Source organism: Castanea sativa, chromosome 10, assembly GCF_040712315.1.
Source record: "Castanea sativa cultivar Marrone di Chiusa Pesio chromosome 10, ASM4071231v1".
In the NCBI taxonomy this organism is placed as follows: Eukaryota; Viridiplantae; Streptophyta; class Magnoliopsida; order Fagales; family Fagaceae; genus Castanea; species Castanea sativa.
The window spans coordinates 25,739,870-25,810,484 of record NC_134022.1 but is presented as its reverse complement, the minus strand read 5'-3'; the positions used below and the strand labels follow the sequence as shown (position 1 = coordinate 25,810,484).

Here is a 70,615-nt window from a genome sequence, read left to right as displayed (position 1 = left end):
ACTATAACTTGCTTTCTCTTATAACTTTTAAGGCATGTCTCCATCTAAGGTACCATTTTTGACTTACGGTTATATAACGTATTACTGAAAATTAAAAATATTGTAGCAAAATAATTTTTAAATGTGTGAATAATGTCATCGGACTCAGTTTTTAAGTTGTTTTTTTTAAAGAAAAAAAATAGTTTGCGGGTCCCGTGAACACTGCATGGGACCCACACAAAACGCACGTGACGCAAACATGGAGGAAAAAATGTGTATCCTAATGTACACTTAATATTACTCTCATATTACACTACGTTGGTCTAGTCATTTTTAAGGTCTAATGAATCTATCAAATCTTGACCAAAGAGACTACACACACTCGAAAGGATAGTTAGAAAACAATTGATTATTCAAAAGCCTTGTAACTTGATTGGCGCCTCATAACGTTTCCAATAGAAATGTTCCTGGTTTAAATCTCCTCTTATTCGTTGTTGTAATTATTGAATTATCAAAAACTAAAAAAATAGTTCTAGTAAAATGTCATTTGAAAAGAAAATAATAATAATAATGATCAATCAAGTAGTCAACATAAGCCAATGGTCAATCTGTGGAGTGAGAAGATAAGTTATCACTGTGAAATTTTTTATTTTTATTATTATTATTTTTGTATGAATTTTATTTGTACTTGTCTGTTGAGAATGTATTGTTTAGAGGATGTTTTTGTTCTATTGGGCATTTTTTTCATTGACCACAAAAACATGTTTTCTGTTAATTTGTATTTTTTTTTTGCCATACTAAACATTAAAAAATGGACAAAGTTTTCTTCTAAACTCACTATGTGGCGATTTATAAGACTCACTATTCATGCATATTATGTAAAAAAATCACATAACTCATTGAAAAAAAAATGTATATATGGATTGTCTTATTAACTTTCACCATGGGTTGGAGTAATTTTTCTCCAAATTGGTTTGGAGGTAAACTTTTTCCTTAAAAAAATATTAATTTGCATTTTTCATGATAATGGACTCTAAAAATATGGAAAATATTTTGTAAAAACTTTTTTTTATATATAAAAAAAAATATTTTTCACGGGGAAAAAAAAAAGCTAAGGAGTTATTGGTTGTTCAACAATCGGAAATTATGCTTGTGCTGTGTTGGCTTGCCTTTATTGAGCTCTCAAAGAGGTTGTAGAGCCCATGTATGTATGATTATTTCATTTAAGAAGGATTCTCTTTCTCTTTTCACGTGGAAAGCGTGCAACCGGCAACAACAACCGACACCTCCTTCATGAACAAAACTTATCAAAGGCAGGAAAGATATTTACCATTCAAATGGGGATTATAGGGTCCTTCTAGAGATCAAAATCAAATATAGAAAATTTGGTGAAAACAATCTCTTCTTAGCCAAAGCCAATGGCTTCTTGGCCAACTCTTGACCTAAGTTCACTACGCCTGCAAGGTGGCTAGGTTCCAGAGGCAGTAAAGATATGATGAATGCAATGAATAATGCTAAAGGAAGATCTTTTCACGACTGTTTTATAATAATACATGTGACAAGTCATGATTTAAATTACATTATTTACATATTATTAACACCTTTTATTAGCACATATTATAACAACAATTAAAAAAAATTGTGTATCTACTCTCTAGACATATTAGTATATAGTACCAACGATTTGATCATTTGAAGACACCTAGTCTACTAATTATGTAAGGTATAGATGCTCATTTTTTAGAAGTCCAGGAAGGGGAGGAAGCCCAACAACGTGGCTAGAAGAAAGTGGAAGCACCATTAAGCCTAAGTGGTAGGAATAGTGAATCGCGGGTCCATAAAGCAAACAAATGGATCCTAAAGAAGTAAATGGGCATACAGGGCCCGGAAAGAGAGAAATAGCAAACTCATGGGCAGTATGGATGTAGAAAAGTGAGAACAGACCACAGCTGCTACAGCAGGCCCAAAGTAATGTAAGTAAAGAGAGTAAGGGGCAATGGAAAACTCATAAACTCCAAAGATGAAGTATAAAGTATTTAGGCCAAGGAAGCCCAAGGAGACAATAAAAGCCCATGGGAAAGCACAGAATTGGAAGAGGGCCAAGGATGCCCCAAGAGAGTAAACGGGTCAAGGATGCCCAAAAGGAAGTAAGCGGGACGCGGGAGCCCGCAAGTAACGTAGTAAAAGGCCCAATAAGTCTATTAGGCCATCAAAGAAGGAATGAGCAGTAAGCCCAAAGAGGCCCAGTGGTCCTAGGTTAAGCAAACATCATGGTAGGCATAACAGAATGATGCGGCAGGAAACAAATAGCAAGGCTGAGAATAAAGCACAGAATAGCCCACAATCAAGGAAGGCCCAGCCCCTGCCCCTAACGAAGTAAGCCATAAATAAGAAATCAAGAAAAGTAGTCCACGCCATAAGAAGTCAAAGACGAACAGCAGAATGGGTAGATGAACCTTCAGATCGCGGCAAACACATGAGCAACGGGCAAATTTTGGACGAGCATGGAAGTAAGGCACGCGCAAGGCCCAGACACTACCAGCCTGTACCCAGCCAATACAGGAAGTGGTGGGTCATGGGTCAAAGGTAAGAGGGCATGGTTTGGCGGTGGAAAGGGGGAAAATCTATTTTCGTGTTTCCTGCTCAGGCTCTTTTGGAGGCAATGTCCTGCTGGGATGACATATCACCCAAAAGAGGCAAAGCTGAGCTAGAACCATTAGGTGTATGCTATGAGGGACGGAGAGAAAGAGAGTATTTACACCGTGATAGGTAAAAGTGCCACGGCAAGCAAGCAAACAAAATAATATTCTTTGTCTGGTGAGGTGGGGTGGCGCGGCCTGCGCAGGTGAGTGACACTGGTTGGGCGACTGAACAATCAGTAATGGTCAATAAGGACACTCACACCAGACAAAAAAAATGGTTAAGGGTTAAAATGATAAAAGCCAGTCACGGCAGGCATTATATGAGGAGCCCTTGCTATGCACGGCAAGGGCCAAGAACCACCTCTAGGGAGAGAATCGCGAGAACTAAGAGAAAACATCAAAAGATAAAAGGAAGGAAAGAAAGAATTAGAGGGAATAGAAAGAAAAGATAAAACGGAGAGAACAGAGTGGCAGACATGCACCAAATAAGTTAATTCCCCTCTCCCTCTCCAACCCGCGTTCTCTAATCATGGCAAAGGACCTCTCTAAACATAAGTCATTCAGGCCCACCCCTTCAGAGCAGTTAATTTCTTCTCCAGAGAGATTAGCCGCGTTGAAGAGATGGTTCCCCTTTCTTGACTTAAACCTAGTAACGTAACTTGATACGGCAGACTAACCCTTGTTTTCTTTTAATAAGCTTATCGCTATTTGTTTTGCACTTACTCTTTATGGCTATTTCATAAAACGAGTATTCATTATCAAAGCCCATTACTTACCTTTGTTTGAATAGCAAAAGAATTTACATTATTGTCTTTATTGTATCTGCCTACTGTAAGCCCGTAACTATTATAACAGTTCTGCCTGTCATGAGCATGTGATAAAAGACTCGCAAGCATGACATCGTTTGCGCACAAGCCAAACCAAGGAGGGTTCCTATTGGACCGGTCTCAACTCCCTGATCCAGAAAACTTTGGGCCTAGTGCAGCAGGAGGCGGCCCAGCCCAACATTTGCAAAAAATACCCACACATAAGGTTAAGATCCAAGTACATTGCATCCACACACACACACACACAAAAACCCATAACTCTCTCTCAAGATGCCTAAATATCATATTTCTTCTTTGTTTTGATAGGTAGATAATAGAGGAGAAGAAAATGGAATTTGAATCATAAACATGCGACATTACAAAAGATGTTATTAAGCTGTCACTTCAGTCCCAATAATATATCTTATTTATTAGTATACTAATTATGTCCTGTATATAAAACCCATCATATATGTAATATGAAGTACAATTACAAAAGAAATTATTTATGGACTCTTTCGAAAAAACTTGAATTGTGGACCAATTCTCCTCATTTAAGCATTGGAGGAGAAATTGTTAATGACTAGATTCACCATCTTTAAATTTGTTAAATTTAGACGATTTTTTTTTTGTGAGACTCAATAATCTCGTTTGAATTCATATATAAATGATATAATTTTGTGTACTTCACAATTTTTTTTTGAGTATCTTTTAAAAGTATATATATTAAAATAATCTAAAATAATTCTAATTTTATAATGGGCCCATGAGGTGATAACGCCTTAAAATATATACTTGTTATATATTTATGTGGGCGTTATCTCCTTATTACTATGCTTAGTTTGTATAATTAAGACATGATTTGCATTAGTCCCTATTATTTATCTTTACATAATTTCTTGAATAAGATGTCATTCATTGTGTGTAATTTTCTACTTTCAGGAAATCATGTAAGAAAGATGAGTTTACAAGAATTTGTGAGAGAATGGAGGCCAAACTAGAATTAAGTGGAGCTAAAGGACCATGCTTAAATGTTTAATGAGATGCAGCTGGAGTGCTTGGATCGTCTACCATGATTGGAAGTTTTAAATAAGGAAATAAATCAAAGAGGCAGAATCTGAAAAGGAAAAATCTAATTTGAACATTGATCAGTATTTTGGGCGTATCTCTCTCATCAAAAATCCAATTAATACAAGGCCAGATGGGTTGGAACCGTGACTTAATTATCTACAACTTTTCAGTTTTGAGTTTTTTGAAATTCTCAATTTTTTAAGGCCGAAATTAACTCACAAGTTACCGTTGTAAACTTGGACGGAAATTAAAATAGTAAAAGTTTTATTTTCTTTGGACACTTAGACATTAGGGTTTTGAAGAGAGGCTGTGAGAATGAATTTTGGAGCAGAGAAAACTTGTATTTTCCTTTCTCTAATGGCAGCCTAAAATTTTTGCCAGGGTTAGGGATTATGTTTTTTCTATACGATATGAATATTCAATGTGATTTTTTCTAGGATTTTATCAACAACATATTTGATTGTTTAATTAAATTTCTTTTGATGTATTAGTTCTTCCATGCTTTCAATAAGTTCAATTATGTTTTTCTTATTGTTTAGATGAATTTCTAATAATTTCAAATAGAAATCAAATTTTAAAGTGAATGAGTTTTTCTGTAAAACTTTTCTAACCGCATTATTAATCGAGGTTATTATGCGTTCTTGAATTGTCTTAGTTCAACCAAATCATAAGTTTTTAATTGTATAAGAACAATCAATTATGAAATAGATATTTTCTTAGATCATAAAGAATTTCATATCGATATAGGGAAATACCCCGATGCCCTAGTATTTACATTATTGAATTAAATCAGTTTTTATTATTATTCTTGTTAACAATCACCTAGCAAAAGTACTTTTCTTCTTCACCTAAATTGTTGTTTAATTATATTGTCTTTGAATTTACCCTGCTCCTTGTGGTTCAACTTCGGTACTCCGAGAATTATATTACTACAATCTCCTGCACTTGAGAGTGAGCAAGCACGCAACCACGCTCAACTCATCCCAACACAAAAAATCAAATACACAATACCCAATTAATGCATAATTAAAAAATTAGATAAAAGTAAGATTTTAGCATATTGGGAGATATTTTACATTTTGGTTCCCTCTTCCCTGGATTATGCTCAAGAGCAATAAGTCCCTCGTTTGTAGTTGAGTTTGGGTACATCCAAACATGGCTTAGTATATCTTATATGATACTAATAACATTAAATTATTCCATGTAAACTATAAAGATATAACTCATATTATAGCTAAAGTTGTTTCTCTCCATTCCCTTTTTTCAAGTGTAATAATTACTGCCTCCCTTATAGACTCGAAGAGACATGTTACTTACAGATTCTATTTTTTTTGTTGGTTAATGAAACAGAATGTGGTTAAATAAAAATAAAAAGTGTAAACTGTAAAAATAATAAAAGACCCATAATGGATTCTGGCCAGGATATTGTGATTTTGGAAAGTCCCCTTGTGGACCTATGTGTACTGCTGCTTCTTTTTTTAATGACAACTTGGGATTGTATTATGAGGACCCATGTTTTACTTATTGTTTCTGTGTGGTTAATAAAAGTCGGTTTTAACCACACAAAAAAAAAAAAAAAAAACCATAAATCATAAATGTCACAAACTAATACAGCTATAAAGTTATAAACTACTATAATATTGCGATAGAAGACTCAAATAGATAGGTTGTTCAGATAAGTTGGGATGGCTCAAGCAGCATCTCCATCTAGTCCGCAAATCTAGAAAGTGCTGTCTCAAGAAATACGGTTTAGGCTCTTTCAAAGGCCACGTCATTAGTTTTGGACCTTTTCAATCTCCTTAAACACGTCAAAACCCACTTAAAGAGCATCTTTGATCCATGACCATGATTATCTCTCTCAAATTTGCAACCCTTGCTATTTTCTTATTTGGGGAACTCTCTTATGAAGCAAACCAGTATTTCTCTTGTACAAAGTATAAATAATCATCTACCTCCTCTACAACTGTCTTTCTTGAAGTGACATTATATATAGATCCATCGCTTGTGAAGGGAAGCAAGAAAATTTTGATTTTGATTGTGTAATAGTCTGTGTGTTGTTTTGCTGGCTCTAGCATGAAGATGGAGGTTGAATATCAAGAGGTAAGTCTTTCATATATTTCTTCAGCCAAAAAAAAGGGTAGTCTACCATATGAGAGTATGGTAAATTTGTGAGTTCTTTTTCTTCTAGTCAGTTTGCTTTACTGAGTTTTTTGTCTTTGTGTAATGATGTTGAGATTGTGATACTATATTATATCAGGAATACGTAAGGAATTCAAGAGGAGTGCAGCTCTTTACTTGTAGATGGTTGCCTTCTTCTTCTTCTCCACTGGCTCTTGTTTTCCTCTGCCATGGTAGCTCCTTCTCTCTCTCTCTCTCTCACACACACACAGAGACACACACACACATGTGAATGGGAGTTATTAATTAATATTGGTTTCTGGGATTTGCAGGGTATGGCATGGAGTGCAGTGGTTTCATGAGAGGTAATAAATAATCTTAAATGGCTTGATTTGTTTTACTCTCTTTCCTCTTTGTTTATTTCTAATTTTCTACGCTTATTTACTATTAACATTCCAGTCATCTGTGTGACTTTGTGTGCATTACTTAAATGGTTGCAACAATATTTCTACCATTCAAAAGTTAGCCACACCACCGTGTACTTTTGGTGCGATAGTCACTCTGAGTGTACAATTCAAAAATTGGTCATATTACCGCACAATTTTAGTGCGGTGTTCACTTTACAAGTATAAAAACTTGTGGGATGTGAGGGAAAAAATTGGAGTTCAAGTCTTTCGGAGGCTTGAATAGAATTCTATTTTGCATATTAAAAAAAAAAAATTCACCATGTTTTAATTTCTTTATTCTATGACCAATTTTTTCGAAGCACGGTAAATAATATATCTTTTTTTCATATTTATATTCATAATGAAATTCGCTCATTAAATTTATGTTGAAATTCCATAAATGTAAGGAAAAAAATAAAGTATCATTTAACTTCCATATGCTTGTATTTAATTCAAAAATTGTGGATACCAACTTCTCAATTTATCATTTTCTCTGGCTTGCATCTTTTTCAAAGACAAAATAATCGACCAAATTAAAGCTACAACACCAAACCCCTTGTAGACATTATTGCCAAAGCATCCAAATTCCAACCGCCTAAACCCAATTATGTAAGTTTCCAAGTTTTAGCCAGAAAATTGTTCACCCAAATTCGTAGAACCAAATTAAGTTGCCTTAGCTAGCTAGGTCATCAGCTACTTCGTTCGCTTACCTATAATTATAAACGGGGCTTTTATTATAATGTTATTGTTAGAGTTTTCCACACAACTTTAATAATCCTTGAATTCTTAATTTAAATGTGATGTCTAGCTAGACTCGCATTCTATTTGTACAGTGTTCACGTACGAATTATCTGTTTGATATTGAATTATTGATAGACATGGGTAGACGGTTCTTAAAGCCTTTTCTTACTTTTAAAACAAAAATTATAGTTTTTTTTTAATAATTAAACAATAAACACTACCCACTTTTTCATAGCCTTTTGCTTCTGTATAGTAAATGTTTGTTGCACCTTTAGGTGAAATTATTCAGTGTATTGTACTGCACCTTTTTCTCAATAAAGATAGACCACTCGTATAGAATCTATAGATCTCTTACATAAAACTTATATTTATGTGAGAAAAAGAGAAAGGTGTACTAAACTGAATTATCTTATCACATTTAAATCACTCATCACTTCTTCCTTTTTTTTTTGTTGGTTTTTGATATTGATTTTTTTCTTCTTCTTCTTCTTCTTCTTCTTCTTCACACTCTTAACAGTTTTAGAAAGAGGGTTCAGATTGTGTATGGTTGGGTGGTTGCCTCTCTCTGAACCTAATGATTTCTATCAACTTAGCCCTTCAAAACAACCACTCATGACCCTTCTCTTCTAAACCCTATACCCAAAGATCAATATCAAAAACATTCATCACATTTAAAGCTACTATTAGATGGTGGAAATAATGCTCCAAACCTTCATTCTCTATTGATTCATATTGGAATTATAATTATCTGTAGCCTTTATTCATATCATATGTGAACATATGACTTTTCTGTTCAAGATTTAGCTAGGACTTTTTTTTTTTTTTTTGGGATAAGAAAAATCAGAATACAGCCAACAAAGGAAACGTTAGGCACCCAAGATGATTGTAGAAAATCAGAAGAGACAAATATGGTTGACGATAAAATTTAACCATTTCTGCAGTCTTCCCATATCTTTTTTTGCACTTTTAATTTTTTTTTATTTATATAATCATATCTTTTGTTCCACATGTCGTAAGTGCTTAGCACATCATAATATATATATATATATATATATATATATATATATATATATATATATATATAGAGAGAGAGAGAGAGAGAGAGAGAGAGAGAGAGAGAGAGAGAGAGAGAGAGAGAGAGAGAGAGAGAGAGAGAGAGAGAGAATTGTTGTAACTATGTATTAAAAATACATCATTGAACAATTTTTTTTATTATATTAATATACGCAACATCTCATCATTGAATATTATTAAAATCTTAATGAGACCTTATTTGCTAAGGGCCTTATAATTAAATTGGTATATTTTCATACATAAAGTGCTTCAGGGTCTAGGGGGAAAGATTGTAATTATTTTTCAAAAAAGAAGAAGAAGAAGAAGATGTTATTTAATTACTATTTACTATTCAGTCAATATTATGTTTTGTGCATACTTTTAAAAAATTAAATTTAAACAATTTGTAGATTAAATAGTTATAAAGTTATATGTGCTATAATTGTTCTTTTATGTACTAATTTGGCTAATTTTATTCTATTAAAATTACATCGAATATTTATTCAAAAAGTCATAGAAACAATTGCTCTCTTTGACTGTACTTAGATTATGGATCTACGACAGACCTCTCTTTGACTATACGTAGATTATTATAGATCTGCGACAGAAGGTTGTGCACTTGAAAAGCTTCTTTTTTTTTTGAAATAGAAAAGCAATTTTTTTTTTTTTTTTGGAGAAAGGAAAAGCAATATTGATTAGTCATTAAATTCCGTAAATCCGATCTATTAATCTTAATCATGGGCACATGAAAATCCATGTTGGTGATGAAAATCTATGGTACAAAATATAAATTTTGTACCGTTAAGGTGGGTCAACCTCCGACTCCGAGTCGAAAAGTCATTGGTGAATTTGTTAGGTTGTTTAGCAGCAACTTGCAATGGATAATATTAATTGGGCATTTCAGCTTCTACCAGAAACATATATACCAGAAAGAAAAATATAGATATCTAAACGAACAGAAGGCGCTAATTAATCGTTTGCTTGCGCGCTTTTCTTAGGTGTGAGGAGGTTGAGGTGGTTGGAACTTGGTTTAAAACCTATAAATTAAAATTATTTGTATAATATAAAAAGTACCCCATATTAGGTTGGAACTTGGTTTAAAACCCATAAATTAAAGCTATTTGTACAATAGAAAAAGTACCCATTTTAACTATTCAAATCCAAAATTCACTCGCATCATTTACCCTAATATTATTCATTTTGCATTTAGTTTTTTATTATTTCTTTACGAATTGTGAGTGTAATGGAAGAGAGTGAATAATAGGTGTTATATACGAAGAAAGATAAACAAGTTTAAAAAATCAAGAAAAATTAATATTTTAATGAAATGTAGAGTAAAATAGATAATTTAATGTAGGGTGTTTTGAAAACGTATGCTAAAATGTATAGAAAGTTTTGCATGATGTGAATGCTCTTAAGTTACATTTATAAGTTATCAATTAAAAAAATCGTTGGGTTATTTATTTTTGTCACACTGCTACACGTTCCTAAGAAAACATTTTTATAGGTTATGAAAAAAGAAAACATTTTTATATTATTAATTTAATTTATGTTTGCTAAGGGTATTATCAAGTATTTAAGATTATGTTAATCCCGTAGTAGTGTATAAAGAGGGTTTTTATTTTTATTTTTTATTCTAGCACTTTGTAAAGATAGTTGAAAATGTGTGCTAAAAGGCTTATTAGCATTGACATGATCATCTCGGTTCTTTTAGAATGCGGGGTAAGGCTTGCTCGTGCAGGATATGCTGTATTTGGGATCGATTATGAAGGACATGGACGGTCTAAAGGTTCTCGTTGTTACATCAAGAAGTTCGAAAACATTGTTAATGACTGCTATAATTTTTTCAAGTCAGTTAGCGGTATGCATCCAATCTATTAACTTAGCTACCAAAAATGCTGACACACAGTCTCTAAAATTTATTCACAATGATTTTTCAGTGCAGGAAGAGTACAGGAATAAGTGCAGGTTCTTGTATGGAGAGTCCATGGGAGGTGCAGTGGCCCTACTATTGCACAAAAAGGACCCTACATTTTGGAATGGTGCTATTCTTGTTGCACCCATGTGTAAGGTACGGAAAATTATTATATGAAGCAGCTGTATGTGCTACCTCACAACATGACCTATTGGTCCCAAAGGTTGTGAGGAAGAAGTTGCATACTATTCATAAAGTATGTAACACGGTTTTCTAATTAAATTCATTCATATGATTGCATTGACCGACAAGCCACTTAGTAATTGTTCTTGGGAGATATTTATAGTTTCTATGTTGCATTGGTGAATACGGCCACATGGTTATATTTAATTGAATAACCTAAATTATTGCATCTAAGCAATGGTACCTTCTCCCTAATTTCCACGTGATTAATATGAACTCAACTTGATTTTGAATGTTTTAGTCCTTACCCAAAAAGAAGTTGCGGTCCTCCCTTTCTTTTCTGTGTGTAATATTCCATGGTGTTACATGTTGTTAGATATCAGAGAAGGTGAAGCCACACCCAGTGATTGTGAATATCTTGACCCGAGTAGAAGACGTTATACCAAAATGGAAGATAGTTCCCACAAAAGATGTCATTGATGCAGCGTTCAAAGACCCCGTTAAGCGAGAACAGGTAAGGTTAATTATTTTCAATTTTGAATAAGGTAGGTTTTAGAGAAAATGAGCTATTATCTGAAGAGTTAAATCACGGTGTATTTCCTTTCCTTCATGATGGACGCAGATAAGGAGCAACAATTTGATATACCAAGACAAGCCTAGGCTTAAAACAGCACTAGAAATGCTGAGAACTAGCATGAGCCTTGAAAACAGTTTAAGTGAGGTTGTTGCTGTTTCAAACTTAAAAATTTGTTGACTTTTACTCTATTTGTGACAAGGAAACGGGTTTTTGTCTTATTTTGCAATAAAGTAAAATACTTTTGGGTGGTTTTTTGTGCAGGTGACACTACCATTCTTTGTGTTACATGGGGAAGCTGATATAGTGACTGACCCAGAAGTAAGTAGGGCACTGTATGAGCGAGCTGGCAGCACAGACAAGACCATAAGACTGTATCCAGAAATGTGGCATGGTTTAACCTCTGGAGAGCCCGATGAAAACGTTGATACTGTCTTTAGGGACATCATAGGTTGGCTTGAAAAGCACACAACCGTCGGCAATGCTGTGACAGTTCAGCCAATGCACCCATTTAGAAATGGCGTTGAGATGTGCACTACCTCAGCATCATCTGCAACAACAAACAATCCACAGCCACAGCGAACAGTTTCAGCAGGCAGCTATTGTTGTGGATTGAAGGGACGCCGTACACTCCATCACTCATCACTGTAACACACTTTTGGGCTGCTTGTCTGCATCTAGTCTTCCTTTGTGTTGTGTAATTATTCTTTAGTGGTCTTCATTTTGTTCCAATTGTGAAGTGAATTTCAAAAATGAAATGAAATAAGGAATGTTCTTATTGATAGACCTAAACCGTTCGAATTCCATTTAGAGCAAGTTTATCTAATCATAATGGTAAGTTGCATTTAAACAGTTGTAGAATATATGAAGTAAATCAACGTTGGGCTGGAGGATCGTGTGTGGAACTAAAACAAGATAGTCCAATTTAGGTGTATTGACATATTTTCTAGAGGATTTGGCTAATGTAATTCTACATTATCACTCGGTATGTCTCTTCACAAATTATAGATAATTTTATGGCTGACATACCTCCTTATTACTAAAGAGTCGACCCTTTCCTTCTCTGTTAGCCGTGAGAGCCTTGTTCATGTCTCCCATTCTTCTAAAGCCCATCCTCCTAATACTTTTAGGTTTTCCCACAGAGTCCCAAGGTTTAAGATAGAGAGGCTAAATATCTTCTTGCTTTCCTCATGAAAAACCTTTTGAGGATGGAATCAATCTTGGAGTACACAATTTTTGGAAGGCTCATAGAGTTCATCATGCAGATGAGGGCAGCAACAACTACAAATCTAATGAGAACGACCTCACTGCCTGAGATGAGTTTTTGCTTCCATCACTGAACTTTCTATTGAATCTTCTCTACTACCATCTCAAGAATGTTTCTTGTGGATCGCTCCCGACTTAGAGTCATCCAAGATACTTAGAATGAAATGGGGGTGGTTTTAGGCTTCCGAAAGCTGCAAACGGATTGCCTTTTCCTATCCCGTACATTCTTATTGAACATCACAAAGGACTTCTTGAAATTAATCATCTGACCTGACCCATCTTGATTGATTGGAGTTGTGGTTGATCTGTACAAGAATAATAATGGCTTAAGCCTTAAGACTTAAGTGATCAAAAGGGGATTAGCCCCAAGGGAGGGAAGAAGAAACAAAGCAAACTGAAATTTTTAGTAAGAAGATGTCACGACCAGACATATCTCACATTAAATATGCTTCTACTAGCTTTTCTCTTGCCAGTGATGATTAGGCTGAGGTGAAGGGCTAAAACATGCCCCGCCAGTAACATGATCGTTTTATCTTGGAATTACAAAGGGCTGGCTCGTTCCCTAGCAACTTTTGCAAGAAACTAAAATTGATACAATTGGAATTGAGCATTGTAGAAAGATTAGGCTTCACTAATTCTATTTTTGGTGCCTCTTGTCTTATGGGCCTTGATGGAGGTCTGCGTTTTCATTGGAAGAATGGAGCTGAACATGGTCTCGAATTAGTCCATTTTTTAACCTTTTGGTCTTCTTAGAGCCTATTCATCAACCATGGATGCTAACAGTAGTATATGGGTCCTCCTGAAATCCTTGAGAGCCAACTTTTAGGATGCTCTGAATTGTATGACAAACTCTGTTTCGGGGCCGTGGTTTTGTATTGAGGTTTTTAGTTATGTAATTGTAAATGCCCAAAAAGAGAAAAAGGGTGGAGGAGCCTTTGTGGAATCCTCAACTGTTGGATTAAGGATTTCACAAATGACTCCAACCTCCTAGATATGTGATTCTATGAAAACAAGTTTATTTGGTCCAACAAGGCAACAAATGAGTCGTATGATTAGTTTTAATTGTTGAAATCTTACACAACCACAAAAGTGGTTGTTTATATAACATAACTGAGCCCAAAACAAGTGCTCATTAGTATTATCTCCCCAGCAGGACTTTTTTCTCTAAGGCTTAATCAAACATCACCCTGCTATTATTGAGCATCCATCACAAGGATAATTTGGGCCAACTTCCTTTGGCATTTTCATTTCAATAATATGAACATCTCCCAATAAGAGAATGGGTTATGATCATCTTGAACGCCACTAGTTTCCTTAATGTTCCTTAATATGATGCTAAGAAAGTAACATTTTATGCAGCTGTTTGTTGCATAATGAATTGGATGCTCATAAACATGTTGCTAGGTAAAAAAAATCCAAGTGAACCCTATACAACTAGCTTGGTGGATAAATGAAGTACATACTTGAGCACTTGCAATTGTGACAAAACTTTTTTTTTATAAGCTTGTGAGATGCTTACTTCAAAGGAAAAAAAAAAAAAAAAAACTTATGCGGATGCACACAATGTGTAATAAACATTATCCTATTTAAAAAAGGCCTTTTGAGGTTTTCAATTATTCCATTGGTAGCATTCTAAAAGGCAATGGACAAAAGAACCATGTTAACAACATTCAAGAAATTTAAGGAATTTTAACAAAATAAAAGGACAAAAGTGACAATTAATTAAAGTTAGAGGTTGAATATTGGATTTTACTTTTTAGCCAAAGCTTTTTACAAACTATTTCAAATCGTTGGATTAGCATAGACGTCTTCTATTCTACATTATAATTGGCCCAAATTATTTTTTTAAAATGGCGACAATATTTTGACTTAATATTAGTCTATAGTTATTTTATGATCAACATTAGTCTATAGTAGTCAAGAGCACCGTGCATATTTAATATTTTCAATAAAGATTTCTTTTGTTTAAATTTCCACCCTTACTATTGAATTATTAGGAAAAGTGTTATATCTGATGATGCAAAAATCGTCAGCAATGTAGGTTCATCCAGACAGAGTCGAATCCTCGTCACTAAACCTGCAAACGTGATGTAAAGCTCTCCTCAGATGGTCACCAGTGTGGTGCCTGCCACAGAGCCTCCGATGATAAAGTCAGTAATAGAAGTTTTTTAGGAAGTAAGGGTGCGTTTGTTTTGACAGTAAACCAATTCCGGAAAATATTTTCAGGAAATGAGAATATTTTCGGGAAAGGAAAATATTTTTAGATGTTTGGTGGCATTTTAAAAAAAAACTTTGGAAAATATTTTCAAGTGTTTGGTAACATTATGAAAATGAAAATTTTTTACTGATTTTTCACATTTTCTCAACCATTTTCTCACATTCCAAACAAATTTTATAATAAAACATTAAAATCCATGAACTTCTAAACAAACAAAAATCAAATCACCGGCCAAATCAAATTGAGAGAGGGAGGTGAGACAGGGAGGAGGAAGAGTGAGATCGGTGGGGAGGGTTTCTCGCCGGCGCGATCACGCGCGTCGATCTCACGCCGTCGAGCTCGCGTAGGGCGAGATCGACGCGCGATCTGGGCGAGATCGAGGCGCGATCTCGCGCCGTCGATCTCGCGCATCGCGCCTCGATCTCGCCCGGCGCGAGCTCGACGGCGCGAGATCGCGCCTCATCTCGCCCGCCGCGAGCTCGACGGCGCGAGATTGCGCCTCGATCTCGCCCGCCGCGAGCTCGACGGCTCGAGATCGCACGTCGATCTCACCCTGCGCGAGCTCGCTGGCGAGCCTTTGGGTTGAGGACGGCGTGATCTTGGCTTCCCGGCGATCTCCCTCTAGCTCTCTCTCTCTTTTCTGGTGTGGTTGTTGCTCTCTCCCTCTCCTTCTCTTTCTCTGTATTTTCCAACGGAAAACTCAATTTGAAGGTAAAATACACATGGAAATTATTTTCCGGGTGGGGAGGGTCTGTTTTACGGTCAACGCTTCCTCTTTTCCGTTTGACCAAAATTTCCGGTGTTGCCAAACACCCGCAAATGCTGAAAACATTTTCCGGAATTGGTTTACTGTCAAAACAAACGCACCCTAAGAGAGCTCAGAATATCAAAATTACGTGTGCTAGAGTGTATTTCAGTTGTATGTATGTACTTGGTCTAGTCCCCTTGTATATATAGCTTCACAGTTTCTAGTCGTTAGGGCTTTAATTGTGGCTTTAGTGCTCTTTTGTAACGCTTTAGGGCTTATCAATGTGGGTGTTGATGAGCTTCCAACGGTATAACAACTAATTGGTAACTAACTAAGGCATTAAAACTTCTTGTTATTGATTCGCTTGCCTTCGTTAATGTCGTGGCAGGGTGGACGAATGTTCTTATTGAGGTTGTCTAGGCAGGAGAGTTCGTCGATCCCATCAATATCTATAACATTTTCACAACAAATTTTAGTAGTAAGTTGTTACTAGTTCTAATTTGGAAATTAATAAAATTACTTCTTTTTTTCCAATCAGAAACAGTCCTTGTCATTTAAGATTTATTGTAAAAATATTGTAAACATAACATTTATCAATTTTTAAATTAAAAAACGCTTCAAAAAGAAATTTTAAATTAAAAAAAAGGGCAAAGTATAACTTATTCACATGTGGTTTGACGAAAATTTAAGTTACCTATATGTGATTTGAAATTTGACACTTTACCCACCTGAGATTAGCTTAGTTAGAGCACTCACAGCAGTGGTGGTATATTGGTATATTGGTATTTTTTAGCTCTTCAAATACCAAAAAGCATGCTCCAGCAGTGGAGCTAAATCTTTTTTTTTTTTTAACTCTAATGAACAGTGCACATCTATAGATAGATGTGCACTGTTCATGAGAGCTAAACAAAAAAAATATTATTTTATTGTAGTTAGTGTTGTGAATGTTTTTTGAGTTGTGAGATATATTATTTTATTGTGATGTTTATATTATTTTATTGTATTGAAAGCTAAAATAGATCCACTGCTGCAGCATGTGTGTAGATATGTATAGGTAAAATAGATAAAGTAACTTTTGGTGAAGCTAAAAAGCTAATTTTTTAGCTCCACTGCTGCGGATGCTCTAAGCATTCTCATCAAAGGTGTTAAAAATGCTAAATGCTATTTTTTAGCATTTTTAACACTTCAAATCATAAAAACCCATCTTTATCAAAGGTGTCAAATCTTAAAAAATTTAGCAACTTGCTACAGTAAGGTTTTATTACTAACACCTCACTGTAGCAAGCTGCTACTATTTTTTTTATTATTTTCTTTCTTTCCTTTTCACACACTCTCTCTCTTGTGCTCTCTAACCCCTCTCTTTTCACTCTCTTCGCCTCTCCGTTTCCCTTTCTCTTTGCATCTCGAGGTGAAACCAGAGGTTGCAGGAGGGGTCGACCATGATATCTAAAGATTTGATGCCTTTCATGGGGTTGGGATTCGGGCTTGCTTTGACGTCAAGGAGAGAGAGGATACGGGGGTTGATAGTGCAGTCAGATCGACGGAAAGCGTCGGTGACAACGGAGAGGGTGGAGACGAAGATCTAGGTCTTCCGTGGGAGGACCAAGGAATTAGAATATGAAGGTTTATTTTTTGTGTGTGTGGGTGTGTGCTACAAAGTTGAAGAGGGGATGAACTTTTTTTTATTTTTTTATTTTGATGGTTGGGGGTCGAGGTTGAGGTTGTAGTTGGTGATGGTGGCTGTGGTTGTGGCTATGGGCGGTGGTGGTAGTGGGTGTTGGTAGTGAAAGAGATGAGAACAATAATAAAAAATTAATATTTTAATGAAGTGGTAAAAGATATAAAAAAAATTTATGTTGGGTGTATTGTAAAGTGAGGTGTTAAAATTGATAAAGTAGGTTTTTGAGATGTTAAATGCTAAATTTTTTGAAATCTTTGATAAGGATGCTTTTAAGAGTTTTGTAACATACATCTGTTAAAAACATGACTAAATATGTAATTTTACTTCACTTTTATGTCTCTCTTCTCCAAAAACACAATAAATAGATAAAAAAGATCTAATACTCTGTTTGTTTCAATATTGATGTTTTCTAGAAAATAAATCATTTTTCAAGAAGCATTTTCTATAAAACTATCTTATTTTCCAATGTTTTGTAGCAACTTTAAATGAGTTGAAAAACAAACTCCTAAATTCCTTTATTTAGTTTGCTGTGAATAGAGTTGTTTTCCAAAAAAAATTATTGAAAAACAATCTCTAAAAATAAGCCATACTTTTTATGTTGACCAAAGATAGTTTTCCTTTAACTCATATTTTTTTATACTACCAAACACTAGAAAATAAAGAAAACTATCTTTACACAAGGTTTTTCATTGTAACAAACGGAGCGTAAGAGAACACTTTTCTCATAAGATTTCAAACAATAGATAGACAATTTAAATTTTATTCAAACTTCATGTAAGTAAAGTGTCAAATTTTAAATCACATACATGCAACTTAAATTTCGGTCAAATCACGTGTGAATAAGTTATAATTTGCGCGCTAAAAAAAAACTTTTTTTTTTTATATAAAAATTTTAAAAAAAAATCATTAGTCTATAGTAATCTCTTTACGACTCATGATGCCTGTTTGTCGGCGCGACGTCGTATGATATAAAGTAACTTGGCACTCGACTTATATGCAGTTGTCACCACTGTCTTTCTCTCTATACCCCTATCGACAAAGACAATTGGAGAAGTTCCCTAAAACCCTAACCCTAACCCTAACCCTAATCGCTGTAAGTTCTCTATCGCCTTCCCCTAATTTGCTTCAATTTCAAAGTTCTCTCTCTCTCTCTCTCTCTCTCATTCAATTTTAAGCACATTCTTATCTTTCTTTAGATCCGCTTTACCCTAAAAACCGCTTATTTTGTTTCTGTTTTCAGGGTTTTTTCCTGGTAGAGAATCACATTATCATCAACATGAGGTAACTTCAAGATTTCTATTCCTTTTTGTTTTTTTCTCCAAAATTTTCTTCGTTTCGTTTAATTTGATTGAGAATTAGGGTTTGCTATTTCGGTTACTAAATTTACTAATCAGTTTTTTTTTTTTTTTTCCTTTTTTGTGTCTATTGCAGTAAGCCAATGGATGAGGATACCACTGTAAGTAATTTATCTTTTACACACACGTACACAAATGTTGTTGTGAATGTTTTCAGTGGGTAGTTATTCCTAAGATCATACCCTTTTATGTGTTTGTCATTTGGTCATTCAATTGTCTCTTGTCAAAACTAAAATGGGAATTGCTTGAAGAATTTAAGATGTGATTAGGTTGTCAATTTGTCATAAGTATCAGGCATTTAGATTCTTACTCCTGTTGTAATTTCACAAGATATTCTTGCTCAAGCATATATATGTGAGTGTTTATTAGCTATAAAAAGGTGAAAACTCGGAATTTTGTTATGGGTTATGAAAAACTAGTATTAACCTGTTAAGAGTTCTGAAAAATTGTTTTCACTGGTGTTGAGTTTCAACAATCTTGAAGAATTTAGCCTTTTGTGATCTTATTAAATAAATTTCCGTGTTGTACTGCAACCTGTGCCTGTTTTGTGCTTGTGTATGTTTGGGGATGAAAGTGGATGAGGTTGCAAATTCTGTTTTATGATGTCAACATTATTAACTTTTACTGCTGAATATCTGAGGCTTCTCTTAACTTTTGGCATCATAGCCATCCTTCATGTGAGTCTTATTCATCCACACTGTAGCTTCACTTACCTTAGAGCACTCGCAATGGCTTAGGCAAAACAATAAGAATAATAACCCAATTTGCAATATTTAAATTTATGAGAAAAAAAGGAAAAAGGTTGAGCTCAAAGAAGGCAACCCTGAAAAAGTTTTGAACCAAAATTACGTTGGGGTTGGACTAAGCAATAGGTACTTAATTACATATTTTTTTACTTCAACCAAATCAAATGAAGAAGACAGGATAGAAATAAAAATGGCCAAGAAAATTGGTTTTTCAGAGCATAATGTAAATGCCTGTGTTTTGATGCTGACAAGTAAAGAAAGGAAGTGGCAAATTGATTGTGGTTTGGAAGTGAAATAATAAATTTTAGAATAGAAAATCAGATGTGGGTTTTTTTGAGAAGTGGTTATAGCTATAATACAAAAAGTAGGTTCTTATTCAATAATATGATTGAAATTTTGCTTAAGCCATTGTAAGTTTGCTTTCATAAAACACCATGTCATCAGTCAAAAAGTATATTCTATCGAGTTTTCTGTATCCTTTTTCGTATTTGATTTACTTCGTTACCTATTAAATATATATATATTGAAATTTTGCTTAAGCCATTGTGGGTACTTTTACATCGCCATTCTTTATTACATTTACATAAACATGCTCTCTTCTATATAACACCTCCTATATACCGTATATTATCTTTAGGTATTATGGTATCATCCTTTGCGGGGCTCATTTTTAGCTACGTTGCTATGTTCTCTTTTTCCCCAGACTGATACAGGATGGAATTTACCCTTCTACTGATATTAGCTATTGTTCCACGATTTTTCAATATAAGCTTCTACTCACCCAAACTCTGTGACAGGGAGGCAAGAATGAGGAAGAGGAATTCAACACTGGGCCACTCTCTGTTCTGATGATGAGTGTTAAGAATAACACACAGGTAAATAATAAATATATTATCTTCAAAGCACTGTATATTAAATACCAAAGTGTATTGTCAGAGCAAGTCTTAAACAATAAATTGAGTGTGGTTGTAAATGGAACATTGTGTTAATGGGTAAAAAATATATGTTGTTGATATACAACCATTTGTAAACCCCAAAATCTAGTCAGCTGGGAGTGATCTGATTGGATAGGGAATGCATGTTGTTTGCTAAGTCAAGGTGAGTTGATTGCCACTATAGCTTAGTTTGAACATTTAGGTGTCAGGGGAAATATTTAAACTGTTGTTCTGTTGGTTTTCACCAGAACTGGATAGCATTATGCAAGTGACCAGGCCTGGTCCAGTTTTTAGAATTCTCAAACAGTCCCTTGGAGTTATTGCTTGTGATATCAGTGAGTGTACAGTTCTTGAGATATAGTTTGCTTACCTGTTATCAGATAGATTTATTGTTGATTGCTTCTTTGTCTCTTGCCTACTAAGGTGCTCATTAACTGCCGAAACAACAAGAAGCTTCTAGGTCGTGTGAGGGCATTTGATCGTCACTGTAACATGGTTCTTGAAAATGTCAGGGAGATGTGGACTGAGGTTGGTTTCCATGGAAATATATTGTCCCTCTAATTCCTGAATCTGACGCTATCATGTCTATCAAACTCTTGCTGATTTAAAACATTGTACTCTTGGTTTAGGTACCAAAGACTGGTAAAGGCAAGAAGAAAGCTCAACCTGTCAACAAAGATAGGTTTATCAGTAAGATGTTTCTTCGGGGAGACTCTGTTATCATCGTTCTTAGGAATCCGAAGTGAGAGATGTCACGGTTCTCATGATCATCTGAAGTTGAACAACTTATTTTGATGATGTTGCAGTTTTTTGGAGGTGTACTTAGCAATGACAATATGGTCTTAGTAGAGGAGAATTGTTCCTTGCTTAAGTTCTTCCTAATACTATTAATTATCTATCTGTTTTGCTCGTAACTTGTTGATCACATTGGAATTGCCGTTATTATGATGAATGTGTGACCTTGCTGAGGATTTATGTTAATTATTGCCCAAAAGTGCATGTACTGCCTTATATTCTACTTTCCCTTCCGTTTCTTTTGGGTTTGGTGATAGGATTCTGGTGGTCACATTGTGGGGCTTATTTGGGTTAAGTTTTACCTCTTTCGTTGAGAAAGCTCTATTTTTGTTATCATGTTTCTTTCCGTGGACCTTTGTCTAGACTCAAGGACACAGAACTTGATATATTACTATCTAATACCCATGTTGGTATTGGTTGGACCCAACCCTGAGATGATCTGTAGCGTGTATTGACAGTATCGATATTTTCTTACACGGGACTTGAATTTTAGAATATTCTATTTCTGAGCTATCACGGCCCACAAAAGCAAGAAGGGCAAAATTGTTTCAATCGCATTAGTTATTTGGTTTTCTAATAGTCTGTTTGAAATGAAGGGAAAGAAGAGAGAGTAAAGTAAATTTAACTCAAAATTAACCTATTTTCAGTTAATTATATTTTACTCTTCTTCACTCCCATTCCTTCCCCTCTCAATCGAAACAGGCCCTAAGACTGCGATAACTGTATAATTTGAGTAGCTTTGGCTTTGTTTATTTGATTGTTATTTCTTGGAATTTTGGAAGCTAGTTCAGAAACTTTAGTTGAAGAGTTTTGGCACTTAATGAGTTCAGCGTGCCCTGTGTTAGAGCATTCACAGCAGTGGAGCTAAAAATTTAGCAATTTAGCTCCACCAAAAGTTACTTTATCTATTTTACCTACACACATGCTGCAGCAATGGATCTATTTTAGCTTTCAACACAATAAAATAATATAAACATCATAATAAAATAATATATCTACCACAATAAAATAATACATCTCACTACAATAAAAACATCACAATAAAAAGGTAATGTGAACACAAAATAAAAAATTAATTTTTTTTTTAGCTCTCATGAACAGTGCACATCTATCTATAGATGTGCACTGTAGCAATGAAAAAAAATATAGATTTAAATTTCACTGCATGCTTCTTTTTGGTGTTTTGGTGGAGCTAAAATAGCTATATAGCTATTTAGCTCCACTGCTGCAAGTGCTCTTACGTTGTAGGAAGCACAACGACCCGAGGTTTTAAGTATCAACTAAGAAGTTTCCAGACTCCTAATGGTAACAATAAAAACAAGGCTTCTAGCGTACACGTGTATAAGTATTTTTTTTAACCTCTTGATCCACACTTGCATGTCAATGCTGTTAATTAGGAAATATAATCTGTATTGATTGATTAGAATTGAAAACTTGAAAAATTAGTAAGCTTTCACTTATACATGTATAGCAGTTTATAGCCAATTGTATCTTTGAGCAAGAGATCTTCAAGGGTCAAACATTGCCAAGCTGATCCAATTTACACCCTTTTTAAGAGAACAAAAAGGAAACAAACTGAACTGCGATAATTAAGCTGAAACGAGAATGCAGCAGGTAAAGCTATTACTGTAGGCCTCTTAACAAATCAAATATAAAAAATAAGGAAAGGAACTTTTTGGAATCACAAATCTATTAAAGCTTAAATGGGCTTGTAACCCAGAAATTACTAAGATGGTGGAAATGAAATGCCGGAGGAACACCTAAAACCTATTCCAAAGAAGAATCAAACAGCTCAAATGCTGCTTCTGGTGTTGCTACTGTATTTTGTTTGGAGAAGGGAAACAGCTGAGAATTGCTTTCCGACAAACAATTGTCTTTTCCCTCTGTCATCACTCTTCAAGTATATATGCCTGACTTAGAACTACGCGGTAGTAGCGCTGCCCTCCTTGTGGTCACCAAAGATACGTTTCCGGAAATCTGAGACCATGAGAGGAAGACCCTTGCGGAGTTCCACCTTTGGTTGCCAGCCAAGTAGCTCTTTAGCCTTTGTGATATCAGGCTTCCTCTTGTGGGGATCATCCTCTGTGTTGGGCCTGTACTCTATCTTTGCGTCTGGGTCAATTGTTTCCCGGACCACCTGCACCAATGACACGCAGTACAGCTCAAAATTTCTTCTTCTTTCTTTCTGTTTGTTTTGTTTTGTTTTTACTGTCACAACTCACAACCAGAAATGTAAATTAACCTCAGAGAGCCAACAACTGAGCTGTTCATCAACAGTAACCATTATAGGATTAAATTATAAGATGCTACCCTTATATTAAATTTAAACCATCCCGTCAATTTTTCCCTTCCATCAAGAGTTATAAATAACAACAAAAATTAGTTTTTTCATTTTAAGTAAAGCAAAGGCATGAAACAGGAAACGTTATTGTTGTTGACGTTGTTTCTCTCCCTCACTCACAATGAGAAAGTTTTAGAATTCCAGAAGAGCAATAAACTTACCCCAGCAAGTTCAAGCATGGTGAATTCACCCGGGTTACCGAGATTGAAAGGTCCTACATGTTCTCCTTCCATTAGACGCATCAGACCCTCCACCTGTAGTAGCACAACATACCAGAAAATTTTAATAATCCTGAACAGAAATTACTAAACTGTAATTGCATATTTACCACACAAAGCACCAAAAGAAAACAGAAGAAAATAAATAATTAAAAAATCTCATTATTCCAATTATTTTTTAAGGATAATCTAATCACTAATTTCATTATCACAGAAGAGACAGTTCCGTTCATTACAAATAAAGGCCTACCCCGGATACCCCACTCATAAGAAAATAATATTCCCAATCATATAAATTAAAAAATATCTTAGTCAATGAAGGCTGCCCTACCCCAGATAGCCAATGACTCTAGAAGCCATCTCATTAGTCATTATTGATATTTTACTACCACATCAAATATGCATCTTCGTACCATCAAATATCAATTAAATTCTGAAAGCAACCTGGGATCACACTTTAATATATTAAGGTGCTCTTTACTTTAAACTTTAAACAAAGTTCTAATGCTTTTGAGACTTGAGAGTTAAAACTCACTCAGTAAATCGATCCGTGCCTTATATCAACATAAAGGGAAATTATAACTGGCTGGCCCACCTTCGGCTTTCAATTTCACTCTTTTCATATACAGGGAATATGATCCTCTTAATCTCACTTAAAACTAAGAGAGTTTATTTTATGGTTAAGATTTTATCCAGATGGTAGGATTCGAACAAACAATAATGTAGGTTCCATGAAGTCTACAATCAGACTGATTCAATATACTTTTCAATTTAGGCACCAAGTAATTTTTTAATTTATTTGTGCTATGCACATGGGGAAGGTAATCTCTTATTGTAATCTAAAATTTATAAGGCCTAGTTTTTGAACTAAATAGCAAAGACAACAAGCAAAAAGCAGTTACATTTTAATACTTTCATTTATTCAAAGTCTCAGTCTTTACTTTAACAATTTTAGTTTAAAATATAAAAGTAAAACTCGGCATAAGATGCAATTTGATATCTTTTTGGTAAGGGAAGCAACTTAAGATCATCAAAAGAATATCAGAAGCAATTTGGAAAACAAGCAATAAATTATCCTTGACAACACCAAACAAAGAATAAACAACACCCACATGATGAATAAACAATTAGGCATTCACTTACCAAGTCCGATACATATTGGAAACTCCTTGTCTGCTTCCCATCACCATAAACAGTCATAGGCTCCTTCCTTAATGCCTACATTATCACCACCAATCATCATTAACTAAACTAATTAAATAAACAGCTCATTTTTCCTGCACAACCAAGTCAAATAAAAAAATAAAAATTGCATTAATGATCTACCTGGGCAACAAAATTGCTGACCACACGACCATCATCGATGCACATTCTGGGTCCATAGGTGTTGAAGATTCTTGCAATCCTCACCTGCAACAAACCCATGTCGTTACATTGATATAGTACTAATTTGGACCCATGTACTAATTACATTGATCTATAGTACTACTTGTTTGGAAGAGCATATTCTCATAGATTTATATATCTTAAAATTATAACACATTGCTTCATCTAAATATAATAACAACCCCAATAATAATTGTACATAAATTTAATAAACCAAAAATCAAGAAGCTGATAAAAATTAGAGCAAACGAGCCATGATTTTTTTTTTTTAACACATAATGTGGGACCTACAACATTGGAATTAAGATATGTGTGACACAACATGTGCACACATGGAAAGTTCAAAATATCAAACACAAGCAATATTCTTTTAATTAATTAAACGAAAATTAAGATTAACGGAAATATTTAGTTTGGTAAATTTAAATAAAATAAAATAAAATAACTGACCTCAACACCTGCACCTCTATGATAGTCCATGGTCAACGTTTCGGCCGTACGTTTTCCCTCGTCGTAACAGCTTCTAACACCTGTCACAAATTCCCAGGTCAGATCTAATTTTAGTAGTTATCCAACACTTAAAAAAATTTCAGACCCCCATCCCAAATTACAAAACACTCCAATGAATCAGAAAGAAAAACTCAAAGAGACAGAATCATCAATCAATCATAGAGTCACAAAGACAAACGTGGACCGTCTGATTAACATAACCGCACATTACGGGTTACTCACTTTTCCACGGGTCCCACAACCAGGTCCACGTGGACCGACTTTCGAGTGAGTTTCAAAACAAAACAAAACAAATGACAACTGGGTTTTCTTACATCAAACAGTGAGTCTACACCAACCCCCTAGACCACCGGAAACCTTAAATCACGCTACCCTGTGCCGTTTCGACAAAACACACACACACGCGAAACGCCGTACCGACCGGATATTCCCAAAAAAACGCATGTTCTCGATTCCAGCCAATTGCCTCGCCGGAAAAAAATTAAAAAAAAAAACGTACCAATAGGATTGACGTTTCCCCAGTAGGTTTCGACCTGAGGGTGTTGCAGCGGATCCCCGTACACCTCACTTGTGCTCGTTAGCAAAAACCTCGCACCCACTCTCTTCGCAAGTCCAAGCATGTTCAATGTCCCCACAACATTGGTCTTGTACAGATCAAACCTCACCAATTAAGGAACAAACACCAATAATAGTAATACTAATACTAACAAATAAATCAGAAATTAAAATAGAAATTTCAGTTAGCTGGAACAGTAAAGAGATCTGGGGTCGATTTTATACTATTTATAAAATAAGAAGAAGAAAAAAAAGGATATGATGGTCTTGACGGGGTTGAACTTGTAGTGAACAGGAGAGGCAGGGCAAGCGAGATGGTAGATCTGATCGACCTCGAGCAAGAGAGGCTCGACGACGTCGTGTCGGATGAGCTCGAACCTTGGGTTCCCGAAATGGTGCATCACGTTCTCTTTCCTTCCGGTGAAGAAGTTATCGACCACGATCACGCTATCGCCTCGCTCCATCAGACGGTCGACCAAGTGGGACCCAACGAACCCGGCCCCACCGGTCACCACGATCCGCAAACCCTTGCGTTTTAGCCCCAAGGGGACCTTGCCAGAGCTGTACATGTGGAAAGCAGAGCGGTGCTCGTACATGGGTTTTTGGTCGTACAGGCTCAGCCGTGTCGTCGTTTCCGGGATCGTGAAGTGTCCGTACTCGGCGCGGGATGTGGAGGAGGAGGCAGGAAGGAGGGTGAATACGATGGTGGCTATAGCAATGCCGACCAGGACGAAGACCAGGCGTTGTTCTCGGAGCATGTACCGAATCGGTTGAGTCACAGAGAACCATGGCTTTGGTTCCTTCGGTGTGTACGTGTCCGACACGGGTTGGCTCTCGTGTCCTCTGAAAATCAGCTCCGAACCCATCTTCTTCTTCTTAAACGATTCAAAATTCTGTGTTCTGTGTAATAAGGAAATTGAGGCGGTGAAAAATGAAGGAGAATCGGTGAGTGATTGAGTGTGTGTGTGTGTGTGTGTGCTGAGTTACGAGTTAACTCGCCGGCAGCTCGGGCGCTTCGGCGAGTGGGAAAACAAAAGGAGGAAGGATCGGAGAGGTGGTGTTTGGGTTTTGGGTATTTAAGGTGTGAGGGCTGCTAAATAAGGCATTGGTTTGTGTTGTATTTACGGAAATTACCCTTTTGGTTTTTGTGTTTTGAAAAGTAAACGGTTCATGCGGTTGTCATTTGGTGGTGGGAAATTGGGATTGGATTTTTATTTAATTTCTGAAACTGAAACTGCCAAATATGTGCTTATTTGGTAAAAAAAATTATTTTCGTTAATCGATTACTAGTTTAAAAATAAACATTTAATTACTTTGCTTTATGTGGGCGGTATTGGGTTTTAAATTCTAATAAAAGTTGGCTTTTTTGACTTTCAAATCTTGCTTTGTGTTGGTCAAGTAGTTTTGGATGGGTTTGGGACCTCGGCTTATAGCTTTGATGTAGGCCAAACTAACTGCCCTCCCAATGAAAAATGTTATCCCATTGTATTTTATTATTTTAAAAAATTATTTTATCAATTATATCATACTATTTTAAAATACACCCAGTATTTTAATTTTTATTTTCTTATTCTACTCGTTAAAATAATATATATTACCTACTAAAATAATATAATATATTCTAATACAACACTCTCTCTTTCTTCTCCCCATATTTCTTTCACTTTATCAATTAAACTATATTATAATTTTTACTAAAGTGTTACAATGTTATCCTACATTTAGAATGTAAGATTTTGCAAGTTCTAATGTTGGGTGATTTTTAGGCTTTAATGCTAAATCATTCCTACATATCTCATTTGGCAATTCCAATGAGAATGCTCTAAGCTACGTCTCATGTCATTGCAATTACAACCTATTCAAGCAAAAGATCGCGTGCACAAGAAGTTCATGAGTAGAACATTCGTGCACAAACCTAACACATGTAATTAATAAAGATAAAATTGTGATATAAAAGAGTCAAGGACCATAAGCAAAAGTTTAAGTTAAATGGCAGAGTAAATGTAATTAAACAAAAGAAGAGAGAGAGAGAGAAGTTTGATATTGGATCAAGGATTTTATGAAATGGTCTGGTTAACAGGGATACGGGTGTCTTAAAAAATTTTGCTAAATTATTTTAAGAAAGCTTTTATACCATTTTTATAAAAAATAAAAAAATTTGCCAAAACATTGATTGCTTTATTTATCTTATAACAACTTTCCTAAAATATTTCATTAACAAATACTCTTGGAGAATCCATTAAATTTTTCCTTAATAAAAAGTTAATTTGTGTTTTTTTTTTTTTTGTTTCATGAAATTTATAGTTTTCGTGACTCTATTTAGGTAATATAATAAAAAGAGAAATGATACGTCCATAATATTTTCACAACATTTTTATAATAAATCTTAAATGACAGGTTGTTATTGATTGTTATTGTTGAGGCAAAAAAGTAATCTTAGTGTTAGGTTCAAATTTGAACCAATAACAACTAACTACTTATGATTTGTTGTAAAAATGTTGTGGACGTAACATCTCTCAAATAAAAATCTTGTTTGGATTTGATAAAATTAAGGGTAAACTACATATTTAGTCCCTAGCCTTTACACCATATTTCAATTTGGTTCTTAACCTTTCAATTGTGTCAATTTGGTCCTTAACCTTTTAATGTCGTGTCAATTTAGTCCTTGCCATTATATATTAGATGAAAATTGTTTACATAGCAAATAGCCAAAATAAAATTTTAGTTTATTATCACATTAACAGAAGCTAATTTTTTATTTTGGTCATTAGACATGTCATTAATTTTCATCCAAAAAATAACTGTAAGGATTAAATTGACACGGTAGAGAAAGGTTAGGGACCAAATTGACACAATTAAAAGGTTATGGATCAAATTGAAATATGGTGTATAGAATAGGACCAAATACGTAATTTACCCTAAAATTAATTATAGCCATTATTCCACATGGCATGTGTTATTTATTTACCTTTTTTTTGGTACCACACCAGAGTTTGATTATTGAAACAACATTTTAATCTATGCAAAACCCATTCGTTTGTTATTTATCATTAGAGGTTTTCTTATTCTACATAACTATAGCACTCTTCCCTCTCTCTTTTTCTTCTCAAAAAAAAATATAGTAACTTATTAATTATCTGACATATCATATATAATTCTCCAATAATTTTTTTTAATAAAATAAAAATATTAATATACCCAAGCAATATCAAATAAATGACTACAAAAATATAAAGTTACACCATTTAATTTTGGTCAATCGTTTTTTGTCCTGCCAATTTCATTTTTACCAATTTGGTATTGTAAATTTACATTTGCCATTACTATTCTATTAGTCATTTAATCCATAATTCCCGTTAACCATTAAAAAATAATTTTTTATACTAAAAACTATTAAATTTTCTTTTAAAAACAATAAATACAACAGACTTTAAATTTGATCAAAATTCATGTTGATACTATAAGTTGCTTTTTTATTAATTTAATTGTAAGTTCACATTTATTGTTACGATTAGTATTAGTACTTAACGTTAACTTTTTAAATGGAACTGGAATGGAGAAAGAACTAACGATGACAACAAATATTAAATTACACGACCAAAATGACAAAAATGAAACATAGAGAATAAATAAATAAAAGAAAAAAAAGATCAAACTTTAAAGGTATAATTTATATTTTTGCCAAAATGTTATCTTAGCTGTCGTGAATAGTTAATGGTCAACAAGTACTGGAACATTTTGCATAATTGAAATAAATAAGTTAAATGCTCTGACTTTGAATAAGCCTTAAGGAAGTCATTAAAATTCTTTAATAAACCCATAAATTTGAACCAATTTGGGATTGGGATATAACATTTAACAAATTTATTTAAAAATCATTAAAATATATTTATAACTTTTTTTTTTTTTTTTTTGATAGGAATATATTTATAACTTTGAATTCAAATTGATTTTACTTTTTTTTTTTTTTGAGAAGGCAAAGTTAAAAGTAACGTGTGGACTGTCATGTTATGGTCCCATGACTTATATATATAAAAATTGTGGTTATTAGGAAAGGATGGATAAAAGGGAGGCAAGATGTCTTCTTCTTCTTTTCTTTCTCAATATATTAAAAAGCTATATTTTGTTAGTGGGTAGACTCAACAAGGTTTTTTTTTAATCAACAGGGTCATTCAAATATTTTTTAAGCAAACGGTACATATTCCAATTAGAATTTGATACAGGCAAAATTCAGTAAAAGTTTAATTAAAATTTGAAATTAGAATCCATTTTGTGTCATGTGTCTAAATTTACATAAGGATCATATCATAATTATTCATTTAAGTATGTGCCATGTGTCCACTTAAGTTTTTTAATCTTTGTGCCAAGTAAGTTAATGAATACAAAATACTAAAAATCTAATATTAATGAACTATAAAAATAAAAAATAAAAGATCACACATACTCAATAAAAATTACCACACAATAAATATCACTACAGGTTCTATCTTATTAAAAAATTATAAAAGAAAAATAAAAGTAGTATTGAATTTAGGTAAGAATTTTAATATGTGACTAATTACATTTACTTAAAAAAAAATTGACTAATTATTTATACTTTTATGATAAAAATTGTGCTTAATTTTAAATATACCCATACATATGCATGTGTTACATACTATTTTTTTTTTAATAATTTGATTAATTATTTATATTTTTATAATAAAAATTATGTTTAATTTTAAATGCATCCATGTATTTGCATAAGTTACATGCTAGTTCATATAATGTACATACATGTATAATTAACACTATCATCTCTATATAATTAAATAAAATATATTATTTTAGCTCCTAATTCAGTGTGTATCATATTAAATATCACATATATAGTGCAAAGCTAATTAATAAACATATTCACATGAACTCTCCTCTCTTTCCGCAGATTGAGTTGCCAGTATTTTTTCAATGATCGTATGCCCGCTAGCATTGGGAGAGAAATGTTATCTTGTGCACTTATTCAATGAAGCGGGCACACAAGATAATTTTTTGTTGAGAGGCATTTTTTTTTTTTGGGGGGGGGGGGGGGGGGGTAAAATCTCCTCCCCATCTTATAATTTTTATAAAATAAAAAAATATAAATTTATAATTGAGCCCCTAAAATAAATTTCTGATTTTACACGCATATGCCTATATAGTTATTAAATTTCTTAACCATAGTGAGGCTTGACAGTAAAGGCTCTCAGCCAAATAGCCTATTCCCTAGTACAATAGGGAGGGTGTCACCGTTTGTTCGATATTCATAAAGCTTATAAAGGCTATCATTTATTCATTTCTAGTTATCTACCCTGCGATGCAGGCTTCACCATGGTCAGTCACAATCAACTGTAATTTACTAATTAGTGTTAATCGCTATCTTTAAATTGTCATTAAGAGTTTCAAAGAAAAAATTGATAGTGAGAGAATATTCCCATAAAAAAAATAAGAGATGCCAATTCTATTACCAAAAAAGTTTGTAATAAAAAGAGAAAAAAGTTTTCACTTTTCTCGTGAAAAAAGTAACAACAATATGTGTGCAAATATTTTCTTAACATATTCTTGAGAATTGTGAACTTGGCAAATTGATTAGTGGCTTTTGTGACAGCGGATACTTTTATACCATTTTATTACTGGAAAATAACATTGATAGACGCACAAAATTGATTTGTGAAAATTATTATAATTTTTGAAAAATATTAAAATATCCAAAACAAAAATATATAGAAGTGGGAAAAAAAATTAAGAGGAAAAAAAATTAAAAACAATCAAATACAATAGATAATACTAAGGATATAACTACATTTTTAACTTTGGCCTATTTTCGTGGGTGCCTATTGTGTAAAAAGCTTTGCTAATAAATATGAAGAATACAAAGATACTATTGAGATATTATCACAAAACTCTTAACTCTTTTTTTTCAAGAGAGTTCCAATCTCTGACGTTCGTTCCTAATGATAATTCTTTATCATCAAACCAAGACACTAATCAATTTTTAGTGTAGGTGGAAATTGAACTTAAATATCTTATTCTACTATCAAAAACTTTACTAGTTAAGTTAACTGTAACCCAGGTAAAACTCTAACTCTAAATACACTCAAAGAGTGCTCTTTTGCAAATAACTCTCTCTCTCTCTATATATATTGTGCGTGCGTTTATGAGTTAGCTAGGTTGTACACACAAAGTATACAAAATCCAAAAATGATAACAACCAAAACCACCAACTTACTATATAGTTTGTGATCTTATGTGGTAAAACTATGTAAGGGTCATTTTTTCAAGTCATATTAGCAGTGACACCAGTATGTTGGCTACATGACTTTTTTTTTTTCAAGAAATAATTATATCATGTTGCTAACTCCATTGATCATACTCTTTTTTCTTTGGACCCTTTAAGAACCCTGCGTATGAGGAGATGTTAATTCAGCTAGAAGACTTAAATTTAGGATTTTATGAATCATATGAGAATTCAAAATTATTAATTACACCAAACCTTGTTTAGAGGGCAAATTAAACTTAGGTTTTACCCTCTCCCTCGTTTAGAGGGCAAATTAAGGTTCCGTGCATTGATTGAACCTAGCTATTAAGTCTATATTTAACGTGTGTGTTATTGTAGCTTTAAAGGAAAGTTATGTGGAAGGTTTTGTTTGTAAATTTCTCAAACAAGAGGCATCGAATTGTATCAACTAGTAATAGCAAATTGAAATTGTTAAGGGTGATCACTGACCAGTAGAAGCCGCCCTTTGAGTGGGTCAATATGACTACGCCACTTATAATTAAAAGACAATTTGGTGGAAACTTGGAGTGATTTAGAAGTTCATTTCTTCGTTCAAACCTAACTTGTACCTACAGAATGTTGCCCCATTACTGCAAATTATTCGTTCCCATGTTTTTTTTTCCCCTTTCTTTATGACGGTAGCTTTTTTGTTTTATTATTATTTAATCTTCAAAAGTGATTTAGTCTTTTAATGCAAAAAAAAATATATATAGTTACGTAATAAGGAGAATAGTCGTTCCTTTTGAGGAGCACAGACATTTCATCTTTGCTCAGTGCTCACTTTACCATATATACATAAGAATGAAAACGTACTAAAAGTAAAACAATAGTTTTGAAGATCATTCTATGAAAATCTTAAGGGACAAGAGATTTGCACGTTGGATGAGATAGCTTGCACATGTATTTCATCCATTATTACAAATTAATAAATGGCGACTTCTAAGTTCTAAGGAAGCTTCTCTAACTAGTTGTATGTTTATGATATTGATGTATGATTAATTTCACTTGTCATTGATTTGTTTTTTGTATTTTGTTTAACAAAGTCCATGGGATTTGTTTTCGTTGGGTTAGCTGATGAAGAAGACCTCACACCATACTAGAAAATGGTGGGGGCATGCATTTTCTTGGACACAAGAAAAATTTACTTGTAGATTGGAATTAAGCGACTCTCTGATTCTTGTGGAGATTATCAATGCTTTCAACCAATTTTCACTCATATATGGAGATTATCATAGCTCAGTTAAATTCTTTAACAAGCGTGGTTAATACTTCTATGTTGGTGCCAGTTCTTATATATGTGTGAACTAGTTATTTGCATGTACAGGTTTCATCAGTGACACTGTTTTTAATTATGGTTTCATGTGCATTTTGGAGATTTGCTAGCTAAGTCCCAAGTTATGCTTAGCCAAGACTCAAAGTCTAGCTAACACCAATTGCCTTCTTAAAATGAGAAACATGCAAATAAGTCTTCTTTTCACATATATAGAAATGTTGGCGAGCAGTCAATATATAATGATTGAAAATTTTAACTTTCCTTTTCTAAATAAAGTTTCGCTATCCTTTCCATGCATGGGGTCAATAAGGCATATATAACGGAACAAATCTAAAATAGTAATTAGTTATTTGACCTATTGCTTGTTTTTGCAAAATAGTTCCTCTCAGAAAAGAAAAGGAAAATAAAAGACTTTGAAAAAATGAGTATAGATTATTAGTTTTTTAATGTGCACATTAAATTCCTTGTTAAGAAATTATTTTATATTAAATTTTTTATTAATTTCATAGAGTGTAGAGTCAATGAATCCAACTTTTTAAGTTTTACTTATAACTTCAACTTTATTTCGAGCTCTTATCATCAATTCATGCTAATAAAAAGTGTGAGCTCATTGATCCCAAGCCACGTGATGATAATGGACAATATCATGTGTACATGGGTCTTGCTAAAACTATCACTTAAAACATTCTTCTTTAAGTATTGAGATATGGATTCTACCAACAAGCCACGCTCCATATGATGACCTCACAGTAACTTATTCATACCTTAATGTACTTATTAACATTTGGCAAAAGGTTAGGGACTGCCTTTTAGAAACTGATGATGCGAAGAAAATCAGTAGGCTGGATGCTTCGGACTTGAACGGACTACTTGCTCTCTCGATAGTCTGAAAAAGAAAGAAAAAGAATCAAAGGTGACCGGGGTCACCAGCCAAGAACCCTCTGATGGTAAAGTTAGTTTTCTCTCTATATTTTTGGAGTTCCAACTTTTTGGGAAAAGTAAAAACGTACATTTGTTTTGTCTGAATGAATGTTTATACACTGTCCTAAGAACAGTTATCAAACTTGTAACCTCCCCTGGATTTGAGGAGGTGTGAGGGTTCAGAGATAACTTCTACAACTGCTTGGGAGTTACATATTTCTCACCTAACTGTTATTGGAAGTTATGCGTGTAACAAGGAGTTGTACTACACGCTCAGGAATTTTCCTAAGTGTTCAGGTTCGTCCAGGGGTCCTCGTCTTGAGGACTCCCGGCCGAGCGCACCTCGCATTTAAGGGAGGTCCTGCCTTTATGGACGACCCTTTCTATGGACGAGGTTCATGATGACCCTGGACGACATGGCGGGGTTCTTGTGAAACTTGACCACGCAAAACCTCGTCCAAACATCTTTCTGCATGTACGAGCTTCTTGGACGAGGTTCATACAGCCTTCAATTGCTTGGTCTTGTCTGGACGACCTCCATGGACGATTACTGGAGTTGTATCTTCTTATACCCCATCAGAAACTATGGAGGTGTTTGATACATGTACTTAAGAGCATTTGCAGCAGTGGAGCTAAATAACTATATAGCTATTTTAGCTCCACCAAAACACAAGAAATTACCTTCCAGCAGTGGAGGTATAGGTATTTTTTTTTTAGCTCTCAGCTATAGTGCACATGTATAAATACATGTGCATTGTAGCTCAAAGCTAAAAAAAAAAAAAAAAAAATCAAGCTGAAGATTAAAATAATACCACTTGCTCCTTTTTTTCATTCTTTTATCACCATGCCTCTCTCTCTCATTCACTCTCATCTCATCATCTAAAGCTCTCTCTCTCAAGCTCACTCTCTCAACGTCGGTCTCCTCACTCTGTTTACCGCCGCCGAACTGACTCGTCGTCAACATCGCCGCCACCGAAGCTCGACGTCATTGATCCACTAGCCGTCCCAAGCCGCCAATCAGCTCAGACCCATGCCGCCATCCACCTCAAACCCACGCCGCCGATTCGTCTAAGTTTGATCTAGGTTTTTGGTTGGGTTGATCACTGTGACTTTTGTCAACTGTGGATGATTTAGTGGGCTTTTGGTTGGGTAGATTATAGTGGGTTTTTTTTTTTTTTTGATTGGTTGTCGGTGGTGGATCATGTTAGTTATGGGTGATGTGAACTAGTGGGTGATCATGGTGGTTCTAATGGTTGCTATGGGTTGTGGATGATTATCATTGTACTGTGGGTTATAAGGAAATTAATTTTTATTGGGTCTGATATATTATTTTATTGTAGTGGATGTATTATTTTATTGTGATATTTATATTATTTTATTGTGTTTAAAGCTAAAATAGATCCACTGTTGCAGCATGTTTGGTAAAATAAGTAGATAAAATAGATAAAGTAACTTTTTGTAGAGCTAAAAAGCTAAATTTTTAGCTCCACTGATGTGGATGCTCTAAAAATTAAAAATGTCTTTAAAAATATGTATAAAAATTCGTATAAGTAAAAAAATATGTAAATACTTATAATATTATTTAAAAATTAAAAATATGTGTTTAAATGATTATACCAAACACCACTATATAGTAATAAATATAGCTAAACCAAAAGGTACGTATCAAACTTTTTATCCTGAAAAAGATTCACATTTAATTTTCGGTATTGTAGGCTTGGATTGCGCTATATATGTCATTGATAGGAGACAGTAGGGAGCATTCAGCATATTATAGAATGGGATAGAAGAAGCACAGTGGTAGGCCCCACGAGTAAAAAAAAAGACAAAAGTTCGTTTGTTTTCTTTGCACGTCGAAGTGGGATTCTTTTTTCTTAAGCAACATTGACTCTCCTCCATACACGTGGCACTTAACGATTTCGCACGTTTCGCCACTGCCTGTGCCTGATTTGCTAACCACCTCCATCATGACCATGACTTTAATGTGTCAGAGTATTTTCTCTAGTCTAGACTAAACCGATCGAGTTCGTATTATTTCTCAAACATCTATCTCAAAAAACAAAAACAAAAAAAAGTTATTTCCCGAAACTCATTGATGGTTTAGTACATATTTTTAATTTTTAAATAATATTATACGTATTTTTATATTTTTTTTTACTCGTATGTATTTTTAAAAAATATAAATAACATTACCAAATAGCCCTTATATGATCTTAGGTGTAACTTGATTTATTTTTCTTCAATAATTTTAGTGTATTATTCTTAATTCTTGGTTCTCTCCCAAATTAAGCTGATTTGTTTTTGGTAGAAAAAATGTTCTCTTACCCTCATTTTATACCATATTCATAGTTAATGCACTATTTTTTTTTTTATATACAATTGATACATATATTTTAAAATGTTAAAAGATAATAAGCACATTTAAAACTTGAAAGTATATTTGAAAAAGTAAGGACAAGTTTAGTACATAGAATGAAGATTATAGTAAGAATAATAATTTTTATTATAGTAAGTGTGTGTTTCTCAAAAAAAAAAAAAAAAAAAGATATTCAGTGTTGTTAAGTCATCCCACATCGGTAAGGTGTGATATTGAGAAGAGGTTTATCACTTGCTCCGCGATACTAACTGCCGCATGCAGTTTTGGTGTTAGCATGTGAATGTATTGAAGGAAAATCTGGTTTTGTATCTCATACAAAACACATAACGGAAGCAACAAATAAGGATCTATTTCATTCATGATTAATAACGTGCACTATGTAAATTTCAGAATTTAAGAACAAGATAGCGTACTTTGGTGTGGTGAAATTCAAAACCAAAGATTGAAGTACTCGGGAATACTTTTAATCTTTACTCCAATTCCGCTTTACGCCCAAGATGTGTGATCTCTCAATCAGTTTTCAAAGGGAGGATGAAAGTGTGTCTCACTCTCACATACACACCGTTTTTTATATCACTCATAAAAATTCTGTATGTTTCTCCCTTTATAACTAACTGATTATCTAATTAGGCTGGCCTATTGGGCCTTTCGAATTGGGTTTTAGTGTGTGGCTTGAAGTGAGACCAAAAGGGACCAATAAGACACTAGTTCCAATGGGCCTTGGGCTTTTCCGTTAACTCTTGACAAGTCCAAAGTTACTATTAATTATATTTAATACCACTATATAAATATAATTGCACTATAGGCCTTATTAATAAATTATATCCCAAGACTTTATTATACATGCAACCCCTTCATTAAAATATTCGTAGTAATACAAAGTCATAAATATAGACTGCCACTTTAAAGATTACTACATCTTAATCCTTGAGTACCCAGTTTAATCCTTTATGTTATTCATCATATATTTATGAAATTCAAATTCATAAATATATACTTTAGTAACTCCTTACTAAAGTGGTTGGGCCCAACACTTTGAATAACTAAACCCATTAAACTTATCTTAAGGGAATATTTTGTATCTCCGTTAAGAGACTATGAATTCCATCTTGAGAATTTATGTTCCATCAACACTAAATGCGGCTGCCCAACATACTGAGGTTTTGACCGTAACTAATAGATCTCACTCTTGATATATCAAAGCAACCTACATCTCATGATTATGTCCATTATTCTCTCAGGATTTAGAGTTGATGTTAATAGAAGTCGTGAGATTTATTATTCAATTGACAGTCGTTAGGAGAATAATAAATCTTACAGTGGTCCAGTTCAATATGTCTTAACTCTTAAAACATATCAACATACCAACTAGAAGTCTCCACTTCTATGATCAAGATAAATCATCTTAGTTTATATGTTATAGTCTCGCAGATGAAACGCCAATTTTCATCACCAACTACGACTACATTTTGAGTTTACAAGGAACTTGTGATTTACATCTTCTGTGACTAAATCACATACAATGCATCTCATGGACTATGATAATGTCTCATTAGTTCATTTATAAATAATCTCATATAATTAAACAATTTAATTATTTATGACATGCCAATAAATTGGATTTTTGGGCATAAACCCCAACATGTATTCCTTTATCTCATCTCCCCTTCCCCTATACTTTTGTGTGTGTGTGTGTGTTTCTAAAAAAAAAAAAAGATATTTAGTGTTGTTGAGTCGTCCCACATCGTTAAGATGTGATATTGAGAAGGGGTTTATCACTTGCTCGACACTAACTACCGCATGCAGTTTTGGTGTTGGCGTGTGAATGTATTCCCTTATCTTATCCCCATTCCCCTATATATATATATATGCATGTGTGTGTGTGTGTTTCTTAAAAAAAAAAAAAAAAAATTCATTTGTTTGGTTGTAAGTTGTAACATTAGAATAAACACAATATGAAATATTCCTATTCAATTATATTTCTTTAAAAAAATCAAATTTAAAAGAGAGAATTTTTTATGATTTTTTAATCATAATTATTATGTGCATATAGAAGTTTATATCTTTGGAAATATATTAATTTTAAAAATTGTTCCTATTATAGTCATTTTATAAATGAATTACTATAATAGCTATTCCTAATGAGTAATTATTATTTGTAATAAAGATTAGGGTCGGCCTAAGCGTTTCGGAGGCCTAAGGCGAAATCTTCACATAGGGTCTTTATGTTATCACTTAAACAATATTTAACTAGCATTTTATATAATAATTTTTTAAAAATTTTAATATGATTTTTTTTAAAGAAAATGCTAAGGATATAACAAATTTTACTACAAACTGACGTTGTAATGAATGTGATCAATGACACGAGGCTTACAAAAATACTAGAAATAGTATAAAATTTACAACATGAGAATTACAAAGATATATCACCAATCATAAATATTCATTCAAAAATGCATTCAATAGTTTGTTGAAATCTACATATCATATTCATTGTCACATCAAATTATAAAAGTTATGAAGACCATCATGCACCCTCGGTGCAATGATCACTCTACAAGTATAAGTTTTTGTGGGATGTGATGGGCAATGGCCGAGGCTTAAGTCTCTAAAAGAGAGTTTCGCACACATATACACTTAGATTAGGCTAGAGTAAAATTTTTATCTTGATAAAAATAATTAAATAAATAAAATGTATGTAGTAAAATTTATAGTATTTTTAACATTTTCCTATTTGAATTACTTATGATTAGTAACACGTCTATTTGTAAGACCCATTTATTCAAATTTGTCTTATCTCTATCTCTAGTATTACTTAATTCTTTAAGCCTTCTTAATAGTGGAAAAAAAAATGTAAACTAAAATGTTTTAATATCTCCCAAAAATATTTATATAAAAAATATAAAAATAAAAATTTGCCCCAAAATTTGGGGCCTTCTCTAGTAAGGGGGCCCTAGGCAATAGCCTAATTGGCCTAAACCTAGGGCCGGCCCTGATAAAGATGCAACCGACTAGTTGAAGAGTAATTCTTAGGCACACCTGGAGCACGGAGAGTGGTGCTCTCTCCTCTCACATTCATGGTGGAGTCTACTCACTAAATCTATGGTAGAGTCTACTATGAATGTAAGAGGAGGGAGTATCATTTTTCAATACTCTAAGAATACCTACGAATTTTCCCTAGTTGAATACCTTCTTCTAAAAAAAAAACAGTTGAATACCTATTCCACATAATTAGTGGTTCCATTATAAAACCTATTACAACATTGTGACATACCAAACATGCCATATGTGAGAGTATCATAAGTAGGATTGTGCATGATTTAACCCACCGACCTAACCCAACATACTAAAAAAAAAACTATTTTTTAGTATGATTTACTTTGGTATTTACTAGAGAACTAGTTTTGTTGAATTTGAAATTTTGCAATATAATTTAGATGTAATATGTGAATTGTAATAATTTATTAAAAATGATAATTAAATAGTTTATGAAATCCATTGTATTTGTGTGGCATGAAACATGTAAGCTCAACCCATCAACCCAGCCCAACCTGCCTGCTTGAATTGTGGTGAAAAATCTTTTTTACTCGACGCATGCACACCTCTAATCATGAGTATGACTGCCTCCCTATTATTATATCTTTAACACGACATCTCATATTCTTCCAATAAGATGCAATCAAGTCACACTATTTAAGCAATAAATTTTTTTTTTTTAAATGAAGATATTTTATTATATATCACACCCTTTTCTACACACCTGTGTATTTGGTAGTTATGGTAACATCCTTCTTTCTTTTTTTTTGAGAAGCCACCCCAGGAAAAGGGGGGATTTATGGTAACATCCTTTTGTTCTAATAACACGGTTATATACAGGTCCGATCGTACCAAAAACGAAAGCGTGGAAGGTTTGAGACCAAGTGTTAGAGGGCCCGATCTTGTGACTTTTGGGGCATGCATACTATTCTTCGGTCTTCACTATGTAACTCTTGAATTGAATCTATGTATCCTCTTGTAGATTTTTTAATTTTTTTTAATTTTTTATGTAACATATGCATTCTTCCAGACTTCAATATCAGATTTCTTTTTCTTCCAAACTTTAACTTTAGCTCCAGCTAACATAGTGGGGCAAGCTAATTACAGGCAGATACACACTAATCCTACAGATTACAACTTGCAAAACGTGTAAGTTTTAGTTTGAGAGAGAGAGAGAGAGAGAGAGTCATACAAGTTGATGTAGCCTCAATGAACACTGATTTAGGTAAATGAACAATTGGGGCAGAAAGTCTCTCATGTGAGAGAGTGAGATTTTCAAGACTCAAGAAATTAGGAAGAATGGTTAGCCCCCCCAAAAAAAAAAAAATTATGCCCTACTACCCGGTCTCTACATGAAACGAATTGGTCAGGGTAAACACCCAACCCGGACAGTTTATGATGAGGCCTACCCAGCAAAAAAGCCCATACCAATCTGGGCGAATTAGTGTTAAGTTCAGTCAGAAAACACACCAAGCCCACACTTTATTAACATCCTTCTTTATAGTCCTAAGAAGGAAATAGGAGGACTACTAAACAAGTAAACATTGATGGTCAACGAAATGGTAATGTTCTATTTTTTTTTTTTAAGTGGCATGTATCTTATGTCTTTTAATTTTTTAATTTTTATACATTTTATAAGTGGGAAGAAAAATTCAAACCCATGTTTCAATTGAAAACACCAGAAAGTGTAATGTCCTTCAATACCATATAATGTCAGCAAACAAAATATTTTTATAGGGTGGAGATGGGGAGAAGGGACAAAAATAGTCATTTTTATATTTATGATTTCCGTTTAGTTTGTATTTCTTAGTGTAAAAGTTGTCTTTGTCATTCTTGCTTTGATAGTATCGAATACAAAATAGTCTATATCACTTTTTGTGTTCCATTTTATACTTCACCAATCACAATTTGTCATTTGTTTGAATTCATTGGTATCAAAGTATTTTGGGAAAGATACTCATTGAAATATCCTAGAGATTGAGTGTTGCCAGCACAGCAGATATCATAGCAAAGATTATTTCATATGGCTGCATAATTCTCAACAACCTTTACTGAAATCTTCTTTTATTTTTCCCTATTGTTTTTTTGGCCTTTAATGCTAAATTTCTATAGCATTTTTCCTTTGCCTGCAGAAGTTTGGGGATCTCAGGTCTCTCACAAAGTTTTCTGCCAATTTATGGAAGTTAATTATGGAACTAATTTATTATAAATTTCATACTGACTCATAGTTAATTAGATATGATATACTGATGTTATATCTGGTTGATATATGATTAGGTCCTTAGGAGTTAGGAACTTAGGACAGGACCAAGTGCTACATAAGAACTCTTCTACTGGAATGGGGGAATATGCATGAGTTGCCTAGTAATGGAAAAGCAGTAATCGCCTTTATTATCTTGCCTTGCTTGTTGCTGATGCTTCAATATTTCTTGGTTTTTGGCGAGCTAATTACTGAACACTTTCTGCCAATGTCTGCAGCTGTTGCTCCATCAAGGGGTTTTGGGAGCTTGAAGGCAGCATTGCGGTTGCGTTTGACCATTGATCAGCTCTGCACCATGCAACTTTTCTCTGGGATCAGTAGGCAAGGCCAACAATTCCCACGGATGGCAAAATATGATGTTGCCTATATATGCCGACACTTAATTTTGCATAACATTCCACATTCAAATATAAGAAACTGTATCACCTTATAAATTTAATAAGAGAAATTTTTATAAATAAAAAAGATTTAATAACAGCATCACTTAGATTGTCACTTGTGAGGGCAAAAACAAAGAAACTACATAGATTTTTATGGCTATACGAAGCTGGAGATATTATGGCTTGTTGCAACCAAACAAAAAAAATCTAGAGATATTTTGGCTGGAGATGGCCTTATTCTCATACTAATTAGTGATACTGCATTCAATTATGATCAATCCAGAGACTTCTTCATCCCTAGATTGATTCATGCTATGACGAAACCCATATTCAGAACCTCTATGGAACAGTTATGCTTGCCAAACCTGTGGCTGCTAGTTTGTTAACCAGAGCCAGGGCATTACTAGTGATATAAGTAGCATTCAAAACCTGATTTTGAAGCAACTTAACTCGCTTTCCCTTTTGGTCTTCAAAACCATCCAAGCAAGTGTCTTCGTCAGTGAGGGCTGCACTAATCCATGTATTAAGGTCACCCATTTGTTCATTGAATGTGCTTTTACTAAGCCTTCTGAGCACATCGAGTGATTTGTGAAGCTCATCAAGTGCGTCCTGAATACATTCAATGCAATCTGAAAGGGCAATTCTGTTCTTTCCCTTCATAAGCCGATATTTCTTCAATTTTTTCAAGTTTTGAGCAACATCCTTTACCTCACCTATTGTCACCGATACTCCTGCCCGTGCCCACTTGCTGGGGCTTCTCTTAGCAGTGCTTGAAAATGATGCTAGTGACTGAACACAGATGTCAGGGTACCTAGTTACACTGCAGGCTTCTTGAATATAATTGTATCCATTTCCATTTGCCAATTGGCCTGAATTCATCAGCAATGCAACAAACATGAATGTCATAAATGAATGAATGCAAGCCATTCTCATTCAAGAGAAGTGAGATGGAGAAAGTGATAGCAATTGAAGTAGAAACTATTTTATCACTAGATAAATACTAGTACCACAACAAAGAGTCCATGTATGAAATAGAAGAAGAGTGAGAATAAAGAGTCATGCTTTTCAATGATACTGAATTGATTCCCATGAACTGTGAAATCATAGAGTTTTTGATGTTAGATTTATAATTAAAAAAGGCTTTTGGCTGACTTGGAAAGGGCAAGATCTTTTTGCAGGAGTTTGATTTTTAGGCAAGAGGCTGGTGAGCTCCATAAATAAAGAGACAGAGAGGCTGAAATAGGTTGTGACTGGGCAGGTGAGTATCCCACGAATTCAAGATAAGGTCTATTCAGTACCTTCTTTCACATTAGAGTAAATTGCATCTTAACCACAAGTATAGGATCACATACTAACAAATATCATAGCAACATCTTGGAAACATGTCATTATTATTCTTTTTATTAGGTACAAAATCATTTTGAAATTATGATGACCCTTTACCATCACACCATAACGCTGCGAGTTTCTGTTGGTGTGAAAAAAGATTCAAATCCAAATCTCTCATTGATCTTACTAATTGAACCGTTGAAACTGGGAGAAACATGCCATTATTGAACCCATAATGAATCAATGATGCTGACCGAATATCCAGTGTGACTACACAAAGTAACCATGATAAATCTAAAGAATATGTACTATGCAATTTGTAACTGTACGGTAGGACATGTGTGGTCCATGGCCGAACTGATAATGAAATGAAATAGGAACTTGATAAGGTGAATAATTGGTGTGGTAGTGAAGATTGAAGACAAGAGTTTCTTGATTGCGCAGTAGGAAAAGTATGCTGGAAGTTGTTACTAGTTAATCTGATCAGTTCGTATTCGCGGTTAATGCAGCCACTTTTTTTGTAGACATGGCAGACTTGCTTTTAAAAGTTTATCAAAACCGTCCATTCACTTCCACAGTACAATTCACATGATTTGGCTTGAAAATTGGTTACACATCACATGAATACAACAAAGAAGCATTTCATCAGCGTTGACAAAGTGCTTTCTGCTGTTTTAACCTTACCTATCTTTCCCAGTATTTATTGGTCCATCTGTTACACAAAATTTTAAACATGATCTTCACTTCAGTTTTCTACAATCCATAGATTAACATGTAGTCTCTAGATACATCTGGTAGAACATGTTACTTGTCCACTATCTATTGAGAAATTTCTTGACTATTTTGAAAGTGACTTGGAGGTAAGAAATTGGTGGCTTTGATTATCTCAAATTTCAGTATACTGTACACATCATGTGTCATTGTGTGCTATATTGGGATATTTTTGAAAAAAGTAGGTATGTTATGAGTACGGCACAAAGTGTAAACAAATAACTTTCGTTGCATACATCCGATATTCATTTAAAAAGACACATTAGAAGGGAAAAAAATGGGATTTAAATTTTAATTAATATAACTTAATAAAGTATAAAAAAAGTGATTTTTTAAATTTATTAATGATTGAAAAAGTCTAGAAACAGAAAATATTTTTATGAAAATTGAGATGATATGATGTAATTGGTACGAATAAAATGGTATCAATAATGAGCACATTTGAAAGTAATGCTAAGTTCACTAATAACTAGCAACATCAATGGTTCTGCAAAATTTTGTGAAACCTTTTTTTTTTTTTTTTGAGAAGGAAATTTTGTGAAACCTCTTTAGTATTTCTCGTTGATAATATCCATAGAGAGACTTAAATCTTATTAATACATGGATTTCAAATAATTAGTTGTAAGACGTCATTTTAAACTCAATAAAAATAATTTTATTAGGACAAAATCCTTTAACCCCCTACCCATGTTATTGAAATCTCTCAATACTAAGGGTCTGTTTGGATACCGTTTATTGCTGAAAACTAAAAACTTAAAACACTATAGCAAAATAATTTTTAAATATGTAAATAGTAACATGAGACCCAATTTTAAAGTTGTTTTTCTGAAGAAAAAAAAAAAAAAACAACAACAACAACAACAAAAACAAAAACAAAAAACAACAAAAACTTGTGGATTCTGTAAACAGTACACGAGACCCACCAAAAAACGCAATCCAAACCTACACTAAAATTCAAATGCAATTCCAAGTATAGTTTTTCTTTTATTTTTGAACATACATATATAAATGGAGCACGGTAATAATCTCATTTAATGTAGTGGGCTAGAATTGGGCTAAAAAGCTGGTCTCCCTGGAGATTATGGATTAAAATTGGGCTGGGCATGGTCCGGGTCGAACTGGTGGTCACACTAAAACCCTGTTATTGTTATTGGTATTGGAAAACGATAAACCCTAAACACTAACAGAACACGAACACCAACACGAAGACGAAGGACCAAATACCACTACCGTTCTATATAAAATCTCAGGTAAACCATTCTTCTTTACCCGTTTTTCCTGAATTTTTTCTCTAGATTTGAGCTTTTGCATAGTGGGTAATGGGTTACACGATTTGTTTCAAGTCAATTTTTTTTTTTTTTAAGATAACATTTTGAGAGAAGGAGAGGATAAGGAAAAAAAAACAAAACAAAATGAAAACAGAGCAACTGAGCAAGAAGCTGCTGTTATGTTTACAAACCCACAAAGCCTCTCTTTTTTGCAATGTTTTTTGATAACAAAATTTTAGGACTTGCTTTGATGAGGAATTTATTGCTTCTTTAAGGTTTTGTGAAGATTTTAAGAAAATTTTCAGGTAGATGGGGGTTGAGGAAAAAAGTTTGGATATGATCAGGATTCAGGATTAATATATATGATTAAAATAAAGGTGGAAGCTAGTAAACCAGGAGATAGGGTCCTTGTTTTTGGGTCTGTTTATTATAGATGATTTCTTCTATCTGTTCATGAATTCTTCACTAATTTCTTCCTAGCTTAGCCTACAGTTAAAGATTTGTAGTTATTGCTTATTCCTACTGTTAAACTTTACTCATTGATTATATGCCTTTTATATTTTATTTCACATAAATTGTGAAGCAATCTTGGTGAAGCAAGCAATAGTGGTAAAAATAAAAGTTGGAGAATATTGGAGAGATGAAAGTTTTTCATGATAATGTCTCTATTAGAAACACAAGTACTTGTCAGTAAGCTACAAGTTATTGGCATGATAAGATAACCTTAACAGAATATTTAAGTCCTTTTTTGGTCTTTCACTCATTTGTACACAAAACAGTAACTTTAGACTAATATTTATCCAAGCGCTCAATTAATATAAACAACACTTTTTCACATGTTTTTCCAAAGGCTTAACTGTGGTTTTGCAAATCGCTTTTTCAAAACGCGCATTTTAAAATAATTATTTTTTAAATACACACTTTACAAACAGCTGAATTAGACAGACCTGTCGTTTTTTATTCTGGAATTAGCTTTAGCTGTGTCTTCAAAAATCCTAGCCTTTTGCTCTTGTAATTGTTCTTGAATATGTTAAAATGTTTTATTTATTGTTTAAAATTCTATCAGAAAGCTCTGAAGCTGGGACTGAATTTGTGAAATTCAAGGTTCTTGGATGCCATGGCTCGTTTTCATAATGTAAGTAAAAATTTTATTATGTTTGGTTTTGATTTTTATTATACACTATTTGGTTGTTGAGAAAATGAAAGGAAAAGAAACAAATTGTGGGTAAATTTATTTTTAATTGAGAGGTGGGAAAATTTTGTAGTATGAGAAGCTAAGTCAAAGCCAATGGCCTCTAGCTCAATTGGCACCTCCTCCCCTTGTAAATTCTAGGTGGAGGAATACCTGTATTGGCATTTCCCTTAGGAGTTTTGTTTACTTGGTTTTTCATTTGCATGATTTCTTGTTTGATATTAGCAGAAGAAGAAGAAGGTGTTTGTGAAGCCGGCTGTGAAGAAGAATCAACCTAGTGTGGATCATATCACAGGCAATAAGATTCCAAAGAGCTTTGTGTTTTCTAGAGGGAAGTTGCCTGGTCCTCTTAGGCAACTTCAAATGGACTTGAGAAAGTTGATGCTTCCCTATACTGCTCTCAATCTTAAGGTAAATATTATTTATTATCTGCTTAGTTTCCGTGTGTGTGTGTGTGTCTCCTGAAGTGCCTTTTTGTTGCAACATGAGATTGATGAAAGTACACATAATGTATGGGTGTGTGTGTCATTATCTCCTAAAGTCTTTTTCTTGGGCAATATGAGATTGATGGAAGTTTGACTGATGTAAGGATGAATTTTGAGGGTGTAAAACAATTATACTACACAAAAGGGGCTGAGACATTTTTGGCATAATCATAGAATCCTTGTTTGGAGAAGATTTCTTCACTTCTGTTAAAGACTTGTGCACTATGAGTGGAAAGAAGTTGTTGTAGCATATGAATGGCAGTTTCATCATAATACGTATTGAGGAGTTTAAAAAGGAATTCAATTCAGCAAGGTAGATCACGTACTTAATTGGGGATAGCTTAACGCTTGCAAACTGTGATTTCCCCTGTAATTCTTTTTGATAAATGTGATTTCCACTGTGATGTGTTCAGTTACAGAAATAGGCTAACTTTAGTTGGAAGTGAACTCTTAGCAGTCTCTGTGCTGCATTCATATATGCCAGTCCTAATGTTTTGCTATATATATATATATATATATAATTATTATTTCAGGAGAAGAAACGGAATAGTCTCAAAGACTTCTTGAATGTTGCTGGCCCTATGGGTGTAACACATTTCCTCATATTGTCAAAAACTGCAACTGCACCCTACCTGAGGATTGGAAGGACTCCACAAGGCCCAACTCTTACATTTAAAATAAATGAATACTCGTTGGCAGTTGATGTTGCACAATCTCAATTGCGTCCTAGATGTCCTCAAGATCTTTTCCAAAATCCTCCTCTGGTAATTTTATATTCTCACTTATCAAAAAGAAAAAGAAAATCACTCAAATTTACAAGCAGACAAATAGTCATGGCTATTTGGTTTACTAAAATGTTAGAGAAAGGTAAAGAAAATGTGAAAATGGATCTCTTTCTTATGCAATTTTCACCTCTCTTCTGTCACCAATGATTAGTAGTCTTGTGCATCAGTACTAGCCTTTAGCATGAGACATAACAAGTTAATCATAATATCTCAGTGCAGGAGGACTCAGTTGTAACTCCTTGAATGGTTGCACATGCCCCTCCATATTTACTTTACACACCTATCTTCTATAAGATAATGTTAGTTAATTTATATTCATCTCAAAAGAGGAAAGAACTGCAGCTATACAGTTGCATAATTTGACTTAAAACATGTGGAGAAATTTTACTCTTATTTGTTTAACTTTTGCCCATGTTAATCTCTGAACATATCATTGGCAGATTGTTCTTTCAGGTTTTGGGTCTGGCGATCAACATTTAAAGCTCACTACCATAATGTTTCAGAATATCTTTCCTGCCATTGATATAAACACAGTGAGTGTTTAAACAAATTTCAGGTTGCTGCCAGTGCCATCAATACTTATGATCCCATAGCCCCTCTTAATGTTGTTTTAATGCGTGCATTTTCAGGTCAAACTTTCCTCTTGCCAGAGAATTGTATTGCTTAATTACAACAAAGATACAAAGCTTATTGATTTTCGGCATTATTCCATAAGATTACAGCCTGTGGGTGTCTCCCGTAGAATTAGAAAAATTGTGCAGAACCATCAAGTTCCTGATTTAAGAAATCTTCAAGATGTGAGTGACTTTGTCACAAAGTAAGGGTTCTTTCTTATTAACTTATATTCTTGAAGTCAAGCAAATTATGTTAGCATTAAGAATTTAGAATGAGAATTTATACTACAACTTGTCGTCTTTTAAGTGTTTATTGTGGTCTGCTGGTTGTGCATTAAGAGTATGTTTGGATAACTTATTTCCTTGGTTTTTATTTTTATTTATTTGATATATATATATATATATATATATTTCAATTGTTCATAAGTTGGCAGTGAAAATAAGAAACTCGTTATTAATGACCAACTATGTCAATGAGCTCTGGCTCAAATGACACTTCCTACTCCCACAAGAGTGTGTCTATAACTTACTAGTCAGAGAGAGAGAGTCACAACCAAGTACAAATTGAGAAGGAAAACGCCATGTGTACATTTGGATTGATTCATCTTGGTCAATTTTTTTTTGGTTTTATATTTATTTTCCTTGTGACTTTAAAGGGCTGGGTATGGATCAGAAAGTGAAGCAGATGATGAAGCAGCAACTGTGACTTTGGCTAGTGATCTTGGTAGAATTAACAAGGCCTCGACAAAAAGTGCTGTCAAGCTTCAAGAGATTGGACCCAGAATGACTCTGCAACTCATCAAGATTGAGGAAGGATTATGTTCTGGTGGAGTCATCTTCAGCGAATATGGTATATTTCTCTCATAGAACATGTTACTTCCTTTTTCCTCTAGCAATGAGATTATACTTGGTTGTAAGAAACCGGTTAACATATTGAGAATACAGCGTCTCTTAACTTTGAAGTTATCAACTAAGGATATTGTGGATGATTGACTACAAGGGTGCCATAAGATGTCCTTTTGCAGGTCTATGACGATCTACTCTGGCCATTCCTCCAAACATCCTCTACACGCTTGATTTCTTCTCATTCTTTATGCACACAAAACTGCTTTCCTCAAGACCTTCATAAACAATTTAGATTATATCCTCTAACCAGAAGCGACTGCTTCAGAGCCTTGGTCCATTTTCTAAGCACATTTTTAATATGGCCTGTATATATATATATTGCTCTGTATGCTGCCATTAGAAATTTGCGTATTACAGTTTTTTAGCTCTGAGCCATGTTGAAATGAGATAAATCACAATTCTGCTCAGGTATTTTAATGCTGATGTTGGTTAATCTTCTTTAACTTGGATGCAACCTGCCTTCAATGGACCATTTGGACATTCTGTGATTCATGCTGCCTTCTATATTGTATAACCAATCTTTCATTACATCCTTTGATCCATGGTCTAGGCTCCCGAAACTTAATTTTCTCTTTAAGTGCATTTCCTACTTTCCAGTTATGGAGTCCCGTCTCTTCTCCAATTCACATATATTCTTCCCTTTTAAATTGTCTTCCTATAATATCAGCCAGGGTTTGTGATAATTGGCACCTTCTGATCTTTATTGGATATTTGGTCTTTTCATCTTTCTGGTGTTACTCTGTTTCCGTTATTTATATTGTTATATCTCTTTTGCTATGTATCTTCCCTCTCTTGTTACACCTTCAATATTATTGTTTTGATACTTTTTCTTTCATAAATCACTCTTCCTTTATTTGTTATTCATGATCCCTGCTCTTTGCAGGAATTGACAAACCATTATTGAACTTCTTTCACGAACTTATTTATCCCCCTCCCCCCCCCCCCCTGTTATTTTCAGGAAATGGTGATGGCAAGAAAAAGCCAGAAAAGGAAGATACTAAAAAACAGAAAGACACAGATGAAGACGAGGAAGACATGAATGACGACCAGGAAAATCTTGAAGAAGATCTGGAAGATGATGAGGAAGACTAGCTACTGGCCAAGTTGGGAACTGAAGTGGATAGCACTCTTTGATATCTGATGCCTCACTTGCTCATCCATCAAAGGAAATTTTGTATTTACATCAACAGGGAAACACTACAAGGATCTCACTGGAGAGAGAGAGAGATCTCCTTATTAAATATTTGGGTGGCACTGTTGCCCACAATCTTAAATATTATGTTCTTGTAATCTTGTTTTGTTATAAATGAGAAAAAAAAAAAAAACATGAATTGGGCTCAACAGAAAAAATCTTTTGGTCTGAATTACCTTTTTGCGTTCTACATATCCATTTAGAATATATTGGGAACAGTATTCAGTAGTCATAACGCAGCCTTCTCCTTATTCCTGCATTATGCAGTAAAGGCACGCTCCATTTGGTTGAAGAATGAATGTTGTGTACATTCAGCAACCATTTCTAAAATCTAAAACTAGTAATCTGCTTTGAAGTTATAGTAACTTTTGTAGAAGAATGTAATCACTATCCATAATTCCGGGCTTAAACACTTTTCATATGATGCAAAATGACCTCAAGGAGTAATGTTTCCAGACAAGTTTTTCGTCAACAACCCAAGGGAGCTCAGAGAAAAATTATTAAGTGAAGTCTTGAACAAAGAGCAAAACTGAAAATCTTTGACAGAGTCCATCAATAACACTATTGGTGAATGCTACAGGGGAAGATAGTATTCAAATAAGCAGCTCAGATCTGAGGCAAATGATGTTAAAAAACATTGTATTGAACTCCACTGACACTATTCTTTAGATGGCTTAACTCTTAAGAATCTCTTCAGAAGGAACCTCGAGCGTCGCTCCTGCATGCTCCTTAGCTGGCTTCACTACTGCAACAATCAGTATCAGCATGTAAAATGTAAGGTCACGATCTTATATAACTGTGTATGAGCAACAAATATCTTGTTTAACAGATACAAAATTTAAGCTACCACATTTTTGTAATCAGAAGGAACCAAACACCAAAATGATACACAATCAAATACATAATCATTAGGTATGATTTGTCACCTGAATGAAAACTTATCAGAGTATAAACCTATCCAAAAAAAAAAAGATATACAAGCAAATTCTTAGAACTCTCTCATATTAAATTTGCTCATGACAGTTAGAGGGGGAAAAAGCCCAAAACATTTTAACTATATAAAGTACAACATTGTCAACACAAACACATTTCACAATGTTTTAACAGAAAATAAATTTATGGGAGATAACCAAGCACCAAAATCAACAACAAAAAAAAACTTCCCTAGACACGAAAGAGTGATGATCAAAGCTAAAGCAATGCAGAAGAATCAACTGACACACGACACCACGTATAGCATCACATCCTATAAATGTAAATAAAGAGATAAAACTCCTAGAACAAAACCCCAAATGAGGCAAAAGAAATAATATTAAGCATCATAAGTAGAAGATAAGGTTATTCTGTTTGTTTACTTAGTCATTTAGGGGGCTAGTGTTTGCTTCTTCTTTTTCTGTAATAAGAAACTTTTGGGGCTTCAAGAATCAAAAGTCAAACCCCAATGGGAGGGGAACAGTGAGATTTGAACCAGTAACCTCAGCTCTATGAGTTCAACTTCCACAAATGCTTTAACTATAACAACCATGAAATATGTACAAACACATGTGAATTTATGGGATGCATACAACATATTACACATTATTTTTTTTCAGGAGTGTACACATTGAGAATAAGTGATAACTAGCATCATTTCCATGAGTTAGAAGCAATATATTTCATCTCTGAAAATTGTGATAAAGCCATAAATTCCTTAACAATGGTTCAGTAACAGTGTCCCCTAAACTTCAAAACTGAGCAATAACCCCCTTCAACTATTGGTACTAAGCATTTTGTCTTTCTACCATTTGAATTTCCATCAAGTAATGGAAAAATCAAAATTTTTGAAAACTAGTCAAATAGAAATCTGAAATTTATGTTAAAATTGACAATATTCATAAAGGTGGCAAATTGCTTATTACCAATACTTATTATGGGACATTGCTTAGTTTTGTAGTTTTGCAGGTACAAGTACAACATAGTTAAGGAGAAAGTAATTGTCTTGTAATTGAAATTTGATCAAATAATTAAAAAAGAAAGTGCATCTCAGGCTAAATGAAAAGGGAAAAAAAATGTCAAAGTCTCACAGAAACAATTTCACAAACACAAGAAATGCAAGAGCAAGACACGAAAAATACAATTAAAACAAACCCATATTGATTAGAAGTTATAAATAGAAAAATCGAGAGAGAGAGAGAGAGAGAGAGAAGGGTTACCGTAACCACCGGTAGAGTTGAGCTTGGCTTGGACAATCATGGTGGAGATGAAATGGGAGGCCTCACGTGCATCGTCGAGGAGCTTACGGATCTCGGGCTCGGAGCTCACGTGCCTATTATCTTCGAATTTTTTACGTACCTCGGAGGCCGACTCGGTCAGCATCAGTGAGTCGCCGGCGAACGTTTTCCGAGTCGCTCTTAGCAACGCTCTGTACGCGTTCAATGCTTCTGCTCTCACCGCCATCTCTCCTCTCTCTCTCTCTCTGTGGACCGCCCTACCCTTTTTCTACGTTAGATGGGAATTGGACAGTGATTAATGAAAACGGCGTCGTTTACCTTCTTTTTTTTTTTTCCACTGGCTATAAAGCTACGTCGTTTTTCTATGCCCAGGCAAGAGAAAAAAAACATATATACATATTTCATATTTTATTTTCCTAGGTGGCCTAGAGATTTTTTTTTTTCATACCTTTTCGTATCATAAGTCATAAATATAATAGTAAGTCCAACTCACTTTAAAGCGAAATAATACTCATGCCGTAGGTTTCAATTAACTCAAGTAATCATCATGAAATAAACGCAATAAATTAAAATTTTATTGTGTGTATATATATATATAAGGTCACAACTTGTACTTAAGCCCAATAGTAGAAAAGATATAAGTTCAAAAAGTCCAATACAATAAATTAGTAGAGAGTGGATTCTAAATCTAGTTGCTTATAGGTTTAGTTAACAACAATAATGGCTCAAGATCACAAAACAGTATTGATGGACAAGTTTATATGATGAAAAACTGTCCTCGGACTCAAGCCGAGAAGTTATTTCTTGTATTTCTTACTTCTTAAAGGAAGATTACAAAATTATCCAATCTACAATGTTTTCTATCTTTCTCTCCGATCCCCCTTTTTGAATGTCTCCCCCTCCTTTTACATCATCCTTCTTCATTTCTACATCCTCCACGTATGGATCAGATTACTATTTTGAATACTTGTCCTATCAGCTCTTCCCTGAAGTCTTTAGAAATAGCTGTAAACTGAACTTTGATGCTCATGCATCACTTCCCCATCAATGCGACCAGAGGTTTAGCTGCAGGGCATTTAATGCGATGGTAGCAGGTTTATCTTAAATATTTTACAACCCTTCTTCCTATCCTGTACGTTCACCATGCATATCTTACTTACAGGATCTCCTAGAACATTACTTTTGGATGTCAGACACCACTTACTACCTCGGCTTTATATAGCCGAGAAGGATTCCTCCTCGTATCACCTTCCAAAATGACCTTGATCAAACTTTACCTCTTTACTCAACAACATAACCTCTTGGGTTGATATTTCCCCATGCTCGGACCATTTAACGTCCTCAGATTGGGCTTCTGGCCTAATAAGCACATACACATGTAATATTAGATTTACCGTCTCTACAATATATATATATATATATATATATATATATATAAACTTTTAAAAGGGCCTAGGTGGATAGTTAGCACCAAGCCATCTTTTATTTTATTTTTTGAATTTAGGGGATTTTAATTCAGCAAGAATGCTGGATATGAAGCTATCCGGCCACCTTTGAGGGCTCTTAATTTTTTTTTTCCCTGAATTTAAGGGATCTTTATTCAGAAAGAATGCTGGATATGATTCCAATAGCTCGCAAATGTCTAAACTTAACAAGCTTTTAAAAACTTCTGATTTTTCACCAAGTCATTTCGTTATTTCTTTCCTTCTTGCCCTTAAATGGAATTAGTATATTAGTACAAACAAATGAAGTACAAAAGATAATACGAGACGAAAAGAAGCAAAATTAAGGATGTCCCATAACAGGTTATAATACATAAAGTGGATTGTTCAAAAAAACAAAAATATTGGCTAAGTTGATCACCCCGAGAGGCAAAGTTGTGCCGGTTTGCTCCTTGGTAAATTTGATTGAATTTCAACACACTCGTGCCTAGTAAGTTTCTGTACTCAATAATCAAGTGTTATAACACAAGGCAACAGTAATGGTATAAGAAATAGATATCCTTGGTTCCATCATAAGGGTGTTTCATATTATGCTCCACCATTTTAAACTTTGGTCATTTAAATAAAAAATGCGTGGCAAATTATGATTCGTGCTGTAATAAACTCAAGACTTCCACCAAAACAATCTATTCTTAAATTGATTTAGAGCTCAATGCACCTTATTCCAGTGCATCTTCCACCAAAACAATTTATCTTCAAATAAGATGGGGAAAAAGAAGTATTTAATAAGTGGATATAACTGTTTATAGAAAATAAAAAATAGTTTTGTCCTATTTACAAATAGTAAACCCAGCAAAGCCCACAGTTTGTTGACAACCTTCACAAGAACTCAATCATCACAACCAAAGTAGATAAAGAATTCCGGAGTTCTAGCACATATTGCACAATTATCTTATGATAACAAAAGTACATGAGTTAATCACCTGTGAATATTACAACATTATCTTATGATAATGTGATAATGCGCTAGAATGTAATGCACATCTTTAAATCCCTTCAAGCAGAAGCCAATAGAGTGCCGCATGACAGTATGCTGGCATAGATGATCTCACAAAATGGGGGAAGGCTTAAGCATAACCAACCAACAAGCTGAAATCATTATAATGTTTTGTGAACCACTAGTTGCACTCTGGGAGCCAACAACCTCATCGATAGCAAGCCGAATGGATGAAACAAAGGAATTCGTCATTTTTCATGGGCAGAATCTTTTACCTCAGTGAATAAACCATTCTGCAATCATGTTTCTTACGCCGGCATCTGTAATGGGTTTTTTGATCTGAGAATGAGTTCTCTCCAGCCATCTCCATTTTAGAATCTGGCTCTGCTGCAAGAAAAAGGCACATCAGTCTCTCAAGCTGAATGGAATGAAGCAAATGCTTGAACAACAAAATGTCAGATTCTTGTGGAAGCCTGGCTTAAATAAATAATAGAGAACAAGGAAATGTAAGACAAAATTGAAGAATCCCCAATATTCACGTCCCTGTGCAATATTTCCCCATTTACAAAATAAATTTGGAGTTCATAGTAATTTCTCATTTTTAAATCTTATTTAAATCATCATGGAGCATAAAAAAAGGTTGTAGTATTGTTTAAAATATAGCAATTCACAAAGTGACAATAACAAGATTACAAATATTAGCATCCAAAATGGCAACAAAATGAGCGATAGAGCAACGTTCAATATTGATAATGAAATAAATTTATTAGAACAGACCAAAAAACAGACCAAAACTGGTGCTAGACACAGGTGGAAGGCATCCAACAACTATAACCTAGTCTAATAGCTCCAACATTAGCTTTAAGTTATCTAGTGCTCTTAATCCTTACCACATGTTGCTTCCTAAGTCTCCTACCAGGTATTCTTTAGCAACAATAACACCATCAAGAAGTGACTTTTGTTTATCGAAGACCACACAGGTCAAATGGTCATTTTTTATGATTATGTTTATTCTCATTGGTTTTCCAATAAAGACAAAACTTTAACCATTGCCCACTCTGCCACACCACAAACTATATCAAACCATATAACACCACCACCACCACCACCACCACAACCTCAACCATTGTTGCTAACACTACTTCCCTTAATATACAACAAAATGAATCTTTCTTCTGTTCCCTCGATTTCTGTCAACTAAGACCTCTAGACCCCTGATTTCCAACCAAGATTTTGCAACCAAACTTCAATAACAAACTTGTGTAGAGACTTAATGCAAATCAAAACTTGACCTGCTATGCAGAATAAAGCATCTATACACATAATAATAAATAATTCAGAAACGGGAAACTACAATGTCTCAAACATCTGAAGATTCCGAGTAATATAAGCTAATCCATCCACTATACTCCCCTTCAAAAACACCCAAACCAAAGAAAAGACCATTTTTAAGTGAAAAGAAGTTCCACAAACCAGCAGCAACTTCCTGAGACACACCACTCTCTACAACACCCAAACCAAAGATAAGATTATTTCACCACTTTCTGAGCCACAGAGAACCATGGCTGTCACAATGCCTAAACCGCTAAGAAAAGAGAGTCTATAATTTTTGTTGCATAATACAAGGTGAATCGTGTTACTCATACCCTTTGGCATTGAAGCCCAATCCTAACTGTTCCAGGCAGCTGCATGAAACAAATTGAAAGGTGAAACAAGATCCTTTTTGACCCACACAATAAATAACAGGCCAGAAGCCGAATCAATCTTCAAACCAAACGGAGCATAAAAAGAGCAACTTCGATCTCCAAACAACTAGAGAAGAAGACTTAAATTTTCCAGGATAATTATCAGTCAAAACTATAAAATTTGCTGCATTTTTCTTTGACCGCTGACTTTGTCTTCACAATTCACCACCCATTACATTCTAACTTTGTTTCACTTCCCTCAAAGCACAAGACACATAGCCATAGCCCACAAATGTGAACATGCCCCAAGTTCCAAAAATGAGTAAGATCCTCCCAAATTACACTTTCTAATAATATAAAGTACACAAATCATACCAAATTCCCCATCCATTCTTATCACTTACACTAAAAAATGCTCAGTTATCTGAACTTGAACAAGCTATGAAAAACCAACAATACTGTAATTCCAGCAACCAAACTAACCTCCCAAGAATCTAATTCTAAGTTTCTAACTCCTATTATGAAATTACAGAAAAGAAAAGGTAAAATTGTAAAAAAAATGTACCTCCTCCAAATCGGTCACCCCAAAACAACAATCTTGGATCATCCTCCTCCTCATCAAACTCATCCCCATACCCGAACTCCGCGTCACCGCGATACCCGGGTTCACTACCGTATCCGGATTCGTTTCCCTGAGCATCAAACCCGCCAATTAGCCCAAACCCAAGTCCCAAATTCTCTTTATCTCCACTCCCACTAACACCACTTCCTCCTCCTCCCCCTCCATCTCTCTCTTTCCTCGAGTTCCTCGCTTCGCTCACATCCGAACCCCAATTGGAATCCCCATTCACAAACAGCTCTCCGCTCGAGTCCGTCACGGGAAGATCCGAGCACGTGCCGTACGCGGCCGACGCCCCGACGGAGCAGCAGCGACGCGTCCCGCTCCGGTCACTGCTCCGACCCGAGACCGATCTGGACCCGCGACGGCGTCGTTTTCTTGCGATCAAGCTGAAGCTCCCGCAGTTGTAGATCCGGTTCTTCTTGTTGGCGTTGTCGTCGTCGATTAAGCTGAGCTTTGACATGTCGATAGCTGCGTCGATTGGAAACGGCGGCGTTTTGGTTGTGGTGGTGGCACGGTCGGCGAGGCAGGGTCGCTTGGTGTGAGTGTGGGCCCCATTGTAAGAGTAGGAGTAGGGGTTTGAGTCGGAGAGGTCTAGGGTTTTGGGTGGTGTAGCAGCAGCAGCAGTAGTAGTAGTTGAAGTAGTAGTACGGAAAGGTCTCCATGTGTGAAGACGAAGCGTACAAGAGTCAATGGAGTGCCGAGAATCTAGGGCTTTGCGTGACATTTTTTTTTTTAATTTTTACGATGATCGAGTTTCTAGTTTCTGTGAATTTTTTCACTTGTTGATATAGAGAGAAAGAGAGACAGTTGGGAGTTGAAGACTAGTTGAAGTTGACTTTTTTGTGTTAACGATGTTTTTGTGTTTTGACTTGGACACGTGTAACAGTTTGGGAGTTTTTGAGAGAGGTGATTCCATGCACTCTAGTCTTCTTTAAAAGCCGTGCGCTTCCCAAACAACTTTAACAAAATTATTGACTTGTATTATCTAAACAAGTCACATCATTCATAATAAATCGAACAATTATTTTCCTAGGCTTGGTCTCCCTATCTCACTAAAAACGACTATGATGCATCATTTTTCTAAGAATTTGGGTGTAAGGTGTAATTTCAGGAATAAAATCAGTAGCAAGCATTAGTAATAGATTCAGCCAAAAAAGATAAAAAGAACCGAATGCATTAGTAGTAGGAGTAGAGTGTCGTCAAGTCTCAGATGCTTGATCACCCGAGAAAACACGAACTAGCAAATAAAAAATGTAAGCAGGCGAGCTGAGCACACTGGAATCATAAGCCAAGCCAAGACAATAAAGTTCTAAACGCACTGGTCACCATGATAATATTCTAATACAAGATTAGGCAGGGACAACAATTCCAAGGGTCATAAACATTCCTATATGTGCCAGCAGCAAAAATATTTAATAAATATTTAGATGGCTTCAGAAATTCATATGAAAAATCGAGACCTGTTTTCCATAAAATAACATAGGGGCAATTTCAATGTAACATCATTTCCTTCAGAAGCAACATAAATAGGAATAGATAGATCTTCTCAACTGCCCCAAATATCTTACAATGCGCTTATCCTGCTATAACTATACAATGCCAAAAGCAAATAACTTTACAACCAGTAAAATCTAAAATCTAATTCCTTATTTTATATAATGAGTTTCTGTAGAGGCCCACAGGAAATCCTCTAAAGGTTGCTCTGGATATCTAGCAGACGCTTCTGCAGCGTAGCTGCATAATCACCAAACTGGATGTCAGTAGGTGGGTGCAGATCAAAAACATACGAGATGGCCCGCGATACCAACATTGGCTTCTTTGTGGTGATTGAGTCTGTTAACTCCCCAAAGCTTGTTACGTCAAACGGAAATGACTCGGTAAGGAAGAAGAAGAAATCCCTACCCAACTTTTCAACCTGAAAACACAATAATCAAATGCTTTGCCACATCATCATCACAACCATCAAAGTAACACAGGATGCAGCATCATTATTTTATGTCCAAGAACTTCATCATAACAGTTATCCAGTATCCACCATTGTGTTATTAAAAGAATTTAGAAGTGCATTAAATGCACACAAGTTCCAGGTAGAACAACATTGCTAATACAAGACAAGAGGGTCATCAATCTAATTATTCCCAGTTTCTATCCCCTCTTGAGAAAACTCAGTAGCAAAATAGGCAGTGGAGAAGGCAAAACACGAATGATTTATAGCATCAATTATTACCTGTAGTTGTGAAAATCGGATATTGTTCATGGTAAGAATAACTCGCACTTCATACAAGGCACCAGCCAATATCCGAATGGATAGATATTCGAAAAAATTCTGCAAGAGAAGTTTTTGCCTATCCAAATTTTCACTGTAACTTTCTAAGTTAGGAAACCATAGCACACACTTCACTTCATCCCATGGAATTGGATTCTCCCCTTTGGCAAGGATAGTATGGTATGGGTGATAAAGGCCCCAAAAAATTCGGACACCTGTCAAGGATGGATCATTGATGTATGTATCAGACAAACATGTTGTTGAGACTATCTTGGATGGATCATAGTAGCGAGCAAGATTTGCGGAGAAACGTAAATCTGTGTCATCCAATAGAAGAATGCATCCATCTGAAGATGTAGGGAAAAAACGTAGAAGGGAAGCAGCATTTGCATCACTATCTTCTGGCAGGCATAAAGCTGAGCTAGAAGATGATGCCGATGGTGATGGTGATGGTGATGGAGATGGAGCCAGATCATGAGAAAAGAAACATGAATCTCCATTTCTACAGCCCTGTCAATAATGAAATACAAGTTACAATAAAGCAGAGCATTATACTAAAAAGAAATGGGACATTTATTAAGATTTTTCTAAAAAAGAATTCTTATTCCACAGAAAAGAGTGTTTCCAGACATGTGCCCCACTCCCAGATGGACACAGTTTTCCTCCAAACCATTCATGTGTATCATTTAAATAATTCACAAGACTCATTGAATAGATCTTGTGACTACGAGTACACATGTATCGTTTTATCAACCACCAAGTAGTGGGATGGAGGAATTTAATTTCCTCCAAACTGGTTTGGAGATAAACTTTTTCCCTACCAGAAAAGGCATGGGAAAAAATCCACAGCTTCTACTAAGGATGCTTTTGTCAGTTTGTTATCCAGGTACTATAACATGCTTCACTATTAGTATGTTTTCAAACAGCAGGTCCAACAAAGTCTAAATGGCAGTTTTTGATGATCTTTAATTGATGACTATTGATTACTTCATTTGCAGTTAAGCATTGCAACTATTTGTACTTTAAATAATGGGAAAAGTTAATGGATGCCCTAAGGGTATTGGTTTAGAAAGTATTTTTACAAACTTTTTATGGGAAAAGAGAAAAATAATTGATTTTTTTAACAACTTTTTTATATTTTCCATAAAAGTGATATTAAAACATTCTTAAAATCATCAATTAACAAATGCCCTAAGGGACCAGACCCTAAAATAATTAGCATGGGCTAATTGAGGCCATATAAACACTCCATACACCATTTTCAATTATTGAAGCCACAAATGTGAGATACCTGGAATGAAAAGAAGAATTTGCATATGGGTCTCTTCGCTCCAAGTGAATGAGAAAACAAGCATTGACTGCCCCTGTTGCAGAATCCTTTAATAAAATATACACATAGAGACTCCTCTCCGTTGACATGAGAACCATTATCATCAGCATATATACCCTGGTTACCAGATCTGTCTTCTGTGCACAGAACCCTTATCTGTTAAACATAACAGGTAAAGTAAAGATCAGTTTTTATGTCAAGAATAGTGCACACCAGAAAGTCAAAACAAGATACCTCTTTGATAGTAGTTGCCAAATTTTTAACCACATCATTGGTCTGAAAATTGTTGGAAGCAACAAATGGTTCAGCAACACATTTCCTTATTTCACTAGATGGCTCAAGATGCTCATCATCAAGTGCATCTGTATCTCCATCTGGCTGACATTCGAGAAGGCAAGTATGTTCAAATTCATAAGGATCATAGTAGGATGGCAGCCCATTGGATGTAGCCAGAAATTTGGGCCGAAAACGATGCACTGAATTTAACACATCCTCATCTGAAAAGAAAGACTCTCAAACTTGAAAAGGAGCTTAAACTAAATTTTTTTCTATTAAAAAAGGGTGCTACTGAATTTATGTTTAAGATTATACTTAAGTCATAGATAGACTGTAGTTATGACTGCACAATATTTTTTTTTTTTATATATAAAGTGTTGTAATGGCATAGATTCATACATATTTCTGAGACATGATGTAGTGATGACTGCAAAAGATTATGGAAAGAGCACCATTCTTCCTCGATCTTTGGCAGCAGTAATGTTGTATCTTTTATCTTATCAAACTTCAGAAGTTGCTTCAAATTTTCAAGACGGTGCTTATCCTTCATAGAAAGGCAAAATGTGTAAATCATGCATTCAAATTCTATTAAAAATTCCAAATTCCAATTAAAATCATACCACTTTACCTTGAATACACGTTGCCAAAACTGAAATGCACATAGGTTTGCCATGAGCACCACCTCCTTTCGCCCAATTTGGACATCATCATTGCTATCTCCACTAAAGTAGCAATTGATGTACTCAGTAAACTGGGGAACAACAATCAAATCAGAATATCAGATATGGCAATTGTTCTAGCAATCAAGGAATTTCAAAACTGCAAAGTTCATTCACTTGATGGATAAAAATACCAAATGTTCCTCTCCGAAAGGACGAAGAATGGGTGGGGGCTGTGTATCCATTAATGTACCCAGCAGAATGCCTTCACGCAGCATTCCAACGACTCCAAACTTAAGTATCAACACAGAAGCATTAAAAGACAATGAGAAACTGGCAAGCAATCGTCCATACAATGTAGGCTCATACCGGCCTCTTTGAGGCGTCCTCTCCAATGCATGCATGTGAACAAGCAAGTTCAGTGAATCCTCAACAACTTCAGTATCTGGTGGATCCAGAGCCTTCTGCAATAAGGCTGCAAAAAAGATCCAACACCTTAAACCATATTCAATCCTCAAAGTAGAAAACTGTACTCACAAATGTACAGTGGATCTCCTCCATGTAGTAATTATTTCATAGCAGATATTGTTGTGACTCCCTATATCTCCTAAACTAGTGAACTTTTACCACAAAATTTCTATGTTGCAAGCTTTAATTATACCTTGATCTTAAAATCCAGTATCACTTGCACAAAATTGAGAAAAACTAACCACTTAACAATCATAAAGTCTACTATCAAAGAAAAAACTATCATAGCATCAGATAAAAAGAACACACAATATTATTTTAATTAACATGATAAATTAATGCATTTTTAAGGGATAGAAAGGTTAGCAGATGCAAATAATAATATAATGATCATTTGGACTGCCCTTTGGGCAAAAAGGCTGGCCAAACTCAACCCTAAGTTAGTAAGGTTGACAATACCCAGCCACACCAAAAATCTCAAATCTCAAAAAACCTGGTCAAAGAGAGTTGAGCAGGTAGTGTAGGTTTGGTAAGCCTAATATATGTCTGTTGTCTTTCTTGATGCTGCTATCATGCTATACATTCAAAATAAATGACATGCTAGTCATGTTTGATATAGGTGGCGTTCTGCTAAGTGATAAATATTCTAGTGTGGGGAATGTGGAAATGTTTTATAGGTCAACCCATCTTTCTAAAAATGCTTGTAGTTACTACAACTCTAGATGGAAAAATTGGTGAGAAAAAGTCAAAATAATTAAGAGGGAAACTCAATCAAATGCAATAGTTTTGTACTTCCTACATAACGTGACATAGATAATTATATTACACAATTTTTTTTATCTTTTGTAAGTAATACATGATAACTCGTGCAAGAATATATCTAGAGGGCATCTTGATGCCAGAGGTTTTTGCTCATCTCCAAATGCAATATATATCTGTGTGTGTGTGTGTGTGTTGAGCAGGGGTTTCTAGCCCAAGCACATACCAACATTTACCAACTCCAATGTGAGCCTTTTCTACTAGATAAGGCCATTTTAACTTGGGTTGGATTCCACCCACCCACCACTAGTGGCATAGCTCTACGGTCATACAACAGGACATAAAGGAAATTCAACACTTCAACCATTCCATGTTGGGCCTCGATCTTAAGTGATCATATGAAATAAAATGAAGAGGAATTGTGGACTTTCCTTGAAAAATTTACAAGTGGTCCAGAATTTACAGCAAAATGAGATCATATTACCATACCCTTGGGATCATTAATAGCTCTAGATTCGGCACAACAGATCTGAAGCACTTGCTGCCTCAATGATAACCTTAGTATAGATGGACACTCATAATCCGCAAGCTGGCTGAAAAATGATCTTGTAACCAACCGATAAACCTGGCCATCACAAGTTCGACCAGTTCTTCCTCTACGCTGCTCAGCCTACAGCACAATTTGAAAAAAGGAGCTAAGAAAATAGTAGGAATACTAATTAACAAGAAAACCAGTATGATTCCCCCATCACCTGAGATTTGGAAACCCAAACAAGCTCTACAGCTTCGTTTTTCCGATTACTGTCCCAAAAAACTTGTAAAGATCGGCATGAATCAATAACAAATGCCACCTTTGGTATTGTCACAGATGACTCCGCAATATTTGTAGCCAATATAACCTGATAAACATGTTATTCAATAGAACAGCCACAAACATGAGTGGGAATAACTAACTCGATCGACAACAACAATAACAAAATTGACCTTGCAACTGCTAAATATTGGTAATGGAAGATAATTAATTAATTACAAGATGAATCTATGATTCACAGCCTAAATAGATTTGCAGTTTTAGAGGCATCAAAGACCATGCTTTATAAAGAAGCAGCATCAGAATTAAACTAGCCCTATATACTCAAATAGAAAGTGCATAATTTAAGGATAATGCAATGACATTACGAAACAGAAGATATTTACAAGTTATCAAAGATCATTTTTTTTTATGTTACATATCAAGTCCACATCCATCCATCCCTTCTACCTCTTCCCTGACCATGATATACACACAAATATAAGGTGGAGAACTGATCATGGCATACCTTACGATGGGACTTCCAGATCTTCATGGCCATGAGAGCTTGTTCAGTGTCAACACTGCTATGTAAAATGTGAACTTTAAAAGATGAACTAAGTGGCTTCAGAAGGTTCCATTGCTGCTCCAGCGAAAAGTATGTTGGAAGGAAAACCAAAATGCTCCTTTCAATATCTGGCTCGTTCTCATGGATATGCAACACCAGTTTATGAATAAGTTTGTGGACATCAGGCTTAATATCAGCATCAGCCATGGAAGGGCTTGGACCAGGACAATATTGCGAAGAATTTAACTCTAAACTTATTCCAAGAAATTCAGTTATCTGTACAGAAAACAAAGCATAATGAATAAATATTCAGTAAAATTAAAATAGGTTTTCATAATAAAAGATTATATTCCATTGTAAACTCTGAAACTTACTCATGGTTTCCATTACTCATGGTTTCCAATAAATACAAGTGCCATGTATTGTCACATAACCTAATCTTTTTCCACAAGGTCACATTACTTTTTTCAGGCCAAATTATCTACAATTTGATACCATCATCATATAGGCATATGCACTAGATTAAAAAATATATAAAAAACATAAAAATCTATTAAAAGAACTTCATACCTAAATTCTAACTTTAATAACCTATCAAAAAAATTAATAAACTCTACACTACATAACTTAACCTTGCCAAGCCTCTCAAACCACTCCCTATATATTCTTCTTTTTTTGTTTCTTTTATATATATATCACTCCCTATATATAACTTTTTAAAAATGAATCAAACACTCTTTCAAGATACTTTATGCACCAAGTCCAATCTCCACCTGATAATATTCCCATCCCAACATACACACTATTGCCTACTCATCCTAATCTTGTTTAAAGTTTAAGTACACCAGAAACTTTTCACCAAGTAACTCGTTTCCTCATTCTTCAATTAATAGCATGCATATGGTGAATTTGGAAGGTGCTTTCATGAAATTGTTGCAAGTCCAGTTTTAAACAGGACTAACTACTTCCTATTCTTATGCCCCTATACCATGATACCATCCAGCCAAATTCATTAATGGTGCAGAAAGTCAGATCAACGGGTTCCAATCCATATAGTCGATTGTATCGAAGGAAATTATTACATACAAAATAAAAGGAACGGGAATTTCTTAAATCCATGGTTTCATGTTACTATAAAGTTAAGAGTGAAGTGCTTTGAATTAATATTAGTTCCTTGCATGAATGACAGGACAAAAAATTCATTCAGAGTACAAGTAATTGCCTGTTCAAGATATGAAACATTTCTCTGAAATATGGTTTTTTGGTCAGAGCTAGGTATTGCAAGCACTTCAACTCGTTCTCCCCTGCCAAGATCCTTGAAGTAATCCTTGTATCTTGAAATATCTGCTGTTGCAGACATCAATACCACCCTGGAAATTCAAAAATCTATTAGATCCAGATACAAACTTAGGCCCAAAAATTTCAATTAAAACTCACAACTTTGGAAATACAAGAGATAAACCACCAATCCTTTAGAAGTTAAAAAGATACTTTCAAATGAAATGATTGGATAGTCAAGACACAAACTTTAATAAATTAACTCGAGTCTTATTCCAACTACTTTAGGTTAGTAGAGCTTATTGCATGAAAATTGCCACCAATAACAACAATAAGAAAGAAAATGTAAACCTTAGGTCATTGTTCTTCATCAGAAACTGCTTAAGACAAACAAGAACAAGATCAGATTCTACAGATCGTTCATGCACTTCATCAAGAATAATAACCTTGTACTTCAGTGCATTCATTCCCTTCTCTCGCAGTTCATCCAACAAAACTCCAGCAGTTTTGAAAACAATCTTTGATCTGTTAAACAATACCAGGCAAAAATGTGTAACTGTTACAAATAAATTCAGAGTAAAAGTTATTACAATAAGTACAGGTCATTAAGGTGACCTGGCGCATAGACGCACAGAATCAGCAGTTTGGCCCTAAGAAAGCAGTTTTGCAACTTGTAATCAACTCAAGCCCACTTCTGAAAAAGTGTCTAAACAAAAACTCAAACTGGTCTTTCTAAAAATAACTTCCATAGGACCAAAAAGAATTTGAGTATCATGTGAATGTGACTAAGAACCATGATATGCCCTTAGGTAATAAGACACGGTAACGTTTTAGACATAACAATGTCTTTTCTTTATTGACCTTGTCTGAGTCAAACAAAAATTGTTCTAGAAAATTCCCACTGGTTTTAAGACCAGCTCCTAAAAATAAGTTCTTCTTTTAAATAAATAATCTGAGTACATTGTACAAAAGTTCAGGCCATTGCAACCATGCGTATATGTAGACTTAAAAAAGGCCGTACCCAGGGAACAAAGCTCCCACTTTTGCAAGGTTTGTGAGAAGTTATGGTAGGTAGCCTTACCCCCAATTTGTTTTGGAGAGGCTGATTCTCAGACTCAAACTTGCAACCTGTTGCTTTGATGGAAGGCAATTGCCATCACACCAATGCCTGATCTCTATATGCAAACCTATTAACAAAAAATAACATAAAATTTTGATACTAGAACCTCAAATATAATGCCAAAGACAGTCAAAGGAGAAAGATCAGTACAAATCACCACCATGTTTGAAAAGTAATAAATTGAACTTCTGTTGAAACCTCTATATAATGTTGCTTGAATGAAGCTCTTTTACAGTTTTACTACCCCAAAAATAAAATAAAAAAACGTACGCTCATGTTAAGACATAGAACATGCATAATGTTATTGATCATAACATACGTTGCCGATAAGTGTTTTGAATGACCTATGTGGTATCCAACTTCTTCTCCCACTTCACAGTTACGAGCTTTTGCAACCATTTTAGCAACAGCTACAACAGCAAATCTCCTAGGTTGAGTACATAGTATTGGTGCCATGCCCTCCCTCAGGAGAAACTGGGGAACCTGTGAGCTCTTTCCTGTATTAAAAATCAGACAAAAATGTTAACAACATGAAAAAGGTTAATTAAATCATTTAACCAAACCCCACTCCCATTTATGTAGCCTTAAGTAAACCAGCAATGATAGAAGATAGTAGATATTCTGATTTTCTTTCTATAAGTATAAAAGCATGGTCCATCAAATAACTTGTTAATTTAAATTTATTGGTCTTTGCACTCAGTTAATGCAATAAACTCTAAATTAGATGGCACCTCCTTCCTTCTACAAAACCTTAGAACTCAATTTTGGGGCCAGTTATGGATCCTCGACAAACTAATCAAGGAATGCCACATGCATTCTTTTCCATCATTTTAATTTGCGGGCATAACTTACCATTTTAAAAAAAACAAACCAAGAAGTAAAAGAATGTATCAAATTTGTTCAAATTCACGACAAAAATTTCCTTGTTTGGCCGCTAAGAAAGCGGAGAATGAAAATCGAAATTTAGCATTTCTCACCATCTAAATTCCATAGAAAAAACAATACATTGAATCGTCCAACTATCTAGTGATTATTTTGCAGACTCTTATTAACAACCAAACATCGAAAACTAAAACTACTAAAGCTATTTTTTTTTTTTCCCGATCATTCTTTTTTCTTCATTCAGTTTTCTCAGCATTCAAATGTAAGCACGCAAAATATTTCGGAGTCTTCTGAACAACCAAACAAGTCCTATTTTCCTATATTTTCTCGGCAACCAAACAGAACCTAGCAAAAAAGCGAATCGACCGCTCATTAACACTACAGAGTCTAGATATAGAGTTAAAAGAGAGTACGGAAGTACCACAGCCAGTCTCGCCGACGATAAGAGTGACGCGATTTTCGAGGATTTTCTCGACGATCTTCTCCCTGAGCGCCATTACAGGTAGAGAAGAGAATTTCGACGACGAAAATGGACTCGAATACGATGAACTACACGACGAAGTTGGAGACGAAGCCATTGCTTTGCTACGCACTTTCTCTCTCTCTCTCTTGGAAATTTTTTGAGTCTACTCTCTAGTCTCTAGTCTCTCTGTTTGTTATACGCTTGTACTATCAAAAACTTAATAGAGAAGCAGTGGGATTGAAAAATAATCAAAAAATAGCTCCTTTTGTATTTTTTTCTCACTTTCGCTTTTTTTTTTTTAGTCTCTCTCTTCCTCTCCCGCCTGAGAATCACTATTTGATGGGCAATGATAGGAAGAGTCGGCGTTTACGTGAGCTTGGGGAGAATTAAGAGACTGAGACCGGGAGTCAAAGCGGTTTCTGTATTCTGTTTTGACTTTTTTCTGGTTTCAGCCAATTGCATGGAGGGTGAATATAATAATAAGCACTTTCATTCTTCGTTCGCACGTCTTCTCGGGGTTGTGGGTCCGCGGAATCTGTGTTGTGAACTCGCGGGACCTTGTGTTAGATTTCTTTCGTTCTGGGTCGTTCATCTATTATGATCATGACGTGATCTTAGCAATGGCGTTAATACAGTATAAGTCAATGTCAACAGGCGCCTACTAAATGTCACGCTTGTTAATATGTTTATTTTGCTAAAATTGATTTTTTTTTTTTTTTGAGAAACACACACATATATAGAGGAATAGGAATGAGATAAGGGAATAAACTCACACGCCAATACCAAAACTACATGCGGTAGTTAGTGTCGCGGAGCAAGTGATAAACTCCTTCTCAATATCACACTTTACCGATGTGAGACGACTTAACAACTGAGTATCTTTTTTTTTTTTTTTAGAAACACACAAATTATTGCTAAAAATATTATGAATAAATATAAAAATTAGTTGAAATAGTACAGTGAAACTCATGAATAGTGCCAAAAAGTATAGTAAGGCTTATAAATAGTAGCAAAAATAAGCTGAATAGTGAAATAAAAGATTTTTTGTGTCACATGTTATTAATTATGTGACAAAAGTTATACATTGATGGTTTTATTAAATATCAAATAATGGGTTGTAAAATAATGTCTTCAAACCGATTTAGAGTATGTTTAGGAAGCGATAAAAGTTAAAGTTTATTAGAGTTTTTAGCTTATTACACTTTTTGGTACTATTTATGAATCTCATTATACTATTTAGTTAGTTTTTAACTTTTTTTTATAGTATTTTCAGCAAAAAATTTGCAATTTGAGCTAAATAAGCTATTTCTAATTAAATCTTAGAGTAAAACTGTTTCCCATATATAGATTTGATTTTTTATTTTATAGAAAGTGACTCTACTCCCAAGAAAAATGGTTAAGCTTAATTAGGAATTCTATCTTTAATAATTGCAA

The 70,615-nt window shown here is 34.6% G+C and overlaps 8 protein-coding genes across 12 annotated transcripts; 3 read left to right on the top strand and 5 right to left on the bottom strand.

The window, feature by feature from the left end:
* Window positions 1–6,163: 6,163 nt before the first annotated feature.
* Window positions 6,164–12,320, top strand: LOC142614283 (caffeoylshikimate esterase). Its single transcript, XM_075786866.1, has 8 exons — window positions 6,164–6,598; window positions 6,756–6,849; window positions 6,949–6,981; window positions 10,571–10,717; window positions 10,797–10,927; window positions 11,331–11,468; window positions 11,577–11,675; window positions 11,793–12,320. Exons 1-8 carry the CDS (start codon window positions 6,572–6,574, stop codon window positions 12,177–12,179), a joined length of 1,056 nt encoding a protein of 351 aa, XP_075642981.1. The 5' UTR covers window positions 6,164–6,571; the 3' UTR covers window positions 12,180–12,320.
* A 6,100-nt stretch (window positions 12,321–18,420) lies between these two features.
* Window positions 18,421–21,458, top strand: LOC142613997 (uncharacterized). The gene is made up of 6 exons (XM_075786524.1): window positions 18,421–18,534; window positions 18,682–18,722; window positions 18,873–18,897; window positions 20,340–20,417; window positions 20,901–21,005; window positions 21,107–21,458. The coding sequence occupies exons 1-6, from the start codon at window positions 18,436–18,438 to the stop codon at window positions 21,221–21,223; spliced, it is 465 nt and encodes a 154-aa protein (XP_075642639.1). The 5' UTR covers window positions 18,421–18,435; the 3' UTR covers window positions 21,224–21,458.
* A 1,486-nt stretch (window positions 21,459–22,944) lies between these two features.
* Window positions 22,945–27,332, bottom strand: LOC142611861 (UDP-glucuronic acid decarboxylase 2-like). The gene is made up of 7 exons (XM_075784002.1): window positions 26,543–27,332; window positions 26,227–26,374; window positions 25,668–25,747; window positions 25,158–25,241; window positions 24,975–25,049; window positions 23,775–23,867; window positions 22,945–23,409 (listed from the first exon to the last, which is right to left on the bottom strand). The coding sequence occupies exons 1-7, from the start codon at window positions 27,146–27,148 to the stop codon at window positions 23,194–23,196; spliced, it is 1,302 nt and encodes a 433-aa protein (XP_075640117.1). The 5' UTR covers window positions 27,149–27,332; the 3' UTR covers window positions 22,945–23,193.
* Window positions 27,333–42,874: 15,542 nt separating this feature from the next.
* On the bottom strand, window positions 42,875–44,055 carry LOC142613876 (pectinesterase inhibitor 6-like). The gene has a single exon (XM_075786391.1). It carries the CDS (start codon window positions 43,755–43,757, stop codon window positions 43,164–43,166), a length of 594 nt encoding a protein of 197 aa, XP_075642506.1. The 5' UTR covers window positions 43,758–44,055; the 3' UTR covers window positions 42,875–43,163.
* A 1,975-nt stretch (window positions 44,056–46,030) lies between these two features.
* Window positions 46,031–51,524, top strand: LOC142613501 (peter Pan-like protein). Of its 4 annotated transcripts, none has more exons than XM_075785874.1 (8): window positions 46,031–46,174; window positions 47,259–47,327; window positions 47,613–47,795; window positions 48,403–48,633; window positions 49,095–49,187; window positions 49,284–49,471; window positions 49,925–50,118; window positions 51,133–51,524. In XM_075785874.1, the coding sequence occupies exons 2-8, from the start codon at window positions 47,310–47,312 to the stop codon at window positions 51,264–51,266; spliced, it is 1,041 nt and encodes a 346-aa protein (XP_075641989.1). In that variant the 5' UTR covers window positions 46,031–46,174; window positions 47,259–47,309; the 3' UTR covers window positions 51,267–51,524. The 4 variants fall into 4 exon arrangements, with proteins under 4 accessions (XP_075641989.1, XP_075641986.1, XP_075641990.1 ...); XM_075785871.1 differs by having other exon boundaries at window positions 47,610–47,795; XM_075785875.1 differs by having other exon boundaries at window positions 46,112–46,174; window positions 47,263–47,327.
* Window positions 51,525–51,763: 239 nt separating this feature from the next.
* Window positions 51,764–53,854, bottom strand: LOC142613502 (mitochondrial zinc maintenance protein 1, mitochondrial). The gene is made up of 2 exons (XM_075785876.1): window positions 53,559–53,854; window positions 51,764–52,111 (listed from the first exon to the last, which is right to left on the bottom strand). The coding sequence occupies exons 1-2, from the start codon at window positions 53,800–53,802 to the stop codon at window positions 52,041–52,043; spliced, it is 315 nt and encodes a 104-aa protein (XP_075641991.1). The 5' UTR covers window positions 53,803–53,854; the 3' UTR covers window positions 51,764–52,040.
* Window positions 53,855–55,799: 1,945 nt separating this feature from the next.
* On the bottom strand, window positions 55,800–59,131 carry LOC142612616 (uncharacterized). Of its 2 annotated transcripts, none has more exons than XM_075784727.1 (2): window positions 58,266–59,131; window positions 55,800–56,402 (listed from the first exon to the last, which is right to left on the bottom strand). In XM_075784727.1, the coding sequence occupies exons 1-2, from the start codon at window positions 59,044–59,046 to the stop codon at window positions 56,287–56,289; spliced, it is 897 nt and encodes a 298-aa protein (XP_075640842.1). In that variant the 5' UTR covers window positions 59,047–59,131; the 3' UTR covers window positions 55,800–56,286. The 2 variants fall into 2 exon arrangements, with proteins under 2 accessions (XP_075640842.1, XP_075640843.1); XM_075784728.1 differs by having other exon boundaries at window positions 55,800–56,399.
* Window positions 59,132–59,762: 631 nt separating this feature from the next.
* LOC142611750 (DExH-box ATP-dependent RNA helicase DExH8) lies at window positions 59,763–69,409 on the bottom strand. The gene is made up of 14 exons (XM_075783872.1): window positions 69,140–69,409; window positions 68,156–68,333; window positions 67,068–67,241; window positions 66,661–66,808; window positions 65,400–65,714; window positions 64,833–64,979; window positions 64,570–64,750; window positions 63,048–63,328; window positions 62,823–62,945; window positions 62,594–62,738; window positions 62,153–62,415; window positions 61,880–62,074; window positions 60,550–61,098; window positions 59,763–60,237 (listed from the first exon to the last, which is right to left on the bottom strand). The coding sequence occupies exons 1-14, from the start codon at window positions 69,294–69,296 to the stop codon at window positions 60,013–60,015; spliced, it is 3,081 nt and encodes a 1,026-aa protein (XP_075639987.1). The 5' UTR covers window positions 69,297–69,409; the 3' UTR covers window positions 59,763–60,012.
* Between the last annotated feature and the right edge of the window lie 1,206 nt (window positions 69,410–70,615).

Coding starts and splice junctions, on each gene's coding strand:
- LOC142613876 (XM_075786391.1), bottom strand. CDS start 43,757: ATGAGAATGGCTTGCATTCATTCATTTATGACATTCATGTTTGTTGCA.
- LOC142611861 (XM_075784002.1), bottom strand. CDS start 27,148: ATGGGTTCGGAGCTGATTTTCAGAGGACACGAGAGCCAACCCGTGTCG. Junction 26,375..26,542: donor TCAACCCCGTCAAGACCATC/ATATCCTTTTTT, acceptor TTTGATCTGTAC/AAGACCAATGTTGTGGGGAC. Junction 25,242..25,667: donor ATAGAGGTGCAGGTGTTGAG/GTCAGTTATTTT, acceptor GGTTTGTTGCAG/GTGAGGATTGCAAGAATCTT.
- LOC142613501 (XM_075785871.1), top strand. Junction 49,472..49,924: donor GTGAGTGACTTTGTCACAAA/GTAAGGGTTCTT, acceptor GTGACTTTAAAG/GGCTGGGTATGGATCAGAAA. Junction 50,119..51,132: donor AGTCATCTTCAGCGAATATG/GTATATTTCTCT, acceptor TGTTATTTTCAG/GAAATGGTGATGGCAAGAAA.
- LOC142611750 (XM_075783872.1), bottom strand. CDS start 69,296: ATGGCTTCGTCTCCAACTTCGTCGTGTAGTTCATCGTATTCGAGTCCA. Junction 62,739..62,822: donor TTTGGCAACGTGTATTCAAG/GTAAAGTGGTAT, acceptor CTTTCTATGAAG/GATAAGCACCGTCTTGAAAA. Junction 62,416..62,593: donor ACATCATGTCTCAGAAATAT/GTATGAATCTAT, acceptor CTTTCTTTTCAG/ATGAGGATGTGTTAAATTCA.
- LOC142612616 (XM_075784727.1), bottom strand. CDS start 59,046: ATGTCACGCAAAGCCCTAGATTCTCGGCACTCCATTGACTCTTGTACG. Junction 56,403..58,265: donor GGGTGACCGATTTGGAGGAG/GTACATTTTTTT, acceptor TTTTTCTTGCAG/CAGAGCCAGATTCTAAAATG.
- LOC142613997 (XM_075786524.1), top strand. CDS start 18,436: ATGCAGTTGTCACCACTGTCTTTCTCTCTATACCCCTATCGACAAAGA. Junction 20,418..20,900: donor GTGTTAAGAATAACACACAG/GTAAATAATAAA, acceptor TTGCCTACTAAG/GTGCTCATTAACTGCCGAAA. Junction 21,006..21,106: donor TCAGGGAGATGTGGACTGAG/GTTGGTTTCCAT, acceptor CTCTTGGTTTAG/GTACCAAAGACTGGTAAAGG.
- LOC142614283 (XM_075786866.1), top strand. CDS start 6,572: ATGAAGATGGAGGTTGAATATCAAGAG. Junction 10,928..11,330: donor TTGTTGCACCCATGTGTAAG/GTACGGAAAATT, acceptor ACATGTTGTTAG/ATATCAGAGAAGGTGAAGCC. Junction 11,676..11,792: donor TTGAAAACAGTTTAAGTGAG/GTTGTTGCTGTT, acceptor TTTTTTGTGCAG/GTGACACTACCATTCTTTGT.
- LOC142613502 (XM_075785876.1), bottom strand. CDS start 53,802: ATGGCGGTGAGAGCAGAAGCATTGAACGCGTACAGAGCGTTGCTAAGA. Junction 52,112..53,558: donor CAACTCTACCGGTGGTTACG/GTAACCCTTCTC, acceptor TGATTGTTGCAG/TAGTGAAGCCAGCTAAGGAG.